General features: G+C 39.7%; 1 protein-coding gene across 1 annotated transcript; it reads left to right on the forward strand.

Annotated features, from left to right (window-relative positions):
* Positions 1-29,320: 29,320 nt before the first annotated feature.
* Positions 29,321-30,235, forward strand: LOC130100527 (ovarian cancer G-protein coupled receptor 1-like). The gene has a single exon (XM_056266000.1). The coding sequence runs from the start codon at positions 29,321-29,323 to the stop codon at positions 30,233-30,235; it is 915 nt and encodes a 304-aa protein (XP_056121975.1).
* Positions 30,236-72,089: the final 41,854 nt, after the last annotated feature.

The raw sequence follows: 72,089 nt of genomic DNA on the forward strand, positions 1-72,089 counted from the left end.
TACATTGCAAAGAAATATGTGAAATGCTCATATACCATTAAAACAGATTTTCACAATAACATATCCCAAAAATGTGTGTGTGTGTGTGTGTGTGTGTGTGTGTGTGTGTGTAAGCAGGCATTATGGAGTTAACATGAAAAAAATGGTTTGCTTCAGTGGAGAATACTGGAGAAACAAAGTAGTTGAAAATGAAAGTGAGCCAATAAGTGGTCTTCTACTGCCCTCTGCTGGCCACTCTTCTTATTAATAGTCTTTTTTTTGTATATAGACACTATAAAATCACTTATATAACAATTACTATTATAACACATTCATATTTTGTCAGAGTTTATCACTTCAATTGTTCTTATGCTTCACATAATTGCTATCAACGTGGTAAATCATGGTAAATAACGCCAGAAACATGGTAAATCATAGTAAAAAAGGTAAATCATGCTAGAATCCTGGTAAATTATTCTAGAATGTGCTATATCATGGTAAATCATCATATAACATGGTATATCAAGGTAAACTATGGAAAATCATGTTAGATTCATGGTAAATCATACTGAAACATGGTAAATCATGAAAAATCACACTGAAATGTAGTATATCATGGTAAATCATGCTTGCTACATAAAACTTAATGTCTTTTCATGCTTTTGTGCTTAACGGCCTGAAAGGCCTTAACTGCTTGAACGCCGCTAAAATGCTGCTTGCAGCTTTAATTATTATTATTATTCTCCTGTAAAACGCATCGTGCAGCCCAAACCGTAAGTGCTGGAGAGTTGAAACTTTGTCAGATGGTAGTACAAAAATCGAGGAGAGGTTATAAAATTATGAGCCCGATTGGCCCATAGGTGGCGCTATAGCGATCAATTGCGCGAAACAGCTCATAACTCCTAAACCGTAAGTCGTAGACTCAAGTGTCTTATATCATTGGAAAGCTGGAGGCCTGAAGTAAAAAACGTATATCTCCGATTTCATTTCCGGTATGCAAATTTTTCCGCCATTTTGAATTTTGTCAAAAACCTAATTTTGCGAACTAGTCCCTGGTTTTTCGCCCGATCAAAACCAAACAAATGCATACATGTTCTCTGGAGTCTGATTATCAATCGTTATCGAAAAAAAGTTGAATTTTCGATTTCCGGTCGCTAGGGGGAGTAAAATGATCGTTGTGGGAGGAGCCTATTTTACTAAAATGGCTATAACTCGAAAAGTAAATGAGATATCTTCACCAAACTCAAGAGACATGTGTATGAGGACAGTTTGAGGTCACAGTAAAAAGATCGCGACGATCGAACTCTAGGTGGCGCTATAACATAAAAAAAAACATAAAAAGGGCTATGACCACCTGACCGTTAGTCCGATTGACTTGAAAATTGGTATGCAGTGTCTTGGTCCAAGGCCCCATGTATGTGTATGAGGAAATTGGCGTAACTCAAAAAACATGGCCGCCATTGGCCAATGAATTTGAGCACCTATTAGACGAGGTTAACGAAGGCCGATCGGAACGAAACTCGATGGGCATGTTCGACTCATGGCCTAAGAGGTCTGTAAGAGTTTTGAAAGAAATCGGCCACTAGTTGGCGCTAACGAGTTTTACGGCTCTGTAATCACGTGGCGTTGCACACATCCCCACAATATGCATATCATTTGATAGATCTCCTCATGCTAAACAACTTTGCCTCTAGGACCATTGCTGTCAATTAAATCGTTCATTAAATATTCACGAATATGTTAAAAACCTACTTTTGCGAACTAGTCCCTGGTTTTTCGCCCGATCGGAACCAGACCAGTCTAGGTCAATTCTCTGGACTCTCTAGATCAATAATTATCGAAAAAAAGTTGAACTTTTTTTTTTTCGTATGGCTATAATAGGGTCATTTAGAAAAGGGGCGTGTCCAAATACACTCAAAAGCCTATAAATCATAAATAAAAACTCAGAACTTGACAAAAATTGATGAGCATATGTGTTATACCATGGTGAAGAAGCATGCAAAGTTTCATGGAGATCGGACAATAGATGGCGCTATAACTGTTGAAAAGCTTTAAAACCATGCATTTCCTATGGTAAATTGCCTGTATTGGCTGTAAATGGCCTTTTCCATCTATGATAGTAAAATTTTCATATCTTAATGTTTAAAACCAGTGCAGTACAATTATCTGGACTCTCTAGATCAATAATTATCAGAAAAGGTATAATTTCTTCATTTGAATGGTTATAATAGTGTAAATTGGATGGCTATAAGATTTTGGATGGCTATAACAGCCAATAAGTGGTATTTTACTGCCCCCTGCTGTCATTTCATCATACTACTCCCTAATATTGTTATATATAATTGAAATGTAGACTTTATTAAATCATTATTTTAACATTTACAATCACATTTTGTCCAAATTCATCTATTGGAGTATTATGGACTGCATTTATTTATTTTATTTATTACTATTTACAATTGTGTCACAGGAAGGCTGAAAACGAAAGTATAACGTTGGGCCACGCCCCCCAAGTACAAATTCACTCATAACTCGAAAACAGAAAGTCTCTGCACGCTCAAATTTTGATGGTAAGGTTCTCTCGGGGTTCTTGATCCAAATCTATCGTCGCGGGGCTCGGGAACGCCCCCCGCGACGAATTCTTAGTTAATGTTAACTAATGTAGTTAACATTAACTAAGAATGAACAATACTCCTTCAGCATTTGTTAATCTTTGTTAATGTTAATTTCAACATTTACAAATACTTTATTAAAATCTTGTTAACATTAGTTAATGCACTGTGAACTAACATAAACTAACAATGAACAGCTGGATTTGTATTAACTAATGTTAACAAAGATGAACAAAAACAGTAACAAATGTATTGCTCATGGTTAGTTCATGTTAATTAATACATTAACTACTGTTTAATAAATGAACCTTATTGTAAAGTGTTACCGACATTTTTAATCTTTTTTATCAGCTTTCAGCATTGGTTAACAAACAAACGCTTAAAGCTATTTTTTTATTAGTTTTAATATAGTTTTATATTATTACATCACAAAGAAATATGTTAAATGCATGCTTATACACCATTAAAAGAGATTTTCACAATAACATATCCCGTGTGTGTGTGTGTGTGTAAGCATATGTCTACATATGAATGAAAAAGCACTTGTGTGACCAGCAGAGGACAGTAGAAGACCACTTATTGGCTCACTTTCATTTTGACACACTTGATTAGGAATGGGAATTAATAAGAATTTAACGATTCCGATTCCATTATCGATATTGCTTATCGATTCGATTCCTTATGGATTCTCTTATCGATTCTCATTGGGTGAGGGAATAAGTACAAATTTGTTTGTTTGTATTAACTTATTGAACTTATAACTTATTTTGTTTGTTAATTATTATTAACTCGCTGACACAGCACAGAGTATTAGGGGTGTGAACCTACAATGGTCTCACGGTTCGGTTCGATTCCGATTATCATGTCATCGATTCAGTTCAATTCGATATCTCGATGCATTACATGCACTGCAATTGATGTGTGTGTGTGTGTGTGTGTGTGTGTGTGCGTGCGCGTGTTCACCCGTTCGTGAAGTCGCAGTGATAGAAACAGTGACATTCCAGTTTAAGTTTCATGGGACTAAAGTCTGTTCATGATGTGTGGCCAAATGTTTCTGCATATTGGAGGTTGGAACCGATAAGCGGATCGTTAAGCAGGCATACTAACGGTTCCAGGGAATTGGTTAACTGGGCACCGGTTCTGAAGAAGAAAATTAATATAAAATAGTACTGCAAAAAAACAGTTTGCTGTAGTGTAAAGCTATTCTATTGCTGTTATATATTTATTGTCCAACATTTACATTTTAGTACAATTACATTTATTTGCTGAATTCGTTTATTTAATTGAACTTATTTTTGTATGTAAGGTTATGTGTACCTCCTGGGAAACGGTCTAACGTTATAACTTTATGAACTTACATCACTTTATTCTTCTTACCTGTCACACTTAATGTAGAGATTAATATAATTAATTAAATCCTTGAACTTCCCTGTCTCAAGTTATGTGGGGGAAAAGCCTAGTAGCAACTTCTTTTTAACGGATATAACGTTAACTGTTGTGAATTAAAATAATCACCTAATTATTTCAACCTAAAAATGACCTCTGCACTGGACTAAATATATGTACAATATATGACTGCCGAGTCGCTTTCACCCCAAAATGGCGGACGCGTAGGGCTGCTGCTGGGCGCTGGTGTTGCAATGGAACGTTCTATTGGCTTTCACTTCTTGTCAATATACGTTCTTTGCCTGAACTAACAATGAACAGCTGGATTTGTATTAACTAACGTTAACACTAGAAGTGCCAGAATTCCATAACTACTAGAACTGCCACAAGCGGTCATTTTGACCGTTAGATTGCAAACTCTATATCTTTAATGATAAATACCCAATTGAGAGATTAATGCATTTGTTGTATTAAGATATCTTTTAAAAACAAAACAACACCAAACTGTACATTTTAAAAAGTTTAATTATACATTTATAAATAATAATATCAGTAGCCCGTAATTATCGCATAGGGCCTATTCACAACAGAGCTATATTTCCATATCCCTTCAACATAACTCAGAACAAGATAATAACAACTAAAAGTATCTTATTTAGATATTCTTTTGACAGTGAGAGAGACAATGTCACGGTTTATGAATTCGCTGTCTCCTTTCTCGTCTTGTTGTGTGTGTGTGTGCGTGGTCGCTGATCAATGCAGCTGATCAGCACGTGCGCTCTGATCAACGCGCCAGCTGCAACTGATCAGCGATTCGACCCTTTTCAGTGTTACTGTTCTCGCCTAGTCTTTGGGTGTTTCTCAAAACCAAGAATGCAAAGAACGGACTTGTGTTCTTGGGGAGAACGCTCTTGCTAGTTGTTCTTGGAAGAATGAACTCACAAGGTGACGAGCACACAGAACGCTGCTGACAGTTTGAGACGATGTGTTCTTGCTGGTATTGCGCAATAATACCCCCGCACAGACACCGTCTGCAGTACCCAAACATAACGAGAATTATTGACGATAACAGCCAGGCTGCAATGGTCTCTTGGCTGTGGGGAAAAACGAGTCTGTGAGCAAACTGGCCGGTTGGCTCGATAGCTAACGTTACACCCGCCGGCGCTTATGGAAATTCTCACTTCCGAAAACGTTTGAGCACATTTTCGATTAGCCATACATTTTCGTAAAAATGCCAATATTTGAAATCTACACAGTTGATTTCTCGCATCAAATGTTCTCAGAAGTGAATTTAGTGATGAAATAGTGTACGTAATTGTAGAAAAACGAAATACTGTATTGACCTGCCTCTCCTTCCTCGAATGCCGAATTGAATGCTGGGATATTTCTGCCGTCAAGTTCACACAAGTTACCAACCGATGCATCCTCGGTAAAATGGGCGTGTCAAGAACACATCCGGGATTTTTAACTGTTCTTGCCAAAATGCAAACTTCTGTATTGGGACAGTACTTGGGCCACAAAAGATGACGTTTCACAAGAACACAAGGACACAAGTACAGACAAGAACACAGATTGAGAAAGGCCCTTTGTCAGATCGTTGTGGATTTTTCCTGCGTGTTTGTTCCCTGCCTGTATCTGTTTTCCGTGTGTCATCCCGTGTTCAGCACTCCTGGTTCAGCACTCACTCCAGCGTCCCTGTGCTGCCAAGGGCTTCATACCGGACATTTGCACACCTTCACTCTCCCAGCATCTGACCAGCTCTCAATAAACATATCTGTCATTTTGCAATTGAATCTTCTGATTTTTTCCTAATAGACAAAGGTCAACCGCGAGAAATGTAACAAAAGAATACCGCGAAATTCAGTGCGGTCAATATGACCGTCTATGGCCGAAATAGGTAAATATGTTCATTTGTTTGTTTGCCTTATGTGTAATTTATATTAAAAACATTTTAAATGAAAATACAGACACTTTTAGGAAAAGTCGGGTACCAGCAGGATTTTATTTATTTTTTCAACAAAGTTATTGCAGATATAAAATTCAAAACGGTCAAAATGACCGTCGTGGCCGTTCTAGTGTTAACAAGGATGAACAAAAACAGTAACAAATGTATTGCTCATGGTTAGTTCATGTTAATTAATACATTAACTAATGTTTAATAAATGAACCTTATTGTAAAGTGTTACCGACATTTTTAATCTTTTTTATCAGCTTTCAGCATTGGCTAACAAACAAACGCTTAAAGCTATTTTTTTATTAGTTTTAATATAGTTTTATATTATTACATCACAAAGAAATATGTGAAATGCATGCTTATACACCATTAAAAGAGATTTTCACAATGACATATCCCGTGTGTGTGTGTGTGTGTGTGTGTGTGTAAGCATAGGTCTACATATGAATGCAAAAGCACTTGTGAAAACACTTTATTATTAAGTAGAGTGACCAGCAGAGGGCAGTAGAAGACCACTTATTGGCTCACTTTCATTTTGACACACTTGATTTTCACCAGTATTCTGCACTAAAGCAAACCAGTTTTTCCATGTGAACTATTATAACACAATTATATTTTGTCAAAGTTTATCACTTCATTTTTATTGACACTTCACATTAATGCTAGCAATATGGTGCATCATGGTAAATCACGATAGAAACATGGTAAATCATTGTAAACAATACTATTACATGGTGTATCATGGCAAATCATGCTACAATCCTGCGGTAAATCATTCTAGAATGTGGTATATCATGGTAAATCATCCTATAACATGGTAAATCATGCTACAATCATACTAAATCATACTAGAATATGTTCAATTGTGGTAAATCATGCTAGAACAGGATAAATCATGGTGAATCATACTAGAACTTGGCATGTCATGGTAAACTATGGTAAATCATGCTAGATTCATGGTAAATCATACTGGAACATTGTAAATAATGAAAAATCACACTGAAATGGGGTATATCATGGTAAATCATGCTAAAACATGGTCTATTCTCAGTGGTTAAATGCTTGCTACATACAACTTAATGTCTTTTGATGCTTTTGTGCTTAAGGGCCTTAAAGGCCTTAAATGCTTGAACACCGCTAAATGCTGCTTGCAGCTTTAATTATTAGGTGTTCAAGCACGAAGTGCTGAAAACCTATTGTAATTGCTATTTGAAAAAAAAAAAAAACCTAAAACGCATCGTGCAGCCCAAACCGTAAGGCCTAGAGACTTGAAACCTGGCCAGGTGCTAGGGCCTCAGTTTGGGGAGAACCTATCAGAGTATGACCCCGATTGGCCCATAGGTGGCGCTACAGCAACCAAAAGTACTAAATTGCTCATAACTCCTAGACCGTTTGACTTGGAATCAAGCTTTTTGCACCACTGTGTTCCTTGGCTCAAGACGGACAAGATGTATATCTCGGATTCTCGATTTGAGCAAAAAAAAAAATTGTTATGGCCAATTTTGTCCAAAACCTACTTTTGCGAACTAGTCCCTGGTTTTTTCCTTGATCGGAACCAGACCAGTCTAGGACAATTCTATGGACTCTCTAGATCAATAATTATCAAAAAAAAGTTGAACTTTGCCCTTTGGTTCACTGTAACAGGGTCATTTAGTAAAGGGGGCGTGTCAAAATACACTCAAAAGCCTATAAATCATAAATAAAAACTCAGAACTTCACAAAAATTGATGAGCACATGTGTCATAACATGGTGAAGAAGCATGCAAAGTTTCGTGGAGATCGGACCATAGGTGGCGCTATAACTGTCAAAAAGGTCGCCTATTATTAGGTGTTCAAGCACGAAGTGCTGAAAACCTATTGTAATTGCTATTTGAAAAAAAAAAAAAACCTAAAACGCATCGTGCAGCCCAAACCGTAAGGCCTAGAGACTTGAAACCTGGCCAGGTGCTAGGGCCTCAGTTTGGGGAGAACCTATCAGAGTATGACCCCGATTGGCCCATAGGTGGCGCTACAGCAACCAAAAGTACTAAATTGCTCATAACTCCTAGACCGTTTGACTTGGAATCAAGCTTTTTGCACCACTGTGTTCCTTGGCTCAAGACAGACAAGATGTATATCTCGGATTCTCGATCCGAGCAAAAAAAAATTTGTTATGGCCAATTTTGTCCAAAACCTACTTTTGCGAACTAGTCCCTGGTTTTTTCCTTGATCGGAACCAGACCAGTCTAGGACAATTCTATGGACTCTCTAGATCAATAATTATCAAAAAAAAGTTGAACTTTGCCCTTTGGTTCACTGTAACAGGGTCATTTAGTAAAGGGGGCGTGTCAAAATACACTCAAAAGCCTATAAATCATAAATAAAAACTCAGAACTTCACAAAAATTGATGAGCACATGTGTCATAACATGGTGAAGAAGCATGCAAAGTTTCGTGGAGATCGGACCATAGGTGGCGCTATAACTGTCAAAAAGGTCGCCTATTATTAGGTGTTCAAGCACGAAGTGCTGAAAACCTATTGTAATTGCTATTTGAAAAAAAAAAAAAACCTAAAACGCATCGTGCAGCCCAAACCGTAAGGCCTAGAGACTTGAAACCTGGCCAGGTGCTAGGGCCTCAGTTTGGGGAGAACCTATCAGAGTATGACCCCGATTGGCCCATAGGTGGCGCTACAGCAACCAAAAGTACTAAATTGCTCATAACTCCTAGACCGTTTGACTTGGAATCAAGCTTTTTGCACCACTGTGTTCCTTGGCTCAAGACAGACAAGATGTATATCTCGGATTCTCGATCCGAGCAAAAAAAAATTTGTTATGGCCAATTTTGTCCAAAACCTACTTTTGCGAACTAGTCCCTGGTTTTTTCCCTGATCGGAACCAGACCAGTCTAGGACAATTCTGTGGACTCTCTAGATCAATAATTATCAAAAAAAAGTTGAACTTTGCCCTTTGGTTCACTGTAACAGGGTCATTTAGAAAAGGGGGCGTGTCAAAATACACTCAAAAGCCTATAAATCATACATAAAAACTCAGAACTTCACAAAAATCGATGAGCACATGTGTCATAACATGGTGAAGAAGCATGCACAGTTTCATGGAGATCGGACCATAGGTGGCGCTATAACTGTCAAAAAGGTCCCCTATTATTAGGTGTTCAAGCACGAAGTGCTGAAAACCTATTGTAATTGCTATTTGAAAAAAAATAATAATCCTAAAACGCATCGTGCAGCCCAAACCGTAAGGCCTAGAGACTTGAAACCTGGCCAGGTGCTAGGGCCTCAGTTTGGGGAAAACCTATCAGAGTATGACCCCGATTGGCCCATAGGTGGCGCTACAGCAACCAAAAGTACTAAATTGCTCATAACTCCTAGACCGTTTGACTTGGAATCAAGCTTTTTGCACCACTGTGTTCCTTGGCTCAAGACAGACAAGATGTATATCTCGGATTCTCGATCCGAGCAAAAAAAAATTTGTTATGGCCAATTTTGTCCAAAACCTACTTTTGCGAACTAGTCCCTGGTTTTTTCCCTGATCGGAACCAGACCAGTCTAGGACAATTCTGTGGACTCTCTAGATCAATAATTATCAAAAAAAAGTTGAACTTTGCCCTTTGGTTCACTGTAACAGGGTCATTTAGAAAAGGGGGCGTGTCAAAATACACTCAAAAGCCTATAAATCATACATAAAAACTCAGAACTTCACAAAAATCGATGAGCACATGTGTCATAACATGGTGAAGAAGCATGCACAGTTTCATGGAGATCGGACCATAGGTGGCGCTATAACTGTCAAAAAGGTCCCCTATTATTAGGTGTTCAAGCACGAAGTGCTGAAAACCTATTGTAATTGCTATTTGAAAAAAAAAAAAATCCTAAAACGCATCGTGCAGCCCAAACCGTAAGGCCTAGAGACTTGAAACCTGGCCAGGTGCTAGGGCCTCAGTTTGGGGAAAACCTATCAGAGTATGACCCCGATTGGCCCATAGGTGGCGCTACAGCAACCAAAAGTACTAAATTGCTCATAACTCCTAGACCGTTTGACTTGGAATCAAGCTTTTTGCACCACTGTGTTCCTTGGCTCAAGACAGACAAGATGTATATCTCGGATTCTCCGAGAGAATTTTTTTTTGAACCAAGGGAGAATACTGGAGAAACAAGATATCTTCAGCAAACTTGACACACATGTGTATAAGGACAGTCTGAGGTCACAGTAAAAAAATCGCGTCGATCTAACACTAGGTGGCGCTATAACATGAAAAAAACATATAAAGGGCTGACCGTTAGTCCGATTGACTTGAAAATTGGTATGCAGTGTCTTGGTCCAAGGCCCCATGTATGTGTATGAGGACATTGGCGTATCTCAAAAAACATGGCCGCCATTGACCAATGAATTTGAGACGAGGTTAACGGAGGCCAATCGGAACGAAACTCGATGGGCATGTTCGACTCATGGCCTAAGAGGTCTGTAAGAGTTTTGAAAGAAATCGGCCACTAGTTGGCGCTAACGAGTTTTACGGCTCTGTAATCACGTGGTGTTGCACACATCCCCCCAAAATGCATATCATTTGATAGATCTCCTCATGTTGAACAACTTTGCCTCTAGAACCATTGCTGTCAATCAAACCGTTCATTAAATATTCACGAATATGTTAAAAACCTACTTTTGCGAACTAGTCCCTGGTTTTTCGCCCGATTGGAACCAGACCAGTCTAGGACAATTCTCTGGACACTCTAGATCAATAATTATCGAAAAAAAGTTGAACTTTGCCCTTTGCTTCGCTATAACAGGGTCATTTATAAAAGGGGTGTGTCAAAACACACTCAAAAGCCTATAAATCATAAATAAAAACTCAGAACTTCACAAAAATTGATGAGCATATGTGTCATACAATGTTGAAGAAGCATGCAAAGTTTCATGGAGATCGGACAATAGGTGGCGCTATAACTGTTGAAAAGCTTTAAAACCATGTATTTCCTATGGTAAATTGCCTGTATTGGCTGTAAATGGTCTTTTCCATCTATGATCGTATAATTTTCATATCTTAATGTTTAAAACCAGTGCAGTACAATTATCTGGACTCTCTAGATCAATAATTATCAGAAAAGGTATAATTACTTCATTTGGATGGCTATAATAGAGTGTAAATCGGATGGCTATAACAGCTATAACAGCTTGGATGGCTATAACAGCGAATAAGTGGTATTTTACTGCCCCCTGCTGTCATTTCATCATACTACTCTCTAATATTTTTATATATAATTGATATTTAGACTTTATTAAATCATTATTTTAACATTTACAATCACATTTTGTCAAAATTCATCTATTGCTCTGTACTCTCTAGAACAATAATTATAGAAAAATGTATAACTTCTTAATTTGTATGACTATAATAGGGTCAATTCAATATGTAACCTTGACCGAAAGGCAATATCTTTTCAATAAATGCTCATAGCTTCTTAAAAAAAGGTCAAGAACAGCTATAACTGCTTGAAAAAAGGCTAACAGCCAATAAGTGGTATTTTACTGCCCCCTGCTGTTTAAAAAAAGTCATTTTGTCACACTACTCAACTATAATTAATATTTAGACTTTATAAATTCACTATTTTAACATTTACAATAACATTTAGTCAAAAATCGTCTATTGAAGTGACAATTGAGTCACATTGGCTCCTGAAGTTCCAAATGTCTCTATCTACATCAGAATGAGCGTGTGTAGATTAAATTATATGAAAACATGGCCTATTGTATAAGTAGGCTGTAATAGCACTGTTGTCCACTAGATGGAGCAGCAGCATTAGATATTTTTAATCTTTTTTTATATGATTTTCACAATAACATATCCCAAAAATGTGTGTGTGTGTGTGTGTGTGTGTGTGTGTGTGTGTAAGCAGGCATTATGGAGTTAACATGAAAAAAATGGTTTGCTTCAGTGGAGAATACTGGAGAAACAAAGTAGTTGAAAATGAAAGTGAGCCAATAAGTGGTCTTCTACTGCCCTCTGCTGGCCACTCTTCTTATTAATAGTCTTTTTTTGTATATAGACACTATAAAATCACTTATATAACAATTACTATTATAACACATTCTTATTTTGTCAGCGTTTATCACTTCAATTGTTCTTATGCTTCACATAATTGCTATCAACGTGGTAAATCATGGTAAATAACGCCAGAAACATGGTAAATCATAGTAAAAAAGGTAAATCATGTTAGAATCCTGGTAAATTATTCTAGAATGTGCTATATCATGGTAAATCATCCTATAACATGGTATATCAAGGTAAACTATGGAAAAATCATGTTAGATTCATGGTAAATCATACTGGAACATGGTAAATCATGAAAATTCACACTGAAATGTAGTATATCATGGTAAATCATGCTTGCTACATACAACTTAATGCATTTTGATGCTTTTGTGCTTAACGGCCTGAAAGGCCTTAACTGCTTGAACACCGCTAAAATGCTGCTTGTTATTATTAGGTGTTCAAGCACGAAGTGCTGAAAACCTATTGTATTTGTACTGATTTTTATTATTATTATTATTATTATTATTATTTTCCCCTAAAACGCATCGTGCAGCCCAAACCGTAAGTGCTGGAGCTCTGAAACTTTGTCAGATGGTAGTACAAAAATCGAGGAGAGGTTCAGAGAGTATGACCCCGATTGGCCTATAGGTGGCGCTACAGCAATCAATTGCGCGTAACGGCTCATAACTCCTAAACCGTAAGGCGTAGACTCAAGTGTCTTATATCATTGGAAAGCTGGACTCTTAACTTAAAAAACGTATATCTCCGATTTCATTTCCGCCATGATAGATTTTCCGCCATTTTGAATTTTGTTGAAAAACTACTTTTGCAAACTAGTCCCTGGTTTTTTGCCCGATCGGAACCAAACCAGTGTAGAAATGTTCTCTGGAGTCTGAATATCAATAATTATTGAAAAAAAGTTGAAATTTCGATTTCCGGTTGCTAGGGGGCGCAAAATGAACGTTGTGGGAGGAGCCTATTTTACAAAAATGGCTATAACTCGAGAACGAAATGAGATATCTTCACCAAACTTGACACACATGTGTATGAGGACAGTGTGGCGTCACAGTAAAAAAACCGCGTCGATCTAACACTAGGTGGCGCTATAACATTAAAAAAACATAAAAGGGGGTGTGGCCACCTGACCGTTAGTCCGATTTACCTGAAAATTGATATGCAGTGTCTTGGTCCAAGGCCCCATGAATGTCTATGAGGACATTGGCGTATCTCAAAAAACATGGCCGCCATCGGCCAATGAAGTTTGAGCACCTGTGAGACGAGGTTAACGGAGGCCAATCGGAACGAAACTCAATGGGCATGTTCGACTCATGGCCCAAGAGGTCTGTAAGAGTTTTGAAAGAAATCGGCCACTAATTGGCGCTAACGAGTTTTACGGCTCTGTAATCACGTGGTGTTGCACACATCCCCACAAAATGCATATCATTTGATAGATCTCCTCATGATGAACAACTTTGCCTCTAGAACCATTGCTGTCAATCAAACCGTTCATTAAATATTCACGAATATGTTAAAAACCTACTTTTGCGAACTAGTCCCTGGTTTTTCGCCCGATTGGAACCAGACCAGTCTAGGACAATTCTCTGGACTCTCTAGATCAATAATTATTGAAAAAAAGTTGAAATTTGCCATTTGGTTCATTATAACAGGATCATTTATAAAAAGGGGCGTGTCAAAACACACTCAAAAGCCTATAAATCATAAATAAAAACTCAGAACTTCACAAAAATTGATGAGCATATGTGTCATACCATGGTGAAGAAGCATGCAAAGTTTCATGGAGATCGGACAATAGGTGGCGCTATAACTGTTGAAAAGCTTTAAAACCATACATTTCCTATGGTAAATTGCCTGTATTGGCTGTAAATGGTCTTTTCCATCTATGATCGTATAATTTTCATATCTTAATGTTTAAAACCAGTGCAGTACAATTATCTGGACTCTCTAGATCAATAATTATCAGAAAAGGTATAATTACTTCATTTGGATGGCTATAATAGAGTGTAAATCGGATGGCTATAACAGCTATAACAGCTTGGATGGCTATAACAGCCAAAAATTGTATTTTACTGCCCCCTGCTGTCATTTCATCATACTACTCTCTAATATTTTTATATATAATTGATATTTATACTTTATTAAATCATTATTTTAACATTTACAATCACATTTTGTCAAAATTCATCTATTGCTCTGTACTCTCTAGAACAATAATTATAGGAAAATGTATAACTTCTTCATTTGGATGACTATAATAGGGTCACTTCAATATGTAGCCTTGAGCGAAAGCCAATATCTTTTCAATAAATGCTCATAGCTTCTTAAAAAAAGGTCAAGAACAGCTATAACAGCTTGAAAAAGGCTAACAGCCAATAAGTGGTATTTTACTGCCCCCTGCTGTTTAAAAAAAGTCATTTTGTCACACTACTCAACTATAATTAATATTTAGACTTTATAAATTCACTATTTTAACATTTACAATAACATTTAGTCAAAAATCATCTATTGAAGTGACAATTGAGTCACATTGGATCCTGAAGTTCCAAATGTCTCTATCTACATCAGAATGAGCGTGTGTAGATTAAATGATATGAAAAACATGGCCTATTGTATAAGTAGGCTGTAATAGCACTGTTGTCCACTAGATGGAGCAGCAGCATTAGACATTTTTAATCTTTTTTTATCAGCTTTCAGCATTGGCTAACAAACAAATGCTTAAAGCATTTTCTTTAATTAGTTTTATATTATTACATTGCAAAGAAATATGTGAAATGCTCATATACCATTAAAACTGATTTTCACAATAACATATCCCAAAAATGTGTGTGTGTGTGTGTGTGTGTGTGTGTGTGTAAGCATGCATTATGGAGTTAACATGAAAAAAATGGTTTGCTTCAGTGGAGAATACTGGAGAAACAAAGTAGTTGAAAATGAAAGTGAGCCAATAAGTGGTCTTCTACTGCCCTCTGCTGGCCACTCTTCTTATTAATAGTCTTTTTTTGTATATAGACACTATAAAATCACTTATATAACAATTACTATTATAACACATTCATATTTTGTCAGAGTTTATCACTTCAATTGTTCTTATGCTTCATATAGGCAAGGCAAGGCAAGGCAAGTTTATTTATATAGCACATTTCATACACAATGGTAATTCAAAGTGCTTTACATAGAAGAAATTACAATAATCAAAACAAATAAGAATAATTAAAACAGTTTAGAATAAAAAATAAAGTACAGTAAAAACAGTCGGACGAACAGTGGCACAGTGCTCATTCAGTAAATGCATAACTAAACAGATGTGTTTTGAGTCTGGATTTGAATGTAACTACTGTAGGAGCACATCTGATCTCCTCTGGAAGCTGGTTCCAGCTGCGGCTGGCATAATAGCTAAAAGCAGACTTAGAGCGAACCCTTGGTATTTCTAGCTGATGTGATCCTAATGATCTGAGTGATCTGTTTGGTTTATATTCAGTGAGCATATCTGCAATATATTGAGGTCCTAGGCCATTGAATGATTTATATACCAGTAATAATACTTTAAAATCAATCCTAAATGTAACTGGGAGCCAGTGTAGAGACCTGAGGACTGGTGTGATGTGTTCAAATTTTCTGGTTCTGCTCAGAATCCTGGCAGCAGCGTTCTGTATGAGCTGCAACTGTCTTATGGTCTTTTTAGGAAGGCCAGTGAGGAGTCCATTACAATAATCCACCCTGCTGGTGATAAAAGCATGCACAAGTTTCTCTAAGTCTTGATTGGAAACAAAGCATCTAATTCTTGCAATATTTTTCAGATGATAGTATGCTGATTTAGTTATTGCTTTGACATGACTACTGAAACTAAGGTCTGACTCTAGAGACACACCAAGATTCCTGACTTGATTTTTAGTTGTTAGACCCCTAGCGTCAAGGTATGCATTCACCTTGAGAACTTCATCTTTGTTTCCAAACGCAATGACTTCAGTTTTGTCTTTGTTTAACTGAAGAAAGTTTTGGCACATCCAACCGTTGACTTCATCAATGCATTGGCACAGGGAGTCAATGGGGCTGTAGTCGTTAGGCGATAGGGCTAAGTAGAGCTGTGTGTCGTCTGCATAGCTGTGGTAAGAGATTCGGTTCTTTCTCATTATTTGGCTCATTGGGAGCATATACAGGTTGAACAGGAGTGGTGCAAGAATTGAGCCTTGAGGGACTCCGCATGACATGGATGTCCACTCAGACTTATGGTCTCCTATACTCACATAATAACCTCTCCCTTCTAAGTATGACCTGAACCATTTTAGGACTATCCCAGAAAGCCCCACCCTGTTTTCCAGCCTGTCAAGAAGTATGTCGTGATCGACAGTGTCAAATGCAGCACTGAGGTCGAGTAGTACCAGCACTGATAATTTCCCTGTATCAGTATTTAAGCGAATATCGTTTATTATCTTTATGAGAGCTGTCTCTGTGCTGTGATGCGATCGGAAACCAGATTGAAAATTGTCAAAGTATCCATTCGAGATTAAGAATTTGTTCAGCTGATTGAAGACAACTTTTTCAATGATCTTGCCTATAAAAGGAAGATTTGAGATCGGTCTATAGTTGCTTAATATAGTCTTATCCAGATTGCTCTTTTTCAGGAGGGGCTTGACAACTGCAGTTTTCAGGGAGTTTGGAAAACTACCAGAAAGAAGTGAGGCATTAACCACTTTTAGGAGATCTGCTTCTAAACTGTTTAACACACTTTTGAAGAAAGATGTGGGAAGTGCGTCAAAGGCGCAGGTTGATGTTTTAAGGTGTTGTACGGTTTCTTCCAAAATTTTGCCATCAATTTCTTCGAAAACAGACATAGTAACTACTTTCTCAGGTTGTGGTCTGATCTGTCTGACCCCAGTGCAACTCAAGGATGAGCTGATCACCTTTCTGATATTATTGATTTTCTCAGAGAAGAAAGAAGCAAACTCACTGCACTTGCTGTCTGAGAGCATTTCACTGGGAATCTGGCTTGGGGGGTTTGTCAGTCTCTCTACAGTAGCAAAAAGAGTGCGTGTGTTGTTTAAGTTGCTGTTTATAATATTTGAGAAGAAAGTCTGTCTAGCTTTGCCTAGTTCAATATTAAAAGCATGGATGCTGTCTTTATAGATGTTATAATGGACTACAAGTTTTGTCTTCCGCCACATGCGCTCTGTTTTTCTGCATGTTCTTTTCATATTTTGCACAGCTGTTGAGTTTCTCCAAGGTGCTTTTTGTCTACCACTCTTCCTGACTTTCACAGGAGCAATATAATCTATTACATCTTTAACCTTTGAGTTAAAAGAATCAAGGAGAAAATCAACAGAGTCAGCAGATATGCTTGGTTTTAAAGATATGGCCTTCATAAATAGCACACTAGTGTTCTCATTTAAGCATCTCTTCTTGACAGACACAGATCTAGTTTCAATGGCAGGAGAGATCAATATATCAAAGAAAATACAGAAATGATCAGACAGTGCTACATCCTTAATAACAATCGATGAGATGTTTAAACCCTTACTGATAAGTAAATCTAGAGTGTGTCCACGATTGTGTGTGGGTCCATGTACATGCTGAATCAGATCAAAAGTTTTTAAAACAGTTTTGATTTCTTTTGCCATATTGTTTTCTGCATTATCTATGTGAATGTTAAAATCTCCAGCAATGGCAAAACAGTCAAACTCTGAGGAAATTGTTGATAACAGTTCTGTAAAGTCCTCAGCAAAGGCTGGAGAGTATTTTGGAGGCCTGTAAATAATGATAAGTAAAATGCGTGGGGCCCCTTTTAATACAATACCCAGATATTCAAAAGAGGGGTAGTTACCAAATGATGTTTGCTTACATTGATAGACATCTTTAAAAAGAGCAGCTAAGCCCCCGCCTCTCTTACCCGCTCTGCAGACACTCATAAAAGTAAAGTTAGGAGGGGCTGTTTCATTGAGGACTGTTGAACTGCAGCTGTCTTCTAGCCAAGTTTCATTTAGAAGCATAAAATCCAGGTTGTATGTGGTTATTAAGTCATTGACTAGAAGTGATTTATTTTTAAGTGAGCGGATGTTTAATAGTGCTAACTTAACAGTCTTACTTTTTGTTACTTTTGTCTTAGTTTGGCGTGTAATAGGCACCAGATTAGATGGGTTTGCTGTACGGCTTTTGAAGGCCTTAGACTTTCTATCATGTAATCGAACAGCAATAGAGAAAGATACAGGCACACTGGGTTCCCGCTTGTTATGTAAACATTTGAGAAAGTTACTGTTTTCATAGCGGGCACCCGGCACATATCACTGAGAGCTGGTATCAGTTGTTTTTGGTTCACCTCGAGCCGATAGAGGAGGGTGTGAGCCCTGGCGTTTTTGCAGAGGCCGAAGAGCTCTCACAAGCGGAGAGCGAGCTGGGCCCGCAGGCTTTCGTGGTTTTGGGGCCTGCCGTTTTTTGGTTGATGTCTGGGGGCTTGCAGATAGTTTGGTTCCAGCAAACACCAGTTTTTCCATTTTCTCTGAGAAGCACAGAAGATGCTGTGGAGATGCTGGAGATAGGGATAACGTGTCTGGTGAGAGGGTAGAGGCTGGAGGGGGCTGTTTCTCTGGTGTTATTGGAGGCTGTAAAATGCTGTCCTGGTTTTCTAACAAGTCGTCCTTGGGAGCTGAAACTTGGAGCAGTTCCAGTATGTCACAGTCTGTCTGTGGTGAGCTCTGTGGGCAGGGCTCAGCTGAGATTGTGTCCGTGAGCAGAGGCTGTTTTGGCTGAGTGGTGTTATCATTGTCCTTGTGTGATATGTCAACCGCATGTCCATCCACGTGCTGAAATGAAGTCCTGTGGTCATTCATACTGTGTCCAGGTGTGTGTGTGCCATTCAGGTTGAGTGGATTGGCACACACTGCAGAAGGATGATTGAGAGAGAAGTAGATGTTGTCCTTTAGCACTCTTGAACCAAGTTTGTTTGGGTGGAGCCCATCCTGTTGAAACAGTTGCCTCTGACTCCAGAAAAGATTGAAGTTGTCAATGAAGTTTACTCCTTTTATATTGCAGGTTTTTTGCAGCCATGTGTTGAGCCCAAGCAGCCGTGAAAACCTGTTTGTTCCTCTTGCTGGTAGTGGTCCACTGATGAATGGTTGTACTTTCAGTCTTTTAAGTGTTTCAAAAAGTTCATTGAAATCCTTCTTAAGGAGTTCTGACTGCTCTTTATGAATATCATTTTTCCCCACATGAATGATGAGTCGATTTGCAGTCTTATGTTTCGTCAGAATGTTCTCAAGTTCCCTGTTTACATCGGAAGTCGTTGCTTGTGGAAGGCAGCACGTAGTTGTGTCCCTGCTAGTAATGTTTCTGATTATGGAGTCACCCACTATCAGAGTCCTGTGCTCGGCTGCGCTCTGAGCTGAGTGCCGCTGTCTGCTCGACCTTGAGCGCCAGTTAGCAGTGTTAGCTACTGGCTGGTTCAGTCTGTGTTCGATCACATTCATCACATTCAGGGATTCCTCATTCATTAATACTTCAAATCTGTTCTCAAGATGTATAGGCGGTGGTAGGAGACAAGTGTTTGCAATCCTTGTCAAAGCCGTATCTGGGGTAGAGGATGCTACTGCGGCAATATATGATGCTCGTGACAATCTGATGTCTCGAGTGCCTTTGGGTCTCGCTCCCTGTTTGTGCCATCGATTTGTAAGTCGATCGGCTTGTTTCTCTACACTCAGTATGGCCTGTCGAGGAGGACTAGATTCATGGGACTCACCGGCTGTATGCTGAGGGCGTCCATGATGAAGCTCTGTTGTGTGTTCCGTCTGGTTTGGTGGTCCCACAAGTAACTTTGTTTCAAGAACTGCAATCCTTTGTAAAAGTCTCTGGCAGTTAGTGCAGCAAGTAGATTCCAGAAGAGGCATTTTCTCTTATCCTTTAGAATGTAGGCAGTTGTGTTTTCTTCCCCGGAATGTAAGCAGTGGGAGGCTGGTTGAATAAAAGAATTCTGCTTTTTTGTAGTAATCCAAGCGTTTGAGCACTGTGCTGATTAGCTGAAGTTAAAATTAGGTGATAAAAGGAGATAAAATATAAAAATATAAAAGCGATAGAGCAAAGCGCGGAGCGGTAAGCAAGAGCGTCCGAACAGTAGCAGAGCAGGAAGTAACCTGCTCTGCTACTGCTATAATATAATTGCTATCAACGTGGTAAATCATGGTAAATAATGCCAGAAACATGGTAAATCATAGTAAAAAAGGTAAATCATGCTAGAATCCTGGTAAATTATTCTAGAATGTGCTATATCATGGTAAATCATCATATAACATGGTATATCAAGGTAAACTATGGAAAATCATGTTAGATTCATGGTAAATCATACTGGAACATGGTAAATCATGAAAAATCACACTGAAATGTAGTATATCATGGTAAATCATGCTTGCTACATAAAACTTAATGTCTTTTGATGCTTTTGTGCTTAACGGCCTTAAAGGCCTTAACTGCTTGAACACCGCTAAATGCTGCTAGCAGCTTTAATTATTATTATTATTATTATTCTTCTGCCGTAAAACGCATCGTGCAGAACAAACCGTAAGTGCTGGAGCTCTGAAACTTTGTCAGATGGTAGTACAAAAATCGAGGAGAGCCTCAGAAAGTATGACCCCGATTGGCCTATAGGTGGCGCTACAGCAATCAATTGCGCGAAACTGCTCATAACTCCTAAACCGTATGTCGTAGACTCAAGTGTCTTATATCATTGGAAAGCTGGAGGCCTGAAGAACAAAACGTATATCTCCGATTTCATTTCCGGTATGCAAATTTTTCCGCCATTTTGAATTTTGTCAAAAACCTACTTTTGCGAACTAGTCCCTGGTTTTTCGCCCAATCAAAACCAGACAAATGCATACATGTTCTCTGGAGTCTGAATATCAATAATCATTGAAAAAAAGTTGAATTTTCGATTCACGGTCGCTAGGGGGAGTAAAATGATCGTTGTGGGAGGAGCCTATTTTACTAATATGGCTATAACTCGAGAAGTAAATGAGATATCTTCACCAATCTTGGAACACATGTGTATGAGTTCAATCTGAGGTCACAGTAAAAAAATCGCGTCGACCTAACACTAGGTGGCGCTATAACACACAAAAAACCTAAATCGGGCTATGACCACCTGACCGTTAGTCCGATTGACTTAAAAATTGGTATGCAGTGTCTTGGTCCAAGGTGCCATGTATGTGTATGAGGAAATTGGCGTAACTCAAAAAACATGGCCGCCATCGGCCAATGAATTTGAGAACCTATTACACGAGGTTAACGGAGGCCAATCGGAACGAAACTCGACGGACATGTTTGACTCATGGCCCAAGAGGTCTGTAAGAGTTTTGAAAGAAATTGGCCACTAGTTGGCGCTAACGAGTTTTACGGCTCTGTAATCACGTGGTGTTGCACACATCCCTAAAATATGCATATCATTTGATAGATCTCCTCAGGATGAACAACTTTTCCTCTAGAACCATTGCTGTCAATCAAATCGTTCATTAAATATTCACGAATATGTTAAAAACCTACTTTTGCGAACTAGTCCCTGGATTTTTGCCCGATTGGAACCAGACCAGTCTAGGACAATTCTCTGGACTCTCTAGATCAATAATCATTGAAAAAAAGTTGAACTTTTGCATTTTTCGTATGGCTATAACAGGGTCATTTAGAAAAGGGGTGTGTCAAATACACACAAAAGCCTATAAATCATAAATAAAAACTCAGAACTAAACAAAAATTGGTGAGCATATGTGTCATAACATGGTGAAGAAGCATGCAAAGTTTCATGGAGATCGGACCATAGTTGGCGCTATAACTGTCAAAAAGCTTTAAAACCATACATTTCCTATGGCAAATTGCCTGTATTGGCTGTAAATGCTGATCTCTTAAATGAATGCTCAGATCTTCTTTAAAAAAGGTCAAGAACATGTGTAATATCACTCTGTACGGCATTGAAAAATTTCAGACAAATCAGACAAAATTTGCCTCTATAATTAATTGTCACAGGAAGCCTCAAAACGAAAGTAAAACATTGGGCCACGCCCCCCAAGCACGAATTCACTCATAACTCGAAAACGGAAAGTCTCTGCCCGCTCAAATTTTGATGGTAAGGTCCTCTCGGGGATCTTGATCCAAATCTTTCGTCGCGGGGCTCGGGAGCGCCCCCCCCGCGGATCGCTAATCTGTGAGAACCCCAACTTGAAACGGCTGTAACTCTTGATCCACACCATCTAGATCCTTGTGGAAGAGCTTGTTGGAAAGGGCTCGTCCTCATCTAGCTTCGATTTGAGTTTGGTGCGATTTGGCCTGGGCATTCCCGAGATATAAGCCCACAAAGATATGCATTTAAACGGACATTACTCCCGACAGCAATCACTCAGCAACACGGGGATGGTCTTGTTCAAGAGGGCTCCTCTAACCCTATCTAAGTTCTGAGTTTCAGATTTTTTCACTTTCTCGTTCCCGAGATATAAGTAAAAAAAAAAACGAATTTCCTGTCATTCATTTCAACCGTTTATGTAGGCTGTAAAACCGCTGTTGTCCACTAGAGGGAGCAACAGCATTAGATATTTTTAATCTTTTTTAACCAGTTTTCAGCAATGGCTAACAAACAAATGCTTATAATATAATATTAAATAATGATTTATTAGAAAGTTTAATATTTTTACATCACAAATAAATATCTGAAATGCTTAAGGACCACAAAAAGAGATTTTCACAATATCATAACCCACAATTGTGTGTGTGTGTGTGTTTGTGTGTGTGTGTAAGCATGCATAATGGTATTCACATTGAAAGACTGGTTTGCTTTAGTGCACAATACTCAGGGTTTCTGCAGGGTTTAGTCAGTCAAATTTAAGACCTTTTAAGACCTTTTTATGACCAATATTATTTAAATTTATGACCTACTCGAATTACGAAAAATAACTTCCTTTCAAAAGTATTTTTTTATTGACTTTCATTAAAAGTAATAAGTTTAATTATTTAAAGGTTCCATTTTCTTAAGAGTAACAAACTGAAGGCTCCCTTTTCCTAAGTATCAATAACACAGGAACAACACAACACTTATCACGATAATATCAGTCAATATCGATAATTATGACGATAAATGTTAATTCTTTATTTCTTTGAACTTTGAAGGCAGATTTTTGTTCCTAACTGAAAGTTTTTAGAAACCAGAGCGTTAATTGTGGTTTTAAACTACTCTTTATTGTCAAAACATATCATGACAAACACTTGCCAAACAGGTGAACATTTCACAAATCTGAGGTAGAACATTCAAACATTTGTATTTTTTCCTTAACAAAAATAATATCCTTATTTCAAAATTAATTTCTTAGTTTCTGCATGTGCTAATGGGGGATATTGTTTCAAGTCTTGAAACAGGTTTGTGTTGCCTGACTTTGATGGCACGTATCTTTATGAAATGTATGAAAAACAGTAGGCTATAGCCTAAATACATAAATACTGTAATTATATTCCATTAGTCCTTTAATACATTGTCTACATTAATAATATAATACAATTCAATATGTATCCCACATTTCATGGTGCAGTTAATATTACTAGGCTAACGTTACAGTAAAACCATGGTAAAGGATGTAAATGTGTAGATGGAAAAGCTTTCTGACTGTATAGTTGCGCACAGTGTTTCTCCTGTTCGTCAGCGCTGTTTCATCTGCCTTTAAACTGGTTTAAATCACTGAGACATTTGTGTTCTTCGCTGAATTCAAGTGCTTCTCACTGGATCTCGTGATCGAGACTGATCAAAGTTAACCATAGACAGTAAAAGAACGCGTCTGCTCTAGTGAGCTTGATCGCGCTACGCTGCCGTTTGGACTTTGAGCCGAGCGGATAAACGCTCCGTGAGGCGTGCGCGGTTCAAATGAGTTTCGTTCCGCTTTTGGCGCATAAACATGATCTAACATTTGTCGAACTCTTGATATCGTTTTATAGAGAAAACATTATATCGCGATAATGAATGAATGAGCATATCAATTTAAGACGTGGCTAAATGTAATTTATGACCTTGTATGGAAAAACCGGACGTTTTTATGGCCTAAAATTCTTATTATTAAATTTAAGACGTTTTATGACTTTTTATGACCCAGCGGAAACCCTGATACTGATTAAACCAAGTAGTTCAAAATAAAAGTGGTACTATAGCAATAAGTGGTCTTCTACTACCCTCTGCTGGACATTATACTTATTAATAGTCTTTTCACATGTGCTTTTGCATTCATATATTCAGACACTAAAAATAACCTTATGTGACAATTACTATAATAACACAATCATATTTTGTCTTTCAATTCACTTTACTGTTCTGAAACTTCACATAATTGCTAACAACGCGGTAAATCATAGTAAATCATGCTACAATCCTGCTGAATCATTCTAGAATGTGGTATATCATGATAAATTATTGTGTAACATTCGGTCACAACAAGGTAACATCAAGGTAAACTAAGACAAACCATGGTAAACTGACTATTGTAGTGCATTGTGCATTGAGAAATATGAATCCTGAAGGACAATTGCAGTAAACATTTCTTTTTTCCATCACATAGTTCAAATATCTGTATCTACAACAGAATGTGTGTGTGTAGTCCTAGGTTTCTGAATAAATGCTGAATAATCTGATTAATAGCTTGCAAAGACATTAAATGCTTATAGACCATTAAAATATATTTATATAATGACTTTGTGTGTGTGTGTGTGTGTGTGTGTGTGTGTGTGTGTGTGTGTGTGTGTGTGTGTGTGTGTGTGTGTGTGTGTGTGTGTGTGTGTGTGTGATCAAATGTCTACATATGAGTGCAAAAGCACCTGTGAAAACACTTTATTAATAAGTAGAATGGCCAGCAGAGGGCAGTAGAAGACCACTTATTGGCTCACTCTCATTTTGACACACTTGATTTTCAACAGTAAATCAAAGCACTAAAGCAAACCAGTTTTTCAATGTTAACTATTATAACACAATCATTTTTTGTCAGAGTTTATCACTTCATTTTTATTGGCCCTTCACATCAATGCAGCAATGTGGTAAATCATGGTAAATCACGATAGAAACATGGTAAATCATAGTAAAAACTACTATTACATGGTGGATCATGGCAAATCATGCTAGCAATGTGATGAATCATGGTAAATCATGCTACAATCCTGGTAAATCATTCTAGAATGTGGTATATCATGGTAAATCATCCTATAACATGGGAAATCATGGTAAACTGTGGTAAATCATGCTAGATTCATGGTAAATCATACTGGAACATTGTAGATCATGAAAAATCACACTAAATTTGGTATATCATGGTAAATCATGCTAAAACATGGTCTATTCCATCTATGATGTCAATGTTTAAATGCTTGCTACATAAAACTTAATGTCTTTTGATGTTTTTGTGCTTAACGGCCTTAAAGGCCTTAACTGCTTGAACACCGCTAAATGCTGCTAGCAGCTTTAATTATTATTATTATTATTATTATTATTATTATCTAAAACTATAACAATTACGGAAAGTTTTCTCTGAATCAGAAAAATACGCTATTATAATAGCAATCCACGATGGAACAGGTGCACCTGTTTTAAAATAGAATGTGAGATGACGCTCTGATTGGTTTATTGCACGTTACGCTCAAACCACACCTATGAGTAATGTAGCTACTTCAGACCAACCCATTTTAGATCCGAGATCCGGAGATTGCGTTTCGCGTTTGATACTTGCCTTTCAGATCGCTAAAATAGGGCCCTTAAAGCCCAACACATACTTCTGAAAGGTAAGCTTATGTTGTCTATGTGTATGAGAGAGAGAAAGTGAGGAGAAATATTATATCTCACCTTATTGCGTGCGTAATATTTTGTACGATATAATATTATTTATAATATTTATGACCACAAAAAGCTGCAATGCGCAAGAAACAGGATTTCGGGTGTACGAGCACCGCTGCACACAATGTCGTTTCCCGGCTTAGAATACCATCGCGATTTGTCGCTTTCCGTGTGTCTCTCATTGAAAATAAACTAGGAGCAGACATTCTGTCGAGGCAGGGGCTGAGGCCCGGGGAATGGAGGCTCCACCCCAAGGTGGTAGAGCAGATATGGAGGGTGTTCGGCCAGGCTCAAGCGGATCTGTTTGTGTCTCGAGAGACGTCTCACTGTCCACTCTGGTTCTCCCTCACGCATCCAGCTCCTCTCGGACTGGGTGCGATGGTACAGACGTGGCCAAGGCTACGGTCGAACTGCTCCCGGAAGTTCTGGAGAGAGTTCACAGGGACCATGTACGCCTACTCCTTATAGCCCTACGGTGGTCAGGCAGAGTTTGGTTCCCCGATTTAGTGTCTCTCCTCGACGGGCCTCCTCTGGAGCTACCCGTCAGGAGGGACCTTCTGTCCCAAGCAGGGGGCTCGATTATTCACCCTCGACCAGAACTGTGGAACCTGTTGGAACCAGAAGTTGTGGAGACCATTCTACAATCCAGAGCTCCCTTCACGAGAAAACTTTATGCTCTGAATTGAAGAGTTTTCCCTTCATGGTGTAGTGACCGTCAGTTGGACCCAGTTAACTGCCCGGTTGGTACAGTGCTGGACTTCCTGCAGGAGTGGTTCACTGCAGGTCTATACCCGTCCACTTCAAAGGTTTATGTGGTGGCCATAGGTGCTTACCACATTCCTTTAGGTGGAATGTATTTCGGTAAAGATCCCTTGGTATCTCGTTTCCTCCATGGTACTTTGAGGCTGAGGCCTGCAGCTCGCACTAGGGTGCCAACATGGGATCTGGGCATTGTCCTTCAAGGCCTTTCCAAGGCTCCCTTTGAGCCTTTGAAGGAGGTGCCAGCTAGGTTTCTTATATTGAAGACTGTTCCTCCTCGCCATTTCATCTCTTAAAAGAATAGGAGATCTACAGGCATTGTCGGTTGCACCCTTGTGCTTAGAATTTGCGCCTGGCATGGTTAAAGCATTCCTAGACTAGGCTATATTCCCAAGGCACCCACTAATGTGGCTAGTTCAATAGTACTGCAGGCCTTCTGTCCTCATCCTTTTCAAGATTCGGACCAGGAAAAAAACAATCTGCTATGTACAGTTAGGGCACTGGATGCCTATGTCCAGAGAGAGGCCCTGTGGCGTAAAGCTGAACAACTGTTCATATGTTTTGGACACATCAGTTGAATGTGTGGTGGACAGGACATGAAAATCCATCAATACTAAAAAGAAATGTTTATGTTCTTTAACTTAAATGAACCGATCAACTGCACATACCTCTGCTTAGCCATGAACTGTGGTCGAAAGCTGATGACGTTACATGCAGTTAGGCACGCCCTCACGTGATGATGATTGGTCGATTGATAAACTTAAATCTGATTGGCTAAAGATTATGACTGATCCGTGTAGGAGGAGAGCACTGCCAGGAAAGTCTCAAAAATACACACACACAAATCCAAGGCGATTCACACGTGAATGACGATTTGCACATTCACGTTCAAGGATACACTCCTAAATTTTAAATATTCGAAGGTTTTTGTGCCCAGTTGTATATCAACGAATTGTGTTTTGCATTTGTGAAATCGATTTTATGAATATTTAATTTAATTTGTGCATGTGAATAGCTTTTTGTGAATATATATTTTTTTTACGCACGTAAATTGTTTTTTTGTGCAGTTGAATCTTGTTTCATGCATGTGAAATTGTCTACTCATGTGTGAATCATGTTTTTTGCGTAAATTATAAATGATACTGATCTGGCTCCAAAAAATCCTTCTGGACACCTCACACCCAGGCCACTTCCTCTTTGAACTTTTGCCGTCTGGTAGGAGCTACAGACAACTGAGCACTAGAATGACCAGGTATAGGAACAGTTTCTTCCCTCAGGCAATCCATCTCATGAACAGTTAATGCCCCCACTTTGCAATAAACATGTGCAATACACAACACTATTTATACAATTTATTTATTTAACACACCATACTTCTTATTTACATTTTACTTGCATTAGTACATACATACCTGTCTTTTTTTGTATATCGTGTATTTTTTTTGTTATATTGTTATTTCCTATTTACTTATTCTATTTTTATTATCTGTGTCCTATCACTGTCATTCTGTTTGTACTGTGGAAGCTTTGGTCACCAAAACAAATTAATCGTATGTGCAAACATACCTGGCAATAAAGTTCTTTCTGATTCTGATTCATTTTTGCGACGAGTTTGAAGAAGTTCAAGAAACCGAGAAAGCAGAAAGCGCATCTTGTTTGTTTTCTTAATTTCACAAAAATACAAAGTTTTGTTGTTATTGCGAGTGTACAAAAACAAAGCACTTTACAGTTTCGAATGATGTCTTACTCTTATCTAAAAATACAAGTGAATGTGCCGGCGCGTTGGTCGACCCCTTGTTAAACTTGTCATCGAGATGGCTGCTTTTTATTTAGAAATGTGTAAATGACAATGATAGTCATCTGGGGAATCACCTGTTGTCAAAACCAAGAACTGCTGTGAGCCCGCAGTCAAAAAGGGAAAGCAACAGAGCCCATGCTAAAATGAGAGTAAATATCTGCATGGCTTTTGAGAAGTGGTGAGATCTGAAGGGATGGAAGACAGACATTTCAGTGTTTCAAACAGAGATGGCGAAAGAAAGGCAAAGTTCCGTACTGCAGCTTTGACCAATTAGTGGTTCCAAATGGACATGGCCACAGCTCTCATCTGCTATTAACACGATAAAAGCTTGGGTAGCATTAGCTTGTTTTTACTGAACACACCCAACCTTAGATGATGTGAAAAACCTTCCCACATTTCCCGTGTCAGTTCAGTGTTATTATAAAACAAGGGTTTCAGTCAGCAGTAGAACACAATTACCAAGACCTGGATGAGTGAAGGTAGGATTGTGTTTCTTTGTACAGCTGAATTGACTATGCATGATCTGACATTACTAGCAAATTTGCCCATAATTTATCCTCTTCATATTGTAATTTATAAAATGTGATGTGTATTTTCTCATACTGCTTTCACCTTATGTTGTTTTATCTTGAAATGTTACCGATCACACTAGATTACAATTTAATGTGTTCATCTTTATTTTATTTGCAGTTGAAGTTAGGGCGTGAAAAGGGCATGATCACCTGCAATAACACAAAAAAAGCACAACCATAAATCGTGTGTGTGGAATTTGCTTATTATAATGTCTCATTTTAATCTATTGAGTCTATGCCATGTAATTAATGTATATTAGAATACAATCATGTTGTTTTTCATAATCTGAAATCCTAGGTCTGGCAACTATAGGTGAAGACGATTACAAGAGTGAGGAGGAAAACATCTTGATTAAACCAGCTGGTCCTACATTTTCAGATGTCAGTAGTGATGGAAACCTCCAAGCCTCCATTAATGACATCTGAAAGCACTCTTTACAATAGCAGTGCTGGTCCAAAAACGAATGCTAGTAATCCAATCTTAAACAACACTGATGGCATTAAAGCTATCAAAACTGATGATATTGTCTACATATCGCTCATCTCCTGCACTGAAATTCCCATGATCTGTTTAGCTATTTATGCTGTTTATTTTCTCATCAAATCTAATCAAGCTACTCCAGTTTTCCTCATAAATCTGCTAATTTCAGATATAATACTTATTGTTAGCATGCTACTCCGAGCCATTAGCTTCAACCGGATAATGTTTTACACCTCATTGATCGGAATGCATTGGAGTGGTTTCACAGGTGCGTATTTAATGACATGCATATCCGTAGAGAGATACGTTGTGATCGCTCATCCCGTTTGGCACAGGTCTCATCACTCAGTCAAATGTCTTGTTTATATTTCTCTGATTGGTTTGCTTTTGTCTATTATTGTTTTTCTAACAATCGATGTAAAATCAGACCTATTACATTTTATGGCCTTCATCCCCTATCCAGTGATCATTTTATGTTTTGTAGGTGCATGCAGGTCCCTCTCTCGCTCAATATCACTCACTCCTCTAAAGAGGCAGTTAGTTCTGAGTCCTCTGCTCTTTGTGGTGATCAGTTACACCTTTCTATTCCTACCAGTTAATATTCTAGGTATTCTGGTTACAAAATTTAGTCATTCACAAAAACTTGCTCGTCTAGCTTTCAACCTTTATCTGTTAAACCCGCTTGTGGACTGTTTGCTGTATGTGTTCATGAGGAGTGACGCTGAGAACATCATCAGGATGCCTCACTGCTGCACCAGACTGAAGAGAGTTCAGAGTGAAACGGGACACACAACTTCTACTGATGTACAGCATTCTCATGTGTGAGATATTCACACTAAACAGCTGATGTCAGCAATTCATTTATGAATGTGCAGTGATTCATAATGTTATAGTTCTACCAGAAAGACCCGGGAGGTAAATTACGTAACAAAGCATACATTTATTAACAGCCCAGCAAGCAAGTATTGTGTTATAAAGTTTACACTTCCTGTAATTTTGTTTGTGTTACTTTGCATTATATCTGTGAATAACTTGGAAATCTTGTCATTGATCTTAAAGGTGCCCTATGTAACCCTTGTGCCCTATGTAACCCTATGTAACCCTATGTGCCCTTTTTTTTTCTCACAATTTACAAAATTTAAATTAGTCAATACATCATCAATCTTTCTTCCAAAATTTGTTTTTGTCTTATTCTGATTCACTATGCCCGTCAAAAGTGTTAATTTAGACAGAGATGGATGCTTTTCACGCGAAACTGTATAAATACGTCACTCACCTGTGCTTCTCTCGTCATATCCGTAATTAGACAAAAGTTGCTCCGGCTACATTGATGCGTATGGAAGTGGCAGAGATTAGTTGTCACAGTGAGCGAGAAAGTTTTACATGGAGCAGCTAAACCTCTACGTAAAACTCCAGGGAATCACCCGTTTTAAACAAACGGCCAACATAGGAGAGTCTGCTGGCCAAGAGAGAATGCGACAGAGCTCGTAATAAAACAAGAATCAACATTGGCTTGGCTGTTTGGAGAGGCGAGAACTATCTAAGGGATTTGAAATATAAAAGCGACTCAAAGAAGGCATTTTTTTTACTCAATAGGTGAGTAAGATTTTTTATTTAACAGATAAATTGCCATAAGTAGCTCTCTAACCGACTTGATTGTAAAGCATTATCAATTGTGTTTGGTAATTTCATTATGGTTGTTGTAGAGCTGTGCTGGAGTTTATTTTCACGCAAAGTTGAAGCACAATAAAAATAATGTTATTCTGCAAAATGCATTCAATTAAATTTTTTAACCGCAATAGGGCCAAAAGTTAGTTTACCTTTAAAGTGGTTAGAAACTTTCTGAATTGCTGATGCCACATTTTACTAATAGAGAAATAAAAAAGAAAGCAAAAGTCAATTTCTTCTGTCAGACTCCTTAAGCAACTGTAAAAAAAAATAGTGATGCATGATTTATCGACCATATCAGTTATCAGCAGATACTACACTAAAGAAAAATATTGAACTACGGGAACAATGTTTCCGATATAAAATGACATGAAGATTCAATTAAAACAACCCACCTGAACTGAGTAAGTTCCAATAAAAGTATACATGTGAAAATAATGTCCCATCTCTTTTTGGTTAACTAATAGCTAGTATACTGTACATTGGCATGCTATGTTGTAACTTTCCTCTTACTATGTAAAGTAATTGCTCATTAAAACAACTTGCTTAATTGATCAGTTCATAGCCAATAAATAAACTTCACCGGACATTCAGTCATAATTTTATTATATCTGTCTGCACTCATTAAAAATGTATCCGAGAAAGTTTTTATTAAAAACACACTTCGATGACATGAAAGCAGAATGAATGTGTATAAATAGGTCAAAAATCAATTATTACTTAAACTGTGACAACATCACAATAAATCCAACAGACTGTACAGCCTTCATTCATAAAACCCTTCACAGACACGAAAGAGTTTGCTAGTATTCAAGCACTAGATTACCAAGACTTTACTATCTTTTTTAGAGCATCGTTATTTGAGTTACTTGTATCTCATTCACTCTGGATTAGTGTCAGTTGTATAAAACAAAATCCCAGCACTTAGCATAAGTGCTTCACACACTTAAATGGACACTCTCCTTGACCTCTAAATTAACCGGTGTGGTCTTTGGGGGTGTTACTATCATTAGGCTTAAATGTTAAATAATGAATCAGTGCACACTGACAATCTGACAGGCAAAACACTGCAGAGCATTTAATGAACCATTACGATAATACACATCTGACATGCTGCTTTGAGACACGCTTTAATATTCCATGTGCATGTGTATGAAAGAGACAGGTTGAGCCTCAATTATAAATGCGAACATGATTAATTAATCAACTTTAGGGGGAGAGAGAAGACAGGCATCTTCGGTCTCATTTTCTCTGTTTCCCTTTAAAGTGATGAGGCTGATGTATTGTCATGGTTTCTGACACCAGCAGGTCTCTCAGGCTTTCAGTAAGAATAATATGATCTGGGCATGTGCGGCAAATACGCAAAAACACATTAAAGGTATGGACGTCTACACACCAGTTTATCAGATAACAGTGTGAATCCATTTATTTGAAAGGGAACAGTGCAATGCAAAGACGTAAAGGAAAAACAAAAGCATTTGAGAAAGGAAAGACCTGTTATGCAACCGACAAGTTGCAAAGTCTGACCAAGTACAATTTCGCTGCTCCTGAGCTAAACCTGTTCATGCCTTAGCAAATTTGCAGCAAGTAAATCTTAAAGGGGTCCTGTAATGCTTTTTTTTTTTTTGTTAAATGTAGTGTAATGCTGTTTGAGCATGAATAAGGTCTTCAAAGTTACAAATCACAAAGTCACTCCAAAGCTAGTTGTTCTCTATATCAGTAAACACTGTTTCCCTTTAAGGGAACTCGCGCTGCGTCAATTGACGCTGTGGGAACGCTCTGTGGGATTGCGTCGTGAAACACAAGTGAAATCAGTCCAGTGGTGTGACGAGACGTCAGTGGCGGGTGACATCATCAACCAGGAAACTATTGAGAGTGAGGAGTCACGTGCCGATTTGGCGCCGGTCGGCCATGATGGTAGGAGAAGCTATCGGTTGCCAGGGGTAACGAATTCAGAACTTCACAGAGGCGCGACTAAACAAACAATATTAATACTCTGTTATTCAACTAGAGTTGTTTCACGAGTTCACACTTACAAATAAGTCAGATAGAATAAATGCATGTTTGGCGTGCTGTCCGAGGAGAGGGCTCCGGGCTCGGTATGCGGCCCGAACCCAGAGTACTCCCCCCCGTATTCCTGACTGTGAAATAAGCCAGGAGTGAGGAGTCGGGTGGTGGAGGGATGCTGGAACTGTCAAGGAATGTTAGATGAGTTGACAGAGAATATATATATATGTGCTTCCACTTGTGCTGATAGGGTAGACATGTAATTGTTTGGTGACGAGTTGATTGGAATGATTTATTTGAACGTGCTCCTCCCGAACCTTGTTTATAAAACATCATTTAATTTGTTATAGGTATATCTGTAACGCGAAATGTTTTAAAAAGACACTTTTTTTAATGACGTACGACTCGCATTGACAGGGGAATGTCCGATCTGTCCGCTTGACGTTGCGCGGCAGGTGCAAATGCACGTATCTGATTCATATCAGATTTATTTCCACATATGGACGAGGCCTGAAACATCAAGTATGACTGAACTCTCGCAGTTTAACGTTACAGGTTTGGGGGTTTCTAAGTCTTGCACCCAGCCGCAGCAGATTTGTTCATAAGCTTCTAATGACTTAAAGCTTCTGAACTCTTGCATTGTGTAGGCAGTAACGTTAGGCACTGATACCATAAACCAAGTAATTGACTATGTCAGGGTATGTGAAAGGTGGTAGTGCTTTGGGTCTTTCGTCCATTCTGTAGCAGGTCGTATGGGTCCATGTTGATGTCAAGTAGTTTCTCTAAATAACGCTGGTGTTGTTATTTAGTCTCTCCCGATAGAGCCCCTTTCCTTTTGCTTCCCCCTTCTTCATGTATTCCCTAAAAACTGTGCCTTATCGCAAAAATGCAAACAAATAATAAGCTGCTCTCTCTCTCTGTTGCTATTTATCTCGGTCTTACTGTCGAAGTAACCATGACAACGGATAGCGTATCCTTCCAAGATGGCGATGCCTTCCCACAATGCAACGCGTGTGACGTCACATTCTCAATAAAGTTTCTCTTTCTCGCTTTTCCCCTGATTGCTCTGCTCCCAGGGATTCTGGAGAGAGTTCATGGCGTTCATGGCGTCAGGCCTCTGAGGGTAGTCCCCTACAGAGAGGAGTGATCAACAACGCAAGTACACGGTGCCCATTCCTCTTCCAACCCTGCCACCTTGTGTGCTTCAAGGCACAGCGGTCTCCCACGAGCGCATATCTCAGAAACCGCCCAGAAACGTAGCGGTTCTGGGATATTTTCCCCTTCTAAGGAGGGTCAAAAACTTGGCCTCTGATGTGGCCCAGCTCATAGATGCTGGTCTCTCAACCGAGGTTGTGGAGACCATTCTTAACTCCAGAGCCTCCAAGGAAACTGTATGCCTTGAAGTGGAGGGTGTTCAATTCTTGGTGCAGTGGTTGTCAGCTGGACCCAGTTAACTGTCCTGTTGGTACAGTGCTGGAGTTCCTGCAAGAACGATTTACTGCAGGGTTATCCCTCTCCATGTTAAAGGTCTACGTGACGACCATAGCAGCTTACCACGTTCCTTTGGGTGGTATGTCTTTAGGGAGAGACTCTTTGGTAACAAGTTTCGTCCGTGGCATTTTGAGGCTGAGGCCTGCAGTACTCACTAGGGTACTGGCATGGGATTTGGCCGTGGTGCTCCAAGGCCTGTCCCTGGCTCCCTTTGAGCCTACAGTCAAGTTTCTGACTCTCAAGACCATGTTTCTCATAGCTATTACTTCTCTTAAAAGGATAGGAGATTTACAAGCTTTGTCAGTTTCCCCTTAGTGCTTGGATTTTGCGCTCGGCACGGTAAAGGTATTTCTTCACTCTAGACCGGGGTACATTCCTAAAGTTTCCTCTTATGTGGCCAGATCTATTGTTCTGCAGGCCTTGTGTCCTCCTCCATTCCAGGATGCCAACCAGGAAAGAAATAATCTGCTTTGTCCGGTTAGGGCATTGGATGCATACGTCCACAGAGCTGCCCTGTGGCGTAGATCAGAACACCTCTTCGTATGTTTTGGACCCCCTAATAGGGTCACCAGCATCTAAGCAGAGAATGAGAAAATGGATAGTCGAGGCTATCTCTCTTGGCCTATTTGACTAGGAGTATGGCTGCCTCTATAGTGTCAGGAGTTTCACTTCAAGATGTTTGTAATGCGGCGGGCTGGTCCTCACTGCACACATTCGTGAGGTTTTACGACCTAGACTTGGGCTCCACACCTGGGGCTCAGGTGAACGTGAACATTGTTACATTAGTTTTAGGCTTTTTTCCTAAAACTCATATGATTTCCATTACACGAGAGTAGATGTTAAAACTTCATGCTGATTTGTACTCGGCTTTCGCCAAGATAAGCAAAACTAAGATGTAGCTTTACAGTAAACTATGCTTCTCCATCCATTTACGCTTCTTTCCATATGGTGGTGTGACTCCCCTTCTGTCCGGCGTTAACGGCTGCAGTGTACTTGGCGCGTCAGCACACGCGACGGCTGCAACTACATGACCAGCACGTCAACCGTCTGGATTGAGCAGAGTAGGGGACATCTCTAGGGTCTTCAAGTGGGCACCTTCCGTCCTCAGTGTTTCGTCGACTAGCCCACTACACCTCAAGAGGGCTCGACAGTGACTCTGGCGTCCCAGAGTCACCCCCTTCCGTCCCCCACTCAACTCAGCCCAGCTTACTGACCTCTACATCCCTCCTGCTGCTGAGACCTAACCACAATCTCACAATCTCCGCAACCCAACCATACGCGCCAACCCGTTTGACTAAGGCTGTCGAGCCCCACTGGTGCGTTAATATGCAGTTTCAGTGGCAACGGTTCCGTATGGCATACCACCTACCGCAAAACACAATATCTGCCCAACTACCCGTCATTCACGCAATATCCACAGGAACGTATACAAATAAACCAACAGACTCTTCAAGTTTTCAAGAATTCTACGAAACCGTAGCGTGGCGGCCTGTACACAGCCAGCTAGAATCTTTCCGTCTCAACCACAGCCAGTTGCTGCTCCTACGAATAAAATTATACAAATTCATACGAAATTAACACCTCATTCAATAATCATGTTATCTCATGAGATTGGGTTGGTCATTTAATCAGCATTCTGTTGCATAATGATGACTGTTTCAACTGATTTCCTACACTGTGCTTCTTTCATGTCTCTCATGCATTCTCTCTTCTCAAATGATGACAAGTTCAAATCAATTTTATATTTCAAGTCAATTTGTTTGTATTTATTTGGTAAGTATCATCTGTAACGTATTGCTAGTCAGTCATTTTCACCAAATAAACCCATTCTGGACTGTCCTAAACATCTTGTCTGGGTTTATTTTGCGATAAGGACAAGCTCACATATCAGACATAATAAATACAGATGGTTTAGCACCACAACATGCATCTGTTCTTCCTATTTTGTGCTTCCTGCTGCTCTGCGTGCCCACTTCCGGTTTCTCCCACTATCGATTCCTCATTACTTCCCTTCTATCTCATTCCCTCCCGGTCCTTCTTTTGTATAATTTCTCTGATAGTGGATTCCGTGCCGGGTTGTAAATCTGTTCTCGTTTCCAGAGTTCAGCCAGCGACTTTGTGATCGGAGAGTTAAACAGCAGAACAGAGAGAGAGAGTGGCATGAATCAGTGATTGATTTATTGGAGCGGAGGTCCTTCAATGGTTCCGTAATGCAAAAGGGGCATTAATCACACTCTTACCTGTATGTGGGTGGGTGTACGTGTAACACTGGAGTGACGGCGGTCCCACGAGACATGATGCACTGACTAAACCATTGATACAGAACAGAGCACTTATGCAAAACTTCACTGTGAGTCTTTTCATCACAGACACTCAATGTATAAAAGAGGCTATTCATCAAGCAATAGAACAGACAGGAGAATGCTTTAACCGTCTGTGTACTAAATAAGGATTGATCTCCTTGCATTCATCACAAGGCTCCTCTGAGCCAAAAGTGTCTTCACATCTTTGTTAAAAGATAAATGATAATCTGACACATAGGCACACCCAGGGAGTCTATAATACACAGAGAGAGTCATCCGTTATCATTCACATCCATCTCAACACCAGGTGCCCGACTGCTAAAGGAAGTATGTGATTTGAAATCTACCACAGAATTTTTGAGCCAGTTAGCAAAGCCGTAAATGTCACGTGACTAATTATTCTTAAACCTCAGGATTATTATGTCATGCCAACACAGTTATTTTCATGCTTTTAAGAGCCTTCAAACTAAATCAGACACTTATATTGCATCTGATATACTATGATTCATTTAAATGTTTATGTTGCTGGCAAAATTATTTAATCAGAATGCATAGATACTTTTGAATAGCTGCAAGAAAGGGATTGTTCACACACACAAAAAAAATATCTCATCAATTACTCACCTTCATGCTATCCCTGATGTATATAACTTTCTTTCTTCAGATAAACACAAACAAAGATTTTTAGGAAAATAATCCATATCTGTGAGTCCATATAAAACTTTTGAAGCGAATCAGTAGGTGTGAGTGTAAGAAAAATAGTAATATTTTTAACTTTTATAACTATAATGACGAGAGAATTTTCATTTTCAGAGAGAGAGAGAGAGAGAGAGAGAGAGAGAGAATCTTGTGAACACCACACACCGACTAGCAGTTTAAAAGGACGACCATTGTTAAAGAAATCGTTTTAAACAAACCCATCCTCTTTTCTGTGGAACACAAAAGGATATATTAATTTATCAGGCGATCATTTTCCCTCTTAAATTTCCTTTATAATCATATTTTATATTAAAACAATTATGTTGCAGGTTGCAATATTTGAATTGAATTGATATGGGGAATATATATGAATATAAACAGAAAAATACTGTTCATTTTCAAGGAATAATAATTAAAATTTTAGTCTGTTCATCACATAAAACTTGTTGAAAAGCATTCCTTGGAAGGCAAATATCACAAGTCGTATGAAATATTTGTATCATGCTTTTTGTCTGGAGCTTGACAGACTGTTTGACTTGACATTTTGTGATCTATGGATGTGTTTAAAGAAAAACAGCAAATGGGTTTGGAATTAAGTAACGTGTGTAAGCCTCAGTGTTCATGCATGTGTCTGTGATGTCATGAGGCTTTATTGTGGCGCTGTCCGTGGTGCTGAATCAACTTAAGCTGTAGAAGCTGCTTCAACATGTCAAATCGTATTTCTTCACTCATGGGACGTACACCCAGCCTTAGATTAAACGGAGAAAACAGTGGCCAAGCCTCTGTAGCTCAAGACTTAGTTAGCACTTCATTTACACAATCTAACATGAAGATTGCAATGCATTCTCATCCTTTGGCGTCATATAGGTGACGCCATTTGACATTTCGTCGAAATCTTACGCACATGGCATCCTTTAGCGTCAATATAACACGCACTGTTATGGGTAGGTTTAGGTCTGGGGTAGGGTACGGTCATGACGCCTTGGGTTCTGCGTCTCATATTGATGCTAAAGGATGCCATGTGCGTAAGATTTCAACGAAATGTCCAAAGCGTCACATGTATGACGCCAAAGGATGAGAACGGGGTGAAGATTGGGTACACCCCTAAAAGAGTAATTAGGCCATTCTACTTAGTTTGCAGTGACAAAACATAAAATAATGTCAAAATGGGATATGTAAGACTAAAGGATTTTAGTTTTTTTTTTTTTTAAGATACTCTTTCTTTAATAAGCTGTGTTTTTCAAACTGCTGTGATTTTTGGATATTTTGTTTAAAATAATTAGTATAATTTAGCAATTACAAATATAATTAAAACAAATGCGTGTGTAATAAATTAGAGCTGCATGATTCTTGATAAATTGAGAATCACAATGTATTTGTTTTAAACAGAGATCACGATTCTGAATGGACAACTAAATTAAACAGTCTATTTAAAATATTTAATTATTTTTTTATTTTAATTTTTAAAATCTGTTTGAATGAATGATTTAATGACTCGCTCATAAGGACTTCACTTGTTACTGGATGAATTAGCGTTTTTTAACAAATCCATTGAATGAATGATCCAGATATGAACGCAGATATGAACACAGATATAAATGTTCCGGTGTGATTGTACTCGTCAAAGATTTAATAGACACAGCTGATTCATTAAAAATGTAAGTTGTTTTAAGAAATCATATAAATAGTTAAATCGCTTGTTTTCACAGGTTTTCTGTCGTTTGTAGTATACACTCACCTAAAGGATTATTAGGAACACCATACTAATACTGTGTTTGACCCCCTTTCGCCTTCAGAACTGCCTTAATTCTACGTGGCATTGATTCAACAAGGTGCTGAAAGCATTCTTTAGAAATGTTGGCCCATATTGATAGGATAGCATCTTGCAGTTGATGGAGATTTGTGGGATGCACATCCAGGGCACGAAGCTCCCGTTCCACCACATCCCAAAGATGCTCTATTGGGTTGAGATCTGGTGACTGTGGGGGCCATTTTAGTACAGTGAACTCATTGCCATGTTCAAGAAACCAATTTGAAATGATTCGAGCTTTGTGACATGGTGCATTATCCTGCTGGAAGTAGCCATCAGAGGATGGGTACATGGTGGCCATAAAGGGATGGACATGGTCAGAAACAATGCTCAGGTAGGCCGTGGCATTTAAACGACGCCCAATTGGGACTAAGGGGCCTAAAGTGTGCCAAGAAAACATCCCCCACACCATTATACCACCACCACCAGCCTGCACAGTGGTAACAAGGCATGATGGATCCATGTTCTCATTCTGTTTACGCCAAATTCTGACTCTACCATCTGGATGTCTCAACAGAAATCGAGACTCATCAGACCAGGCAACATTTTTCCAGTCTTCAACTGTCCAATTTTGGTGAGATCTTGCAAATTGTAGCCTCTTTTTCCTATTTGTAGTGGAGATGAGTGGTACCCGGTGGGGTCTTCTGCTGTTGTAGCCCATCCGCCTCAAGGTTGTGCGTGTTGTGGCTTCACAAATGCTTTGCTGCATACCTCGGCTGTAACGAGTGGTTATTTCAGTCAAAGTTGCTCTTCTATCAGCTTGAATCAGTCGGCCCATTCTCCTCTGACCTCTAGCCTCAACAAGGCATTTTCGCCCACAGGACTGCCGCATACTGGATGTTTTTCCCTTTCCACACCATTCTTTGTAAACCCTAGAAATGGTTGTGCGTGAAAATCCCAGTAACTGAGCAGATTGTGAAATACTCAGACCGGCCCGTCTGGCACCAACAACCATGCCACGCTCAAAATTGCTTAAATCACCTTTCTTTCCCATTCTGACATTCAGTTTGGAGTTCAGGAGATTGTCTTGACCAGGACCACACCCCTAAATGCATTGAAGCAACTGCCATGTGTTTGGTTGATTAGATAATTGCATTAATGAGAAATTGAACAGGTGTTCCTAATAATCCTTTAGGTGAGTGTAAATGCACCTCTATCTGCAGGTCCAACTGCTGAGTCTTATGCTATGAAGGAGAAAGAAAACTCCTGGCAACTCAAAAGTAAATTAAAAGCACATGGCAGGGGGGATGATGGTTACAGGAAGATATCCAAGTCATTGAATATCCCATGGAGGACAGTTAAATCAATAATTAAGTGTGGCACAGCTATAAATCTAGAGCAGGCCATCGTCAAAAACTAGGAGAGAAAAGAGGGAGGCCTCCAAGAGACCAATGACAACCTTAAAGGAGATGAGAGCAAAACTGAGCTTTATGAAACACTGCACATTTCCAGAAAGTTTGAGACATCCTTGAGGTCTCTTCTGAAACTCTAGCAGACACATGTAAGAGTACTAGGGGATTATTTCTCAAAAGAAAATGGGGATCGTTTTGACGACGTTGACTTCTGTACGGGAAAAAATGCAAAGGAAAAGCGTTTCCGCTTTGAATACATCTTTGTCGTTGTCACGTTTTTTTCTGTGTTTAGTTTAATTTTCATGGACTTTTAGTTTGTTTCTCATCAGTTACCTGTTTCCTTTGTTCTAGTTTCCCGCCAGTGTTTAGTCACCATGGTCACTCATGCAATCAATACACCTGTACGTCATTTAATTTGTTATCATTGTATATTTAAGTTCCTCCTTACGTTGAGTTTAATTCTCGGGTATGGTTTGTGTGAGACACGCTGTATCATTTGTTTATAACCTTTGAATCTAATTGTGTTTGTTTTATTTAATAAAGACTGTTGTTATTTGAACCTTTTGAAATCTTCATCGTCTTCATCCGACTACAACATTACAGTCGTGTAAACGCATCCTGAGAATCAATTTTCTTACAATTAACTTCATTGCTGCACTTCCTTAATAATTATATTAACGATTCTGTCATTGTGCATACTTATAATAAATCTACTAAACAAAAACTGCTTTGTTAATGCATTTTAACTGACTTTTTATTACTATTTAATCTGTTCAACTACATTACATGAAGAACCAGTTAGAATCTGCACTAATTTAACTCTCGCAAGAATGACTTCAATCGATTCAGTCATTACACTAATTCATTTTGACCATTAGAATTGATTCATGAGAATCATTTGTTTGCAAAGTCATTTTTAAAAATGGATAGATATCAACGGAAACACAAGCAAAAAAGTAGTCTGTTGCGTGATAAACTGGATCTCTGTTCCTAAGCCCAATTACAAAAAGCGTTCAAAGACAAAACTTTCGAATGGATACTGTTATGAGATGGATCAAAAGAATAAACATACTGAATCAGGCCACAAAACTCTTTTCAAATCTATAACATATGCACAGAGACGGAATATTAAGGTGAGAAAACATCACAAGACTTCTGAAGAATATGTGGTTAATATTGAATGCGGAGTAGTTTGTACTTCTAAATTTTTTATCAAAGAAAATTTCCTTCCCGTCCAAAAATCAACATTCTGCCGTCATTTCTCTCAGGAAACATGTTTATCATGCTCATTTAGATGAAATGAAATGGAGAGAGACAGTGAGAGAGAGAGGGGGGTGTAGAAAGCAGAACGCGTAATCATGTGCAGGTCTTCGGAATTTCATTTTTCAGACTCGCTCAAGTCAGGGTGATTAGCGCATGGTTAAATTTGATTAGCCTCTTTCTGAGCGCGCTAATTGAAAATGCTCTCACCGTGTATAATCAATATCACACAGTTTTGTGCGCTCAAAGACTGATTATGGACACGAGAACCTGCAGCCACACACACGCAACACCGTTCTCTCTCTAGTTGCAGAGTCTTCTCACACACAAAAAAAAATTAGCTGAGGAACATTTCTTGAGCATGTTTAGATGGTTTTTCCCTTTGCTAACTGCGCAACTTCAGCTCTCTAAATTAATGAGGCTGATATAGTGCACTTCAGTGTTTATGTGGGAATAACTTCACTTCGAGTACAGAATCTCTTCATCAGTCCCTGCAAGTGGCCTAATGCTGCCTTCAAATCCTCCCGGGACTCTCATACTTAGAAGTGCGGAAGTCGTTATTATGATGTGATGGGCGCTCAAGTGATTTTGGTCATAATAAAATTGACGGATTAGGCAATTTCGTATTCCTCCCTCACTTGTATAATGTACTTGGTGGCAAACACAGTACGTTTTTTAGCACTAACAAAATAAAACTGGAAACGAAGCGCACAAGGTGTGTAATTGATATTTATTGGTGTATTTTATCATTCTCGAGCTGCCAAAAACTGGCTGAGAAGTATTTGCTGGTAAGATTTATTGCTTTTCTGCATTAAAAGTATCCTACACAAGATGCATACTAAATTGCACAGTCAACTTAATTATGATCAATACAGATTTGCTTCCAGCGTGATTCTTCAAATCGACACGGCCTCAACTGCAAGTCAGAGCTTTAAGACAATCTTGGCAAATACGACATTGCGGTGGCGTCCGTCTGCACTCATCTCGCAAATGTAATTGTTGCGACGTGACCAGAAGGCAGCATATGCATTAGGATTATTATATTAGCATATGAGGGACGACTCGAAGCGTATGTAGAATAGCAATAAATCAATGGTACACTTTGGGACATTGGGATAACAGTGATGATAATGAGGTAAAAATGAGAAATTATATCTTGCTATTCACCCATAGGAAAGACAAATCACCCATGAGGTTGTTGTTTCACCTAGTTAGCAATGAGCTAACATGAAGAGAGAATGGTTTTGTTTTTGATTATCAGATTCTTTCATGTCTCTGGCAGATTTATGTCTATGCACTCAGAATTGTGTTCAATCAAAGACAACTTTTACTCTTTTACGAGAAACATTTCAGAAAGTTGACACTTCCAAGGCCATGAAGTGATATACTATAAAATACGACAAATCACGCACATTTTAACTTTGTTAAACTTTGAACTAAAAAAAAAAAAAAAAAAAAAAAACGTTGTACTCCTTCAGGCTACATTGTGAAGACAATGTGACCTTCCACTGACATGAGATCCATCATTTGATTTCTTCACTGACACGTTCTAAAAGGTCTTTCGAAGGTGTTCGATTGCTTTTATATTGGTCAAATCTGTAGTAAAAATGAAATGTGCCTGTTTCGACCTCGCCTGTGGAACATTGAGTGCAAATTGTCTCGGTCACCAGCTCCAGTTATGCTATAATGGCTGTATCCACAATTCAGCAGCAACACCATGAGTACATAAATTGCATAAAAAAGATTTTCCAATAACATCTGAGCAATTTGAAGTATAGCTGAACACAAATCATTGGTTTTAATGCTTAAAGGATAATTCCGGTATTTAAAACTTTGAGTCTATTTTCTAGTTTGTTTTGGATGAACTAGAGTGGTGGACTTAGACATTTTGACGATGGGTCCTGTCTCGACTTTTTTAATATTTTAGAATCGCCTCTGAGCGCTTCAGAGTGGATGTCTATGGGCATGCTCAAACATGTCCTTAAAACAACCCTTAACGTTCGTTTTCAAAACTGTGCAACTCACCGAGTGGTTAGTGGTGTTCGTTGATGTTCCAAAACAAGTAGCGTAGCGAAATACAGTTTCTGTCGAGTTTTATTTGCCATTTTTTTAAATCGCATTGATGTCTGCTGGAGGACTCAGTGCTCGTTGATATTACTGCGCTACCGGAAACGGAAAGGGGTCTGTTTACATTTGGTTGTAGTCTTTTCGCTCGGTTCTCCGTCTCTCAGAAGGCTAGCGTGAGCTGAGCAACTGCGGCAAAGTGGTTGTCGCCATCAAGTGGCCGGGAGTGTGCTAACGCTTCAGACTCAAATATCGAGCGGAAGTTTATACGTGGTTTAATCATCAACGAATACCACTAACCACTCGGTGAGTTGCACAGTTTTGAAAACGAACGTTAAGGGTTGTTTTAAGGACATGTTTGAGCATGCCCATAGACATCCACTCTGAAGCGCTCAGAGGCGATTCTAAAATATTTTTAAAAAGTCGAGACAGGACCCATCGTCAAAATTTCTAAGTCCACCACTCTAGTTCATCCAAAACAAACTAAAAAATAGACTCAAAGTGTTAAATACCGGAATTATCCTTTAAGAAGAAGAAAAAGAAGTTTGAGGTCGGTAAGATTTTTTTAAACTTTTGTAAGCTTTCGCTTTTGTAAGACTTTTCACCGCCCCTTAGGAAAATTAGCCATAGTTTTTATGATTGATTACAAAATTACCATAGTTTCCAACAAAATATCATGATTAAATGGTCTATAACTTCGCATCTAAAATGTACAAGCAAATTTAAAAGACACGTACTGTGAAATCTATGCTTGCAAAGTCTAATCCGTTCTGGACGATCCTCTTGTTTGTTAACATTCTTAAAGGAATAGTTGTCTTCAAAATGAAAATTCTGTCATTATTTACTCACGCTCAAGTTGTTCCAAACCTGTATGAATTTCATTCTTCTGCTGAACACAAAGGAAGATATTTTGTAGAAAAAAATACTATGGAAGTCAATGGATGCCGTCAACTCTTTGGGTAACGGCATTCTTCGAAATATCTTTCTTTGTGTTTAGCAGAAGAAAGAAATTCATACTGGTCAGGAACAACTTGAGGGTGAGTAAATGATGACAGAATTTTCATTATGAAATGAAGTATTCCTTTAAGCCTGAATTAGGCTTGAATTGCTTTGAAATTGAAGCCATCCTTAATATTTTACATATGAGTAGAGTTTGCGGTTATGGAGGGGCAGGACATTTCCCGAACGCACTAAGCTGTGCCAACCACAACACACTGGGTCAGCTAACCAATTACAGCACATTTCGTATGTCAGAAGGAGGGGCTTCATCGAAACTGTTTGGCACATTCGAGACAGACTGGGGAGAGAGGAGCTGTAATCATGTAAAATATGTGATCAATAATGTTTTTTTTTAACAATCAAGCATGAAAGCATATTCTAGCATACACCCCAAAAACAAAATCAAGACTTTGTGACAGTGCATAATAGGTCCTCTTTATTTGTGTGGAAACTATGATACAATTTTTTTTTCAGGATTCGTTGATGAATATCGGTTCTTTTATATAATCTTTTGTAACATTATAAATGTATTTACTGTCACTTTTGATCAATCCGTCCTTGCTGAATAAAAATATAATTTTCTTTAAAACCCTAAAAACTTTAGTGTACTTATTTTCACTATGTTCATTTTTGGGCTTCTCTTAGCAAATATTCATACATGCAATTAATTTGATGAATTTAAGCATATAGCAAGCAATCAATTAAAGTTTTTAAATCAATTAAAATCTAAACACATTCATTGTTCGCATGTCTTTCCTTACCACATGTCTTTAGAAAAGTCTGAATACACACCAATAATTTTAGATTTCCAGCCGATTTGTCGAGCTGACCCCTCTCAAGTCTCGGGAAGTGAACTTGTTAGCTCACCACGGGGTGTTTTCTGCAGTCTGCAGGGGGGGTGTATTGTACACAAGATAAAATATGTGTAGGATTGAGCATCTCTCTCTCTCTCTCTCTCTCTCTCTCTCTCTCTCTCTCTCTCTCTCTCTCTCTCTCTCTCTCTCTCTCTCTCTCTCTCTCTCTCTCTCGCTCAACAACCAGATGATGCAATTTCCTATCTAATTAAAGACTTCAATCAAGCAATTAAACCCTACAGTCAAATTATCCGCCTACCCGTCCAAACATCCCGTATCTGCCAAAATGCCACTTGCGTTTTCCTTTCCGTGCTGGTGAATTATCAAAAGCAGTCAGGCTAAAACTCACCTCCAGCCCTATCTGAGACAGACGCTAGCTGCTATGACTCACGACAAGCTTTTATCTTTAGAAAAACCATGATTTGAGCAGCCGCTTTAACCACACAACTGGGCATCATTACACAGCTGTGCGGTCAGCAAGGGAGGCGAAACGGAGAAGGATACATCCATTTCTCACAGAGATGGTCTGGCGCACACGTATATACGTATATATGTGTGCAAAGAGACTCTTTTCTGTACACACGCTTTCCCGTGGGAAGCTGTAATAGCCAGTTTAGCCAGTGGAGCTAAACCTGGTGCTGGCTTGAGGCACCGGGCCCATTACTCTTTCGCGCTCTGCTTTAATGGGACGATCCGTCACAGGGGCGACCGTTCACGTTAGCTCTTCGCTAGTGTTAAACCGAGAATGCTAGTCTATTACTCATTTCGCAACTTTTTAATGGGTGATTTAGCCACTCAAGCTAAAGCTAATACTATTTACTGTCCACACTTAAAGAAAGACTACATTTCCCAAAGCTAACACCGCTTAGTCACGGATCATACGAAGTCAAGCCGGATCATCCATCTCATTGGCTCCTTTGAGAAGACAATGCAATACTTGCTCAGAACGCCCATTAAGCAGTGTTATTTTTGTATAAATGAGATACTATTATAGTTTTTATACGATTTTTTTAATAGATTTTTTATATTCAGTTATAAGTTTCTTGTGTTTTTGTCATTTTTAATTATAGGTTTTTCAATGTCTATGTAGTTTTTATTAAGTTTATTTCAGTTATTTTAGTGCAGTATTTAATATATTGGCACATTTTAGTAACGTTTATTTTATTTAAAGTAACAAACATTGTTTTTGTCAACTATAACCCTGGGGTTAAGTCGTCTATGTGTTGAAAAAATATCAGTTTGTGTCATTGAAAATGCTGTGATGATGACCAGATGATTTTTGTCATTATACATCATTTTTTATAGATTTTTATTTCAGTTTTAGTTATTTTAGTACATCAAGTTAAAGTGCCCATATCATGCTATTTTAAAGGTTCCTAATTTTGTTTTAAGGGGTCTCCTACAATAGGTTTACATGCATCCAAGGTCAAAAACACATTTTCTAATATGCATTGCAGCATCATCTCATTTCTCAAAGGCTACGTTCACACTGCGAGCCTAAGTGCTTAATGCCGATTTATTGTTCAGATCCAACACATTCTCATCCCAAGGCGTCATCTAACTGACAATTTTGACCATGCGTCAACATGCCGACGCACATGGTACCCCTTAATGAGACCCCAATATGAGACGCTCATCCTCGGGCGTCATCTAACTGACGCTTTTGACCATGCGTCTAAATCCGACGCACATGGCACCCTTTAGCGTCAGTTAGATGACGCTTCCGTTATGGGTAGGTTTAGTTTGGGGTAGGGTTAGGGTTAGACCACTAGGAGGCGCGTCTCATATTGACGCTTAAGGGGTACCATGTGCGTCGGCATGTTGACGCATGGTCAAAAGCGTCAGTTAGATGACGCCTTGGGATGAGAATAGAGAGCCTAAGTCCCTCCCCTTCCGGTCGACCACCATGGGACCTTATTTCGGAAAAATATTGCATGGTAGTCACTGGCGAGAGACAACAAATATTTTGATCTCGTTTGAATTGTGCCCTGAATTACACATATGATGTTTGTCAATTTAAAAGATACATTTTAAAGTCAAGAAAGTCGCAGTTTGATGTAAAACTGTTGAGGTATAAGACTGTGAAAATACGTAATTAAAAAGACTACAAACCCAAAAGGCGCACATTTTCTCTCAATGAATGAAGCTAACTTTACTGAAGCTAACGTCTGTCATTTCGTCTATAGTCTTACGTTATAATCGTAACGTTACGCCGTCATGCCTGAGTGTTTTGTACCAGACTGCACACACACGAGCAGCGGATCTCGCTCGTTGTTTCGCTTGCCGGGAGATGTAGTTCATTGAGCGATTTTCACATAAAACTAAATGTCACTCTTCTGTTTTATGACAAACTGCGACTTTCTTGACTTTCATAATTATCTTTTAAATTGACAAACATATGTGTAATTCAGAGTACAGTTCAGACGGAATAAAAAGATAAGTTGTCTATCACCATTGACCACCATACATATTTTTTCCGAAATAAGGTCCCATGAGCCGGAAGCGGAGGGGCGGGACTTAGGCTCTCTATGGGCTGTCAGATCAGATTTTTTTTATTTTTTTTTATAGCTGTTTACTTTGTTGTTTTAAATGTGGCCAATATCAGATTCCAGTGTAAACAGATCATGGTCCTGAACTGACCCGCATGCGCAAAAGAATGATAAAAAGACGTCCCGCAGCACGCTGTGATACGGAAGGAAACACGGGGAACATCGGTCGCATTGCAAAACATCTGACCTGTATCAGATTTAGGACCACATACGGAAGTGGCCCCAATCAAAATCCAAAAGATCAGATTCCATGTGTTTTGTGCTGTTCACACTGTCATGACACAAACCGATCTGAATCACATGCGAGCAAGAAAATCGGATTTGGGCCACATTTACCTGCAGTCTGAACGTAGCCAAAGAGTCTGAAAACGGTTTATTTCTAGATTTGGTCTCTCTAAATCCCCGCCTTTCCGAGAGCTGCTCTGATTGGTCAGATGGCCTAGTCTGTTGTGATTAATCTACTCTGTTTTGATAGGTCAGACGACCCAGTGTGATTGGTCTACTCTGATTGGTTAGATGTCCCAGTCTGTTTTGATTGGTCTATTTTGTTTTGATAGGTCAGATGACCCAGTGTGATTGATCTACTCTGCTCTGATTGGTTAGATGTCCCAGTTTGTTGTGATTGGTCTACTCTTTTCTCATTGGTCAGATGACCCAGTCTGTTGTGATTGGTCGACTGCTTACAGTGTTTTTCGGACACAAACCACCCATTATTATCACTGAATTCCAGCTCTGAATCTTCCTCAGCACTTGATAAACAGTGATACGAACAGTAATGATGGAGTTGGTTTTTCCATATCAATTCCAGCATGACACCATCCTCATCCTTTTGAAGTGCATGCAAAGTGGATTCGCAGCGCAGAAAACGCTGTCTTTTCTAGATGTCAACAACACAACAAAACTCTTCCAGGCCTCAGCGATGCCTCAGCGATATATATATATATATATATATATATATATATATATATTTTATTTCAGTTAATGTTCATTTAATTTAGTTTTTATGCTTTAAGTTTCTGTCAACTCTAATAACCCTGTGATTAGATGGTCTATGTGCTGATATCCAGAGTGTCTAAAGGAAGAGCACAGGTGAAGTCTTCAGAGAGCAAACTCATGATGCTCCAGTGAGCTTGTGATGGACAGCTACTATAAAGTAGCCAAGAACATCTTGTCCAAAGTAACTTTGCCCATCAGTTTTTCAGTCCAGCTGCCTGTCACGTATTCAGTCATGTGTCCAGTCGTCCGTGGTCCTACACAAGACAATGAGGTCATGGAGGTGGTGAAACCGGGCTGGTTGAAATTCTACAAGGATCATTTGATACATTACTATCATGACATATGCTTCGTTGTGCAAAATTTAATAGCAGATGGCAACAGACAGACAGCCCGATCCAAACCTCAAATGACACTTATGTTGATACTTCAAAGGGAAGCCTTGTTAGATTATTCAAAATGAAAAAGTGATCACAAATAATTGCTTCAAATGGCCCTTCTAACATCCATCAAACCTCAGCATCAGATACTATTTTAGCTTGGAAAGACAATGGAAAAGTTTGAGCTGAGTATCAATACAGATTTATGATTAATTCTAATTGATTGGGTTAAAATCCATTTGCTTAAATATGTTAATAGTTAATTTTATATAGGGAACTTTCTAGCATTGTGAATTACAACAAATATTGATTGGAAAAAAAAATACATCAGGACACAAACTATGCAGCTAAATTGCTATTTATTTGATAGAAATGTATTTAACAGCTAATCAAAACAACCAAAAACTACTATGTTTCGGTCATCAATGAACCAGTGATTCGATTTGTGTAAATGCTACAATGATTCACTCATAAAGACATTAATCTGTTATGTCCATAAATTAATTAGCATTTTTGAAGGAATGAATTTGTGAGAATGAGTCAGTGGTTGGCTCATAAAGACACTTGTTGTCTTCTACTGACATTATTACGCAAGCTAAAGAAAGAGTCACTAAACAATTCCCCATTGCTTGAATTTGACTGGCATATTTTAATAATATTGTAAAAGAACAATAATAAAAATAATCATCAATATTATTAAATTATTACAAAATAAAATATTTATATTATTATATAGCTAAATAACAGTCAACAATAAATACATTTTAGTGATCATATGACAAAGTCAGCGGAATTTAAGAATCAAAATGAAGATGACTACGATTAACCAGAAAATTATTTTTACAAACCAGTACTCTTTTTTTTTTTTAAGTGGGAAATTAATTATTAAATTTCACATTGCCAGAATGGAGACGGCCGTTTGAAAGAGCAGAACCGGATTTCACAAAGTACAACATGTTCTTGGATTAAGATCTTTGTTGATCCTGGAACAACATTCGAATCAACCAATCAGTTTGAGGGACAAGTTAACAGTTATTGTCAATTTTAGGCTTACAACCAGAGTTAGGTGCTTCTACGTCAGAAGCACATCACCTGTAATTTCCCTCTGATTTTAGGGAGAAATTATGTGTGGGGTTAGGTTTAGGGGTAGGGATACGAATGAACGAATGATGAATTTATATAGGGCTTTTACTGTGTATTGCTGTTCTCTCCTCAGGGTTCTCTCCTCAACCACCACCAGTGTGCAGCATACACTTGGATGATACTATGGCAGCCACAGTACAACGGCGCCAGTGCGCTCACCACACACCAGCTATGAGAGGAGAGAGAGAGATAGAGCCAATTCAGTTGATGGGGATTATTAGGAGGCCATGATTGATAAGGGCCAATGGAGGGAATTTGGCCAGGACACCAGGGTTACACCCCTACTCTGTTATGAGAAGTGCCATGGGATTTTCAATGACCAAAGAGAGTCAGTACCTCGGTTTAACGTCTCATCCGAAGGACGGATATGGTTGGGATTACATTTTCAGACAGGAATGTTGTTCCAGTATCAACAAAATATGTTGACCCAGGAACATGTCTTACTTGGCAAAATCAGGACATGAGGAGGAGGAGAGTTAATCTCGCGTAACCAGACCTTCAGACTGATGGCAGAAGGTCTGGACTCCGTCACAGCTTTCATTGGCCAAGGACCTCCCAGAGGCCGTCTGACTGACATGTAAAGCAACCAATCGCAGTTCGTTTTATTCAGCAACATGTTTAGTAGTGTGAAAATGTAAAGTCGATGTCCCTCGTGTAAAACTCTTGGAAGTATTTTAAGAGTTTATGCTGTGAACTACACATATACTTCACATACTTTTGAAAATACAGCGTTTAGCAGATTCTGATAAGCACTCATTGTCACAGTTGTAAACACGACGGCTTTCTTCTTCCATGAGAGGGTTTGGGATCACGACAGCTTTGTTTCCAGGTGGTACGTTAAAGAACACGTCATACAAGTCTCCCAGAAATCCTGTAGAATTCATCCAATCAGATGACGTCTTCGATCGTCTGAAGCTGAGACTAAAGGAGAGAGGTTGAAAAGTATAAAGTATCTGTGACATCAGCTGAAAATGAACAACAATTTAAAGGTGGATCCAGTTAAAGGTGCAGTAAGCAATTTGTGAAACATGCCGTTAAAAGTAGATCGGACTGAGCACCTAAACACTTGTAGCCAATCAGCAGTAGGGGGCGTGTCCAGTCATGATGGGCAGGAGAGAGAGAGAGCCAATCAGCAGTAGGGGACGTGTCCACTCATGATGGGGGAGGAGAGAAAGTAAGCTAGAGGTAGATTTGAAGCCTGTAGAAAGAGAGATGGCTGAGAGACATTACAAAAGAAAAAAGAAAGGTTATGATCAGGCAAGAGCTTTAGGACCCTCTTTAATATTAGAGAAGCTTTCCAGTGCTGGAGAGACCTAGCAGAAGTAGAGGAAAACGGTTGGTTGCGTTGTTTCTGCTCCTTACATGAGTAACATTGGTTTTGAGTGTGCGCTGCTGGCGACTAATAAACAACTCTTGCTTGTAAATACTCTTGTGTACTGGAGGCTATGTTCATTCTTTGATCTTCCTTGTCATTCGTTCGTCATCTTTGGTTTATTTTTTACAATGCTTTGTTTTGCTTTGCTGCTGTTAGGATAAAGAGACATCCACCCTTGCATTGCGTTTTCATTGTTTCAGAGAGACTGTACTTATAATATAATTCATTACGAATTTCACAGCCAGCCCTATAATTAAACAAAAGATTTAATATAGCAAGTCTATAACAAGTCTCTCAAGATGTCACAATGCCAACGTCTGTCCTTTATCTACTGGGGAAACAAAGCATCTTGAAGTTAATCCTGAGAACACAGTTTTGGATGCATTTCACTCAGTTTGGTCGTTCTGCCAGCATCAGTTTATTCACCATGGGAACTAAGACCAAAGTGGTCTTGCTACATCAACTAAATCTTATTCCATAAACCTTTATTTGATGTTTTGTACTTCACATCCTCTCTATATAACATTCATACATACATTAAAGCAGACTTTTAGATTTTCTGAATCTGAGGAAAATGTGAGTGGTGCTTGTCCATGCAAAACTTACATTTTACAGTACATTTACATTTATGCCAGATGCTTTTGCCAAAACGACTTGCACTGCATTCAAAGTATACATTTGATCAGTTAATGCATTCATGCCAGAAGAAAATCACCCAATTTATACAAATTGAGGCATCATTCATGTGTGCAGCAAAAACTGTGTGGGAAGAGTTACATGAAGACCTTTAACATTTAAAGTTAAGAGTTTAAAACAACGCTGAACCCAGAGTATGAGCAAATCATCATTGAAATTCATTAAATAAAAAGCTAACTACACCTTTAGAGTAAAATGTTCAATGTTCTATATAGAACACTGTATTTCTTGAATCAATTCTAAAGTGCACCTATTATGCTATTTAAAAAAAATTGCTTTGGACATCTCCTACAATAGGTTTACATGCATCCAAGTCCAAACAACACTTTTCTCAAAGAGTCTGAAAACGGTTTGTTCGAAAAATTGGTCTCTCTGCTCTGAATGGTCAGATGGCCCAGTCTGTTATGATTGGTCTAATTTGATCTGATTGGTCAGATGGCCCACTCTGTTGTGATTGGTCTACTTTGTTCTGATTGGTCAGGTAGCCCAGCGTGGGCTGCGTTCAGCCGCGACAAAATGTTGCACAATGTTTTTTAAACAGATACGGTGATGCGTTGGACACACTGTTCTGATGACGCAAGAGTTGCAACTATGGCAGCTGAGAAGGCCATTCTTTGTGAAGAAATTTCGGAGCCTGATGAAGTCGGTATAAATATGTGTTTAACAAAATATGCCCGATGTTACAGTTACTGCACTTGGCGCCCAGAACACAAGAGAACATCCCAATCGAGTGAAGGGATTGATGAAACTGAAATGGAATCACACATCTTACCTAATTCAGACTAAAACACATCTATTTAGCCTCACATACTGACTTTATTTGTACTTCGTACTGTTTTAATACCCTGTATTTTCTTTCTCATTTTTAGGAAAAGCACTTAATTACCATTGTTTATTTCTATACCAAATGTCATACACTTGCAATGAAGCTAAACATAAACAACTACACATTGTTGATATCCTATATTTTTACAATAAAACTTACGACAAACATGTCTTCTAATATCCTCAGTTGTTGCGTATACAGAGCTGCATCGAACACATTTGTAAATTACTTTCCTTGAACGCATTGTGCGAGTTCACTTTAATACCGCGTGCTTTATATACATGTTGCTGCTGATTGGACTGCAGTTTTTCTGACACGCCCACCAAACAAGAGAAAACGTATCTCAAACCCCGTTGCACACCGGTGCACGCCGTTTCCAGGAAACATGACGTTCAACCCGGAAACCGTAGCAAAACGTTGCGCACCGTTTTGAACTTGAACGTGCCCCTGTTGTTATTGGTTTTGTATCTGCTCTGATTGGTCAGATGGCCCGGTCTGCTTTGATTGGTCTAGACTCTGCTCTGATTGGTCAGATGGCCCGGTCTGCTTTGATTGGTCTAGACTCTGCTCTGATTGGTCAGACGGCCCAGTCTGTTTTGATTGGTCTACTCTGCTCTGATTGGTCAGATGGTTCAGATTGTTGTGATTGGTCTACTCTGCTGTGATTGGTCAGATGGCCCAGTATGTTGTGATTGGTGTACTTTTCTCTGATTGGTCAGATGGCCCAGTTTGTTGTGATTGGTCGACTCTGTTCTGATTGGTTAGATGGCCTAGTCTGTTGTGATTGGTGTACTCTTTGTCTGATTGATCAGATGGCCCAGTCTCTTGTGATTGGTCTACTCTGCTTTGATTTGTCAGATGACCCAGTCTGTTGTGATTGGTCTACTCTGCTCTGATTGGTCAGATGGTCCAGTCTGTTGTGATTGGTCTACTCTGCTCTGATTGGTCAGATGGTCCAGTCTGTTGTGATTGGTCTACTTTCTCTGATTGATCAGACGGCCCAGTCAGTTATGATTGGTCTACTCTTTTCTGATTGGTCAGGTGGCCCAGTCTGTTGTGATTGGTCTACTCTAGTCTGAATGGTCAGTTGGCCCAGTCCGTCGTGATTGGTCTACTCTGCTCTTGCTGCTCATTTTGGCAGTTGAGAGTGAATTATTTATTTTTGGAAACAATAACTTTATTTGTTGTGCACTTTGATCTTTAAATCTTTGCAGACATTTTACATTCACAAACTGCTGTAAACATGAAAGGTATTTTTCAAAAAGCATTATATGAGCACTTTAAAGAAGGCTTTATGCCAAAAAAATTCAATATAAGGAGAAATGTCTTAAATGATTGCATGACACTTTCATGTTTAACAGGTTATTTGAAATTTTCTCGTGATACAGAATGTTTATGAGATGCTTAATTCTTAAAAAAAGTGAATTTAAATTAATTAATTAATTATCTAAATCCATAAAATGATCCCATAATGGGAAACCCTGAAAGGTTCTATATATGAAGCGCCTGACGGAACCCTTTAAGATTCTACATAGAACCTTTTCTTCTATTCTTCATTTAGCAAACTCAGCAACCCAGTTTTGCAGTGACAGACAAACACTAGCATGGAAGCTTGATTGATTAGGTGAGTTTGTCTGAATGATCACATTATTTCACTGCCAGAGTGTGGCAGGAGAGATATTGTCACAATTCGACTGTCAAGCGGAGAAAAAGTCAGAACAGCATCTCTATAAAGCAGCTGTTATTGTCTGTCACACCGTGGATAATTATCGTTTGCTATTGTGAGAACGCAAATACATTCATTTTTCCCTGTCTCCACCCCTCGCACACACATAGACACACAGTGAATTTGAGACACTGTCGCAATGCTCTTTTGAGTGACTCTTTTGATATGGTGTTGGGTCAATCCAGCGACACAACCGCCAATCAAACACGAAATCCGTATCAGCAATCCACAGACACGCTGTTCAAACACATCCTCTCTTTCTCGGTCTTCTAGTAGGCTATGTCATGCAAGCCAAGAGGAAAAATATCTGTCCTCTCTCCTCTGCTCCCGAAGAAATCAGTTCATTTTTCTGAGATTACTCTCCAAACAAGTCAGTCCATTCCTCTGAAGTTAGTCACACCTATTGGAATACAACAGTGAGACGGATCAAAATGTTTGCTACTGTAAATGAAGCAACACTAGTACAATTGCTCATGCTTATTGTAAAGCATGTTGATACTCCTATTCTTAAGTACTTTGGTCTAATTGTCCAGTTAAAAACTGACAATTACAAGACACATAAGATACCTAAAAAGCAACACTGCAAAAGATATTATGACTTGTTTTCAGAGAGTATCTCTTTAATCAAGTGTATTTAACAAAAAAGTACAAAAGTTAAAAACAAGTGACAATAAATCTGCCAGCGAAGTAAGACCAAATACACTTTTTTTCATGATATAATCTATGAAAACAATTAATATATTGTGCAGGGTTGCATATTTATCTTGTTTTAAGTCTTTTTTAGATATTTTTTTAGTGGAAAACAAGCAAGAAAAGACTAATTGAAAATGCAACTTATTTTTGGTAGGTTATACTTGTATCCAATGGATAAAAGTATCAGCCAAATGTAAAAATGCAAATTTAATAGGGTTTTAGGTTCTGCTTGTTCAAATCAGTAATCCCAAGTACAATGCAAAAATACTTCTGTGTGTAGCTCGTCCTGCAACAGATGCAAAAATACTAAATGATGCGAAGCAGTCATAGTCAAATAAATAAAACTGTTCCCATCCTCATCCCAATCACCTTTTATCATACCGGTTAGTCAGTACACAGTTTTATTTCATGAAGCAATTAGACAAAATTAGAAACCACATAGCAACACATTAAGACCACTCCAAATACTTAGAAACTGAATAGCAAGAAACCACTCAAAACACCTTAGCAATGACTCAGAAACACATCAAAAGCGCTCATAATTAGTAACCGTATTGCAACTTTAAAACCATTTAGAAATCCTTATTCAGTAGATTACTTACAAATTGTAGTCCTTTACTGATTCCAAATGTCTGTGTGTGCGATTCCATAAACCTGGAAGACCTTGTGAACGGATATAAGCAGTAGACTTTAATAGAAAGGGGAATTTAAAACATAATAAAAAGAATTAGGGACAATCAATACATTATGAAGAGTTTACTGCCATTGTGTGAATAACATATCATGTAATCAATAAAAAAGTAGTGATTATGGGTATTTTACAGCACTGTCCTTTGCAGCCCCATAGCAACATGTTGAAACCACTAAGAACACCTTAACAATCACATAGCAACACCCTGACAACCACTCAGGATAGTGGTTCAAGTTCTGCATAGGCAAACACAATCGTAATTTTAAGAATCTGGCTTATGAGTTCATCTAATCACATTCACCCACAAGTAGGTCTTATCAAGCCCATCTTTTTACACATCCAGACCACTTTTCATTCACTCCCTCTCCTCTCTCATTCTCTGTAGTTAGTGTTAATGGATATCTGTCAGGACGAAAGCCGAGAGAGACTAATGGAAGCGCTTGCGGTTATGAAGATGAATGTATATCTGGTTGTATCACTGATGACCGTCTACCTCATCTCCGCCATTAGTACAGCGGCTCTCTCCATTTAAGGACCCTCACCAAAGTTCTCGGTGCTCTAATGACATTCTGCTCCTCACTGCAGGACGCCTTTTGAGGAACGTGCACAGAGATTTTGAACTCTAGAGAAGATATGGAGCCACTTGTACCCGAACTGTCTTTCTGTTGGTTAGTATATCTGTCCATTAATGCTATTCTGTAGATGTCCTTGTATCTTTGTAGATTTGCTCTTTCATGATTTAAGAAACACAATACAAAAAAAACAAAAACATTTTATAGTCATATTGAATGGAACAAACACAATTTGTGTGTTTTTTAGTTAAACAAATTTTTTTTTTGTTTAACTGTTCATTGAATGATTACAGAAAGAGGTTTGAGTTGGGTTTTGTAAAGCATATTCCGAACTGTGAACTCCCAAATGTTTAAAGTCAGCATGAAACAGAAGTTGCAATCATCTTTACTTCCCTATTTTGACATAACCTAGTGAAACGGCTTCTCAAACAAGAACAAATGCAGGGCGGGACTTGATTTTGTCCACGGGGAATTGATTGGATGGTTGTGGTTTGTTATTGGTGGATCTCGTGTGAGTGACAGGTTGCCCCCGCCCTCACGCCAGTAAACACATCATCAGAGAAGAGAAGAGAAGAGATGAGCAGCGAGAGCGAGGAGAATTTATTCTGATTAACGATTATGAGAGCACATGAACTTAAAAAATAATGATGTGCAAAGATAAATCATTTATCATAAATACTGCAATATTCCATTAAAAAGTCTTCAGAGTAAAAAGTCATTTTTCATATTTTTAAAGTTAATATTATGTTCTACGCACTCCCCTGTCTAGAAGCAAGAATTGACATCTCATTTGTGATTTTACATCCCTATGGGTTTTCTTATAAAACTGATCCACTAAAAAGCACTAACAATGCTAATTGAGCTCAATTCTGGCTCGCTTACTGTAAAAGGCCCAGTATGAAATCACACAGCTCAGATCCATCAATTTAAACACTGAAGGGTAAAAACAGCAAGGCTAAAATTCTTTGACAGCTCTGTCTTGAAACATATGTCACTCAGCAACCCAAACACCTTACCTCCCAGCATGATATACCTAGCTAACAGCACTGGCTAGCGTTTAAAAGCTACAGACACCAGGCTACACGAGGGCTAATGCTCTTTCGAGCAGCTGCTAGCAGTGTGAGCGACAATAAAGCTACTAGCATGACATCCTTTGGCTATAGATGTGGGCGCAGTTGTGTTGTGTTTGCAGTAATAATGAATGGTTAGACTGTGGGTTGTTCAGATCAGAGTGTTTTAGCCTCAGCGTAGCCACCAAAGGGCTGGCTGAATATTAAAGGCAGCAAGTATTAAGAAACCCAGCGGTGAGACCGCGTGGCTGCTGGCCAGACCGAGCATGTGTGCCTGTGAACGTGCTAGCGTGGACGCTAAACTGGCCAGTTTCCAACACAAGGCTGGAAATCCATGTTCAAACACCTGGGTGTGAAATGCAACAGTGCTAAAGGCAGACAGATTGAAAGAGAGTGGGGAAAAGGATCAGCTTGTTCTCCACTTCATGCCTAATGGAAACATTTTATTTCTCTCTCACGGCCTTCTTCCATTTATGCCATCAGCCGCCCCTCTCTATAGGTGCGTTGTGACATGTCTATGTGTAGGAGGACATGATATTAGAATTATTTCATTTTCATCATTATTTTCATCATCATCAGCGAAGACAAAAACGAGGTATGTTGTGCAAACTGTTTACGTTATTGCGCACACCCCGATTCAGCTCAGAAAATCACTTTGCATGCACTCACACACTTTCATTTTCCATGTTCATGCCACTGCCAATGAATTAACAAAGCTAAATTCTTTATTAAACCTGCTGGACCGTTATCAATGCAAATGTGACAATGCGATCAGGCACTGCCTCTCCCGCTCTCTCAGTCTGTCTCTCTGCCAGAGGGAATATAAGGTCATTACTGCTCTAATTTAAATCTAAAATAGCAGCAGATTGCAGAATGTGCGTGTGAGGAGAATCATAAGAACAATATAAGATTTGCAGAGTCGGTCAACAACGAGAAACAACTTCTGGTCTCCATACTGCAAATCATTAGCCTTTGCCTTGCTTTCTCACACAGATAACATCCTAGTGTCACACTTTAGCAAAGTCTTGGTCACTTCGCAGATTTTTATGGCCACGATTATGCCTCTAACAGAAACAGAACTTCTGACTGATGTGTAAAGCGTCCAAGCACTGTTCGCTTTGGTTTGATGTAGGAATGGGTAAATATCAAATAGATTAGGGAACGCATGATATATATTGGTACCATATTTGTTTTCAGTCAATATTACAGATCGGCATCAAATGGAAGTCCTTTTTATCCCTAGTGTGACATATGAGTGAAACAGCTTCTCGAACAAGAAAACAAATACAAATGTCCATGGGGAATTGATTGGATGATTGTGGTTTGCTATTGGTGGATCTCATGTGAGTGACAGGTTGCCCCACCCTCACAGGTTTCCCCACCCTCTTTAATTAAAATAAAAGGTGAATTAAAATAAAATATTTAATTAAAAACTTGGCAACTTGCCTTGGCAACTAACTAAAAATAAAAATAGAAATATTTTTAAATATATATACACATATATAAAAAAAAAAATGACAAAAGTGTATAAAAAATAACTAAAACTAAAATGAAAACTGAAAATATATACTAATATATATATATATATACAGTATTCAGACAAAATAGTTGGATTTTAATATCGGCTATAACATGGAAATAATTGTCAGCTTATATCGCTATCAGTCAGATTTTTTATACACTAATTGTTTCCCAAAAAATAGACAATATCACAATCATAGACGCTGTAGAATGTCTCTAAAATTCAGTGCTACCTTCTAGAGCAACCTTTGTGTGGAGAATGAAGCAGTGATGCCTTAACATGCTGCCTCCGTAGACAGTTCACTGCGATTGGAACAGAGCAACACAGAGTTCCAGTTCGACTCTGTTTAGCAGTCTAGAAGTTTCTCTCACACACACACACACACACACACACACACTGCAAGTGAAGCATGCTGTGGCCTGACACGCTTTGATGGAAGTTCAACTCAGAGCTGCAGAGGAACAGTAACAGTGTCTGGAAAAGAGAAACCGACCGCTGAGATCTCCACTCTCCCGACAGACTGAGACAAAAAAAAAATACACAGAAAAAAACAGTTCCTGTTACTGGATCTCTTCTACTCGGCCACAGTCAACAGGAACCTTTCAAAAGCTAACAGGGTACAAAGCTTTTGTAAATTCATTTAAATGCTGTATTGTTTGTTGTTCATGATCATTAAAAAAAATAAGTATCGTATGTTACCATTTCATATTAGCTATTGCATTTACTGATGCTAATGTAACCTTATTTTAATATGTTGCCAAATTAACTCCAATGGCAATTCAATTAAACCAAGAGATTGTAGCATTCAAGTATTTCTCAATGAAGTAAATATTGTTCATTTCTACTAATTATTCTTGTAAACAGTCTACAATAAAGAATAAAGAAATAAATTAAGAGCAATGAGTGGCTTTGTCTTTTAATTGCAAATATTGTTGATTAGTATGGCCAACATAGACATTGGCAGGTCTATTAGGCTTAATTTACATTGCAAATCCTATCGCACATATCCCATATTTTGACACAAATCCAATTATTCTTTTTGTCTTGACTGTTTACATTCACTTAAGACCAAGTGGCTGTGTACATTCATACCTCGCCAAGATGGGCATTTTGGCCAAGAAGCACATTCATATGCTCAGCCACATTAGCCTGGTTTATACTCAGAGGAAAAGTGCCATCACTGTAAGCCTCGCAGCAGTGTGCATCGCCTCTAAAAGGTCCCGCTTTGTGCAGCAGTGCACCACAAAATTTACTTCAATACCACTGGATGAATTTCAATCAAGGATAGAAAAGCAGATGCGTTTTTTTTTTTTTTTTAAAGCAGATGATAAATATGCCAAACAATATTAAAAGCACCATGTTTTAACCTCCAAATTAATTGCATGAAGTTGTAGCTTTTCAGTCAATAAGTGCATTTGTATTTGTAAAATCAATAACAATGCCCAAACAGTACACTAATGATTGTACTGAATATTAATTCAGGTTCTTGTACAGCTATTTTGCAGTGTATAAGATTACACATTTCTTTAACAAGTAATTGGAGATTATTTTAAATGTAAAACTTAACATGTTAACTAATTTAAAAACAATAAATTATTAACTGCAAACTTAAGTACTTGTGTGCAGAACCTGCATAAATTCTGGTTGTTACACTCTCAGGGCCGGTTCACACAGAACGCGTTTTTACGGTTAAAAGATTCATTTTTTAAAAGTTGAACTTGAGTGGCACATTTTTAGAACGCCGCACCATGCAAGCATTCGAACGAGCGCAACAGTCCAACACGTCTGTCTAGCTTGTGTTTACATTGAAAAACAATGGAAAAGTAGCACAGTGGAATGGAAAATCTCGTTCTGTGTGAACAAAAAAGGTTCAATGGGGTTCTATATAGAACTACTGTCACGGTTCGTAAATTCATTGTTTCCTTCTTGTCTCGTGTAGTTGTTGTTATGTGTGTGGGCGTGACGGCTTGTTCCACATCTTCTCTCCAGCTGCATCAATCTGTTCTTACATAAATACTCATCACATTCTCCTCTCTTTGTCAGATCATTATTTGGTGTTCTCGTTTGTGTGTGGTCCTGTTCCAGTCATCGTTGCAGTGTTGCGGTCTTGTTCCTGTCCTCGTTCCCGGCTTCTGTTTCGTGTCTGGATTATTCACCGTTTCGTCACCGTCACCTCTGCACTCTTCATTTGGATCTTGACCATCTAGTCCCTGCGTTAATCATGTTACAATAACATGTACTAGTGATGCTTCATTTACAGTAGCAAACACCACTAATTTTGATCCGTCTCACCAACGCACCAGAGACTGTACCTGTTTGTATCTGACCCAATAAAAGAGTATACTTGCATTATTGCTTCCGCTTCATCGATCATGACAACTACTACTTCCCACTGTTTTTTCTTGGTTGCTCACCTGATATTTTCTCTGCTTTACATCTTTTCAAATCCCTCCCTAATACAAACCTGTAGCAAGGTTAGATGTTGTGGGAAGGAGGAGGCAGGAACCGGTGAACATTCAACAAGTTTAATAACATAAAATAAAACAAATACAAAACGAAAGTAAAGGCAGCAGTCCCTCACGGACGACTGCTGCCACATAAAACAGAAACAAAACACCAAATAAAACCCAGGCCTGGCCTCGCTCGTCCTTCACCGTCGTCGCTCCTCCTTTTATGCTTCCGCTCCTCCGTGAGAGATACGAGACCGGTGCGTTGCGCAAATTGCGAGGACCAGCACTAGGACCAGAGCACCTGGGACCCTGGTGTTGAGTCCAAGTTCAAAGAGTAGAACCTTACAAATGTGTGTGGTGAGGACAAACCTGCCGCATCACAAACATCTTGGAGAGCAACTCCTGTTATAAGGGCCTTGGAGGTTGCCGTCTCCTTGGTGGTCCTGAGAGATAAATCTGTGGCTCGATGCAGCTCGACGCAGCTCGATGTCTTCTAACAATTCAGCTTGGTAGGCCTGCAGCAGCGACATTGTGTGAAGGCATTCTGCAGCCTGACCAGCAGCTGAATAAGCTTTACCCACTAGTGATGATGTGGTTCTGACTGGCTTAGTGGGTAATGCCGGGGCCTTTAGGGAAGAGATAGCTCGCAAGTGTCTCTTCCACTTTTGGCATCTCCCCATAACCGTGCTCTTTATAGCTAGATGTAGAGGAATAGTTGGATGTTTGTGCACTATACACTCTATATGAAACCGGTTTCTCCCACAATCTCAACACCTCAGTGTGGAGATCGGGGGGAAAACGATAGGCCCCGGCGTTGAGGTTGTGACTGTGGTGGTAGGAAGCGTTCGTCCAGTTTACTTTTGAAACAAACGTCCTGTTTATCTGCTGGCCAGTCAATACTCAATCTTTCAACTGCTCTTGTCACAACCTCAATCAGCTCTTCAAATGCACAAGACTGAGGTGGTGAATCTTCAGAATCTCTTGCATCGACACTGACAACGTCCAGTTCCTTAGAACTAGATAGTTGCAGTGTCTGTGCCTCAATCGGGGCGGAAAGAACCGCAGTTCTTGCTTCCAAACCCTGAGAGAAGGCACTGGATCTATCAGGTGAAGGCAGAGATAAGTCTGGGCCCGTCTCTAACCCCGCTCATAGATTTATTTGTGAAGCCCATGTCTGTGATCACAGCGTCCTCGCTAAAATGAACGCCGGGCGGGATCAGAGTGTCCGCATTGGAAGCACATCACAGTGCTCACAGCCAGCACCCTCGAGCGCTGACTGTGCATACTCCTAACCCAAACAAGCTACACAAAGCATGTGTGTGTCCCCACCCATTAAATAATGCGGGCAGGGGTGCACACACATCCTGAACTGCTGCTTGCTCGCCATGACTTATATATATATATATATATACTATATATATATTACACTATATATACATACACTCACCTAAAGGATTATTAGGAACACCTGTTCAATTTCTCATTAATGCAATTATCTAATCAACCAATCACATGGCAGTTGCTTCAATGCATTTAGGGGTGTGGTCCTGGTCAAGACAATCTCATGAACTCCAAACTGAATGTCAGAATGGGGAAGAAAGGTGATTTAAGCAATTTTGAGCGTGGCATGGTTGTTGGTGCCAGATGGGCCGGTCTGAGTATTTCACAATCTGCTCAGTTACTGGGATTTTCACGCACAACCATTTCTAGGGTTTACAAAGAATGGTGTGAAAAGGGAAAAACATCCATTATGTGGCAGTCCTGTGGGCGAAAATCCCTTGTTAATGCTAGAGGTCAGAGGAGAATGGGCCGACTGATTCAAGCTGATAGAAGAGCAACTTTGACTGAAATAACCACTCGTTACAACCGAGGTATGCAGCAAAGCATTTGTGAAGCCACAACCAGGGACGGACTGGGACTAAAAAACGGCCCTGGACTTTGACTAGGCCCGGCCCAAAGCAATCGGCGCGCGGAAACTCGACAACAACAACAATAACGCCTGCCGCCTGGCATGAGTGTCACAAGACTTTAATTGTGGCTCATAATACTATACCTAGCTAACAGCAAATTATACAATCTATTCCATGCTGTCTTAACATGAATTTATTACTTAATAATCTTAATTAATTTATGCAGTAATTAATCTTAGCTACTGCACAAATAATAATACCACATCTAAATGAAATTACACCATTACAAATGTAATTCTGTATTCAAAATCTTCAAAGTTTGTAAGCATTAACTGTAACGTTACCAACATTTTTAAAAGTAAAAGCACAACATATTTCTTAATATTAGCTACTGCATGTGGCATTTTACAGCTAAAATGTTGAAGTTTAGCTGTTTTAACTACTGTTATCATTAAAAATGTAGCAAGCTGAATATCACTTCCTAACATCATCCCTAGCAAGTAACTTGCAAAGTAATTTCTGATTATTTCGGTTCGTGAGTAGTAGAGATAAAAGCCCGCCCGCACTTGATTGGTTGGGTCCTTACATGCGCTTCGTGAGGCACACGCGCACACTAGCTGTCACAGTTCTGTCACCCTTATCTGTGTCTTCTCTAGGCTGGTTTGTCATGTGTTCGTGTTGGTCTGGTTTATTGTGAGCACATGGCTTGTCTTGTATTCATTGTGCCATGTGCTCTCCTGTCAATTGTCTAGCCCCTCCCATCTCGTTTCCTAATAATTAATTTAATCTTTCCCACCTGCCTTGTTCGTTACCCTCCTTGTTTGTTCCCTATTTAGTCTCCCTGTGTTTGTAGTCCTGTGCTTGTTCGTTATATTATGTTTCCTAGTGTTCCTGCCGTTAGACCTGCTTATCTGTTTGCCTGCTTTTGTTTTCAGTTTGTACCTGGATTTATTTTCTATTTTTATTAAACCTTCATTCTCTGCAATTGAGTTCTCGCTTTCCTTTTCTACACCAATCCGTGACAGAACGAACAAGCCATTATGAGGACTCAGCGGAGGAAGGGTTTTTTCAAACCACCGGCCTCTCCAGTGTCATGCCCTCAATATGAACGCATATTGAGAGTCAGAGATCTGACATCTCTTCGCCAACAGGGGACCAACGTGAGGGAGTTTGCCCAGAGGTTCAGTGCTGCTGCTGAGGGACTGAATCTTGGTGATGCAGCATTGAAGGATTTGTTCAGTTATGCCCTTGATGAGCCCATATCCTTTGGGATCATGAGAGGATTGTCGTTTTTGACTTTTGAGGACTTTGTAAGCCTCCTTGATCGTCACAACAATTCTCCAGCTAAAGGGATTATGGTTTCCCCAAAAGTGGCAGCATCTCCAGAGGTGGTTACTCCCACACCACATCAACCTCGGAAGCGCAGGAGAGGGAGGGCTACTGTTGCCTCCCCTGATTCGGAGGTTCCTAGTCTGGTGGTCCGGGAGAACCCGTCTTCGGTGGTCCGGGAGGAACCGACTTCGGAGGTCTCAAGTCCGGTGATCCGGGAGATCCCGTCTTCGGTGGTCCAGGAGGGCCCGACTTCGGTGGTACGGGAGAACCCGTCTTCGGTGGTCCGGGGGGGGGGACCGACTTCGGGGACCTCAACCCTGGTGGTCCGAGAGGACCCGACTTCGGGGGTCTCAAGTCTGGTGATCCAAGAGGCTGCAGCATATCCAGTGGCGACTGGGGAGGTTGCAGCGCCCTCTCGCTCTAGAAGGAGGAGGAGAAGGACTTCCTGCATCCCACAGGGCCCGGGGGTTATGCCTAAGCCTACAGTCAACCCAGAGACCGTTTCCAGACTCCTCGCCCAACCAGCGCTGCCCCAACGCCTGGCCCTGACGGCGCCACCCAAGCGTCTCGCCCTGACGGCGCCACCCAAGCGTCTCGCCCTGACGGCGCCACCCAAGCGTCTCGCCCTGACGGCGCCACCCAAGCGTCTCGCCCTGACGGCGCCACCCAAGCGTCTCGCCCTGACGGCGCCACCCAAGCGTCTCGCCCTGACGGCGCCACCCAAGCGTCTCGCCCTGACGGCGCCACCCAAGCGTCTCGCCCTGACGGCGCCACCCAAGCGTCTCGCCCGGACGGCGCCACCCAAGCGTCTCGCCCGGACGGCGCCACCCAAGCGTCTCGCCCTGACGGCGCCACCCAAGCGTGTCACTTCTGCCGATCCAGAGACTGTTCGAGTCACTTCTGCCGATCCAGAGACTGTTCGAGTCACTTCTGCCGATCCAGAGACTGTTCGAGTCACTTCTGCCGATCCAGAGACTGTTCGAGTCACTTCTGCCGATCCAGAGACTGTTCGAGTCACTTCTGCCGATCCAGAGACTGTTCGAGTCACTTCTGCCGAACCAGAGGCCGCTCATGTCACTTCTGCCGATCCAGAGACCGTTCACGTCGTGCCTGCTGCACAAGAGACTGTTTGCGTTGGGGTCCCTGAGCCGGTGTCTGTCCCTGAGTCGGTGCCTGTTCCTGAACCGGTGCCTGTTTGTCCACCATGGCCGCCCGAAGGGCCTGCACAGCCTGATCCGCCCTGGGGTCCTGCACAGCCTGATCCGCCCTGGTGTCCTGCACAGCCTGATCCGCCCTGGTGTCCTGCACAGCCTGATCCGCCCTGGTGTCCTGCACAGCCTGATCCGCCCTGGTGTCCTGCACAGCCTGATCCGCCCTGGTGTCCTGCACAGCCTGATCCGCCCTGGTGTCCTGCACAGCCTGATCCGCCCTGGTGTCCTGCACAGCCTGATCCGCCCTGGTGTCCTGCACAGCCTGATCCGCCCTGGTGTCCTGCACAGCCTGATCCGCCCGGGTGTACTGTCCAGCCTGCACCACCCTGGACCTCAGCCAGGACTCCTGACAAGCCTGAGGTTACTTGGCTCAACCCTCCCGTCCCTCCCGTCCTTCCCGTCCCTCCCTGGTCTATGCTTAGGACTTTGTGGCCCGCTAGGCGGGTAGTGACTGGACTGGCTTCCCTCTCTCCCCTCCCTGTCTTGGTGTTTTGATCTGTCTGTCTGGTCCGTTGTTGTGTTCGGGTGCTTTGTATTTTCATGTTCCTGTCTTGTTCTTGGTGTCCCTCCTTGGGAACGCCAGGTGGCGTCCCTTTGAGGGGGGGTAGTGTCACAGTTCTGTCACCCTTATCTGTGTCTTCTCTAGGCTGGTTTGTCATGTGTTCGTGTTGGTCTGGTTTATTGTGAGCACATGGCTTGTCTTGTATTCATTGTGCCATGTGCTCTCCTGTCAATTGTCTAGCCCCTCCCATCTCGTTTCCTAATAATTAATTTAATCTTTCCCACCTGCCTTGTTCGTTACCCTCCTTGTTTGTTCCCTATTTAGTCTCCCTGTGTTTGTAGTCCTGTGCTTGTTCGTTATATTATGTTTCCTAGTGTTCCTGCCGTTAGACCTGCTTATCTGTTTGCCTGCTTTTGTTTTCAGTTTGTACCTGGATTTATTTTCTATTTTTATTAAACCTTCATTCTCTGCAATTGAGTTCTCGCTTTCCTTTTCTACACCAATCCGTGACACTAGCACGCCACGCAAGGTCTCTAGCTCGCTCCCTCTCTCTGCCGTGCGCGCACTACGCATGTGTGCTCTTATTCGCTCTAGATTCCAAGAGATTTTAACTAATTTGCGGGCATCAGTGAGCCGCTATCAATATGCGGGAGACTCCCGGAACTTCCGGGAGACTTGGGATGTCTGTGACTGCGTGTGTGGCGGGTGGTGGGCCGGCCCGCTGGCCGTCCTGGAGTACCGGCCGTTCTGTGATTCTCCAGATCACACAGATGGCCAGTCCGCCCCTGGCCACAACACGCACAACCTTGAGGCGGATGGGCTACAACAGCAGAAGACTCCACCGGGTACCACTCATCTCCACTACAAATAGGAAAAAGAGGCTACAATTTGCAAGAGCTCACCAAAATTGAACAGTTGAAGACTGGAAAAATGTTTGCCTGGTCTGATGAGTCTCGATTTCTGTTGAGACATTCAGATGGTAGAGTCAGAATTTGGCGTAAACAGAATGAGAACATGGATCCATCATGCCTTGTTACCACTGTGCAGGTTGGTGGTGGTGGTGTAATGGTGTGGGGGATGTTTTCTTGGCACACTTTAGGCCCCTTAGTGCCAATTGGGCATCGTTTAAATGCCACGGCCTACCTGAGCATTGTTTCTGACCATGTCCATCCCTTTATGACCACCATGTACCCATCCTCTGATGGCTACTTCCAGCAGGATAATGCACCATGTCACAAAGCTCGAATCATTTCAAATTGGTTTCTTGAACATGACAATGAGTTCACTTTACTAAAATGGCCCCCACAGTCACCAGATCTCAACCCAATAGAGCATCTTTGGGATGTGGTGGAACGGGAGCTTCGTGCCCTGGATGTGCATCCACAAATCTCCATCAACTGCAAGATGCTATCCTATCAATATGGGCCAAAATTTCTAAAGAATGCTTTCAGCACCTTGTTGAATCAATGCCACTTGTATTAGAGTTTCCGCTAGAAAAAAATGGTGCCGGTCAAAATGACCGGCAGAGTTTTCGTCTTACGGACATTTTGATGATATGCCGGTCAAATATCGCCTCTTAATTAGTGAAATTGAGGAAAACTGGAAGCAGGCTATGTAACTTAAAAAATGACATAATCAGGCCGTATAGAATACAACATGTTTATTAGCCTAACTTTCAAATAGACGGAAAAAAACATGACGACCGATTGGCGTCAATCAACGGCAATTATTTTTACTATGGTTTCACATTCATAGTTTAACAAACCAATCCCCCTTCCCCAAATAAAATATCTGAATAGTAGCCTATTGTTTTTACTCAAGCGAACTTAATTATACACTCTCAGTATGTCTCATTTAGCTGGTAACATTTAAATTGTCCACCGTGAAATGACTCCTTGTCAAATGAACTGGAACAAACAAATGACTATGCCTATAACATTGTCTAGTATCATTTTAGGCTACTTTTTACGTTGTTTTGCAGTGCTGAATTGTGCAACTGCCGACTTAAAATCAAAACTTCCCAGTGTCTCTTCACAACTTGCAATGCGCATAAGCATCGTAAGGGCCTGTTCACATATCGCGTCTTTTGCGCGCTCAAGTTCGTTATTTCAAATGTAGGCGCGCGGTATGCGCGCTCATAATGGAAGCGACGCGCTCGTTTTTTTCCAAGCGTGTCCGCGCCACATTGAGATAAAAACATCTTGGTGTGGATTGAGGTAGGGCTGCTATTTTTATTCAACGAAAAATCGTAGTTAAACGGAAAAAAATTGCCGGTTTTTGAAAGCTTCGTTCAAACAGATTCAGTGTTTTCTTTTTGTCATCTTAATTTGTTAATTATTTAAGTTAAAAAAATATATTTACTGTTTTCCAATTTGATGTTTTTTATTTGTATTATTTTATTCTTTTTTTCTTTGTTGTCACTGTCAGAAAAGCTGCAGGTGCGTGAAAATTTGATCTGAATCCAGTTCAGTTGTTGATCTGTTGTTGATCTGTTCTGTATGCTGCTGTTTGCACTTTTCACGTTAAAATAAACCATTTGATAAATAAAAAAAATTAACGGGTCACAGATACACGTCAATTTTATTTTTATTTAATGCCAATTCAATATTATAATCTTATCAGTTAACGGTTAATAATCGATTAACGAGCGGCGGTTGTCGGTCGGGAAAATTAACCGAAATGAGCATCCCTAATGGATACATTTAGTTGAAATCACATATGAGGATTTTGCAGGCTGTGGAGAAATGCAATCCTCCATAGCCACAGAGCGCTGTCATGACAGCGAGGGCATCACGTCGCAGGCTTACGGCATCGATAAGAGGAGCGGTATCCGCAGACTCAATGCTTATAAAATGGCAAATAATCCTTCTGATCGATCGGTGTATTTTTGCTCAGTACATTTTAGGTTTATTCTCAAAATCAGATTGTTTTAGGGGGGCGGGATTATTAGGCCATTTTAATCGGACATTTCATTTTTTTTCCCGGCCAATGTCCGGTAATTACCGGACAACGGAAACCCTGATATATATATATATATATATAGACAGATATAAAGAAAAAACAACACCAAATAGACAAGGACAGTTTCACAATGAGCGCTACTAAAGACACAGACGCTAGCTCTGTTTTGGGCACACTTTATAGTTTCATGGTTCATGACGTCACCCGTCACACCACTGGACTGATTTTACATGTGCTTCAAGACGTCATCACGCGAAGCGTTCCCTTAGCGTCAATCGACGCAGTTCCCTTGAAAGGGAATAATGTGTTTTTTGAACATTCAACCATGAAAACCTACTCTAGTATAGCCCAAAAAAACCCCCACAAAACTTTGGGCATAATCTAGCCTCTTCTAAATCTTGTTTTCTGAAAAACGTTATGTTTCATAAAACAAGATAAAAGAAATATTGTTGTTTTAAGCATAAAGTCACTAACTTTTTTAAATAATTTTTATTTTGCTTTACAAGTAATATTTAAGATTTTTTTTATTTAAGAATGTTAAGATATTTTACACGAAAAAACAAGACACCAATACTGAGAACAGATTTTTTTTTTTTTTTTTTTTTTGCTGCAGTGTCCAGAAATTGTGTCTGGAAATCCTTGATGGCTGTAGGATGGAGCTGTGTTTAAAAACTATCAGAAACAAAAATAAATCTATTCAAGTAACACACGGTCCCTAACAGAGAGAAATGTGAGTGCAAATAATGAGCGATTAGTGAAACAGAACTTCTTATTCAAACTGCAAATAAATTGACATTCTCTTTAGGCACAGATCCCGTAGAGCACTAAATTACTGCAGAAGACTTTCAGAGCAGTTGGCTAATTCGAAATTAATCGTCTAATGTCTGGTGCAAATTTTTTAAAAGCAAAACAATCTGTTCTTAATATCTTGTGTTGGGCAACTGTCTCATTTTAGCACAAACTTTTTACATAGAATCCAGATAAGGGCTGGATATTTTGCAAGCCAAGGTCAAACATTTACAGCGCACTCACACACACACACACACAACTGTCATTTTCATTCTAAATGAATGCAGCCAATCCTGTGAGGGTGAGTGCATTCCGTCCAACACACTTCAGTCTCAGCCTTAGACGGCAGTGCATTCGCAGACTGCCTGATGCATACTGTATTGCACACAAAATGGGCACTTTCTCAGCCTAGCAAGCTCTAATCTGGTTGGCAGGCAAAACACAGGATTTTACCAGACATGTTTACAAGCTACCGGGCTGGTACAAGCGCTTTTGAGTAAGAACTAAATCACCAAATTCACTAAAGTTAGCAAGTTTAAAGACATTGATATAGGCATTTTCGGAGTAAACATAGTTAATCTCGTAACATATTAATGAATAAAGTGAGTGAGTAAATCTATAACATAAAATCTTTCAGTTTATAAGATATCTTTACTTCCAAATCTGAATAATTAAAATAACATACAGAAATAACATTTCAATGAACAATGTTCACATTTTCAGCTGTCATACAAAGTAGAAATAGTTTTAAGCTTCTCAAACAGTCCAAAATAATGAGAGC

This window comes from Rhinichthys klamathensis, unplaced genomic scaffold (genome assembly GCF_029890125.1).
Source record: "Rhinichthys klamathensis goyatoka isolate OS25496 unplaced genomic scaffold, OSU_Roscu_1.1 h1tg000243l_1, whole genome shotgun sequence".
Lineage (NCBI taxonomy): Eukaryota > Metazoa > Chordata > Actinopteri > Cypriniformes > Leuciscidae > Rhinichthys > Rhinichthys klamathensis.

What these genes read in the sequence shown, in the direction of transcription:
- LOC130100527 (XM_056266000.1), top strand. Translation starts at nt 29,321, where the DNA reads ATGGAAACCTCCAAGCCTCCATTAATGACATCTGAAAGCACTCTTTAC.